Source organism: Ipomoea nil, unplaced genomic scaffold (assembly GCF_001879475.1).
Source record: "Ipomoea nil cultivar Tokyo-kokei standard unplaced genomic scaffold, Asagao_1.1 scaffold1043, whole genome shotgun sequence".
NCBI lineage: Eukaryota > Viridiplantae > Streptophyta > Magnoliopsida > Solanales > Convolvulaceae > Ipomoea > Ipomoea nil.
The window spans coordinates 3610962-3671909 of NW_017617471.1; the positions used below are offsets into that span (position 1 = coordinate 3610962).

Below are 60948 nucleotides of genomic sequence, written 5' to 3' on the forward strand. Positions count from 1 at the left end.
CAATAACAATAACAAAAAATAAGATAGTATGTGTTTTCAATAATTCACCACCACTACATGAGTCATGAGTGTGTGCATGGTGTAAACTTCACTTTTGGAGAGGTAAACAGTATTAAGAAGACCATGTACAACGGTATTGACTGAGAATGTATTGACAAGAATCAAATGCGTAATTTTTATATACTAAAATCATGTTCCACCCATTTGCCCACCCCGTTTAGGGCAATGATTATTATATTTGTTGGGTGACGAGAAAAATTCATTATCACCCCTCAAGAGTGTGCATTGGATAAACATTAATGGCATGCAAACCACAGTACTGGAGAAGTAAACCACATTAGAAAAATCATATGGAACGAAGAATTGAAGTATGTGCTCCATCTCAACTAAAAGCCTAAGCTGATAGTTGGATTGCACATTAATGGCTATATGCTTAACACGCCACGTGACTGATACCAAATTGAAGCATGTGCGTCATCTCAACTAAAAACCTAAGCTGATAGTTGGATTGCACATTAATGAGTATATGCTGAACAGTCTTCAACCGAAAAAGTATTGATAAAATTAAACTTATACTCCGTAACTTTTAAGTTGAAAAATCATGCTCCACTCACTCTATCTACTTTTAGAACATCAATGATTATGTATTTGCATAGATTTAATTTGCATATATGATTGGGAGGTTCGAGATGATTCAGTACGTCATGAATCATTGACAACAGCAGTACTTGTACTGGTATTAATGATGATAATGATGATGATCATCACCTCGATCTTCCATGGATTCCTTTGTGGATATCCACTTCAATTAATATTCCGTCCTACGTTATATCCATTAATAATCCCCACGGAATTATGCTTCCTATAATCCCATGGAAATGATGCGTTACTCCGTACCATGAATCCCCAATATCTAGGAAACATTTATCATTACGTATATAAGTAATTAAAATTTTCTACTTAGTGACAAACCAAAGTAGGTTGCATTATATTAAATATCACCTAATTTTCCCCTTTTAATAAGACAAAAAATTTGTGTAAAATCATTTTACGGATCTTCATCTTTGAGGTTGATCATATTATAGATAATTGGGTATATAAATATCATAATTTGAGTTATAAATATTACAATATTTATCATTAGTAACGATCAATTTTATGTTTAAATATTACAATAATTGTCCCTCCTCATGATATATTTAAGTTTAAATTATGTTAGTATACATTTATATCTAACAAGAACACATATCATTTTATGTTTTAATTTGCAGATTGCATATCTGCATTGTCAGCAATGTCACCTGTTAGAGCGGCCATGTCCATTAGAATTGGAAGAAAGTTTATTAGGGGGATATATATGATATGATGAATGTGCAGAGACAGCCATTATATTAGTGAGACTTCAAATCAACTCACTTTGGCTTTGGAGATTCTGTGCCCTCCTGATGAGTAGATTCTCACATGATCGAATATATGAACACTTTGTCCACCAAGAATCTCTTCACATGCATAGTATCTATCTTATCTCATCTTAACTATGCTAAGTTTATGTTTAACATCTTGGTCGGGTCACTCAATTCATGAATTATTGTTGATAGGTCTCATCTTAACTATGCTAAGTTTATGTTTAACATCTTGGTCGGGTCACCCAATTGAATTATTGTTGATAGGTGGATTTTAATTAATTACTAATCCAAAGAATTATGCCTCTTAATTACTAAACAATATGTGACATTTTTTTTTTTTGAGTAGTACTGACTCTGTTACAATATAATAACTTTAATAATTCGCCCGAACCCACAATCTCTTATATAAGCGAGTAACTTGGTATCGGTGGACCACAAGATCCTTGATAAACAATATATAACATAAGACTGTTCTTTTAATTGTTTTGAAATGTGGCCATTCATTCAATTGTTTAGATTTTAATTTTTTAGTTTATATACATATAGGATGCATGTTTTAGTTTTACATGATGTAGTGATGTACTTTAGATTTTGCATATTCACACGTGAGTTCTCACTTGATATACTTTTAATTTATGGTTAAATATCACTCCTGCATAACCGTAACTACACATGAAAGATAAACTACACTAGAAAGATCTCATGCAACAAGTCAGACCAAGAAAGTGTCTGTAAGAATCGAACTAGTAATTTTCAGATACAAAAAATCATGTTTTATCTACTTGGTCACTCTTTTTCGAGGCAATTAACTCTAATATATTGAATGTATAGGGAAATATTTGCTTTTGATTTATATATATTATTTGTCCCACCATATTATATATACAAATTCTTGTGGATAGGAAAAGTGCAGTGAAAATATGGAACACTTATCTGCTGCTTTCACTCTCCACATAAGAAATCAACATTCCAATTCCATTCCCAATGAAACTTAGCTTTATAAAGTGGGCAAAGATGACAGCAACCAATACGCTTAACACCATGAGAATATGCACCATTTTAAGTTTTTAACCCTCTTGAAAGCAAATCTAATCTCTAACTTCAAGCAATTTTTTTTTTCTCTCTCTCTTCTTTTTTCTAAACTTTTAAAAATTATATTATGCAAACTCACCAAACTAACATTGTTTTTTTTTTTAAAAAAAAATTAAATATTATCATTTTTGCAATAGCTCGTTAAAAATAAAAAATAAAATTATACAAGTGTCATGCATTTAATTGTGTGTACGCTTTTGTCTAACTTAAACCGATCAAAAGTAGGAACTAACAAAGGTTAATTTTGAAGACTTGAAAAATCATGTGTGACTTTGGGAGTGTATACTCAATCTCAATTTTTATAGACTTTTATACACTTTTAAAATGATAAACTTTTATGAATTTTAATAGATTTGAACGAAGTCCTATTGAATATCTCCAACGTTTGTAGATTTGCAGGAGTTTATAAAATTCTTACATCATAAGAATTTATAGACTTTTAATTTACTTTTTTTTTTATTATTTTTAAAATTTTTACAAAATTGATTAAAACTCTAAATTGAATATATTTTTACAAACTTTCATTAACTTATATTAATACTTATTGTTTATATTATAATTTTCATTCAATTTTTTTTTTATATATCATATATGTTTTTATAATCTTAAATTAAATAAATTTATGTATTGCAATTGAAACAAAATTATAAATTAAATTTAATGAGAGTTTCATTTTTCACTAAGTAGTATAATATTAAAAGAAAAATAGTAATAAACAACACTTTTTTTAAAAAAAGAATAATCAATGTGTTTTTAGTCGATAGATTGAAGGGATGGATTTTTCCTACCAATGTTTAGTGGAAGATTGAAACCTTTATAAGAATGAAGTGAAAAAAAAAAAATTGCGATTGAATTATTTAAAAAGTTTCTTTTATAATTTCTCTATCATCATTGAAAATTTATTTTTACACATCTCAAAAAAAAAAAATCAAAAAAAGAGAACTCATAACTATATATAGAGGATCCTAAATTTCTTTTCTTAATAAATTAAACTATAAAATAATGACCAAGGACCTTGTAGTCTAGTGGCACCAAATTGCTATTCCCATATAGGAGATTATTGTTGGTTTGAGCCTCAGTGAAGGCGATGGTATTGAATATTTGTGCTGCAGTTCTAGTGAGCTGTTGTTTTGTTGTTAAAACTTAAGGTGCGTGTGTGTTTTTGTGCTTAAGATGCGTGACTTTTGTTGTTTTGTTGTTAAAACTTAAGGTGCGTGTGTTTTTGTCCTTAAGATGCGTGACTTTTGTACTTAAGATTTATGAGTTTGTGTTCTGAATGTATTTTGTTTGTGTGTTTAATGTGCGTGTGTTGTGTACTTAAATTGCGCCAGTATAATGCTTAATGCGAGTCCACCCGCACCTGATCCTTCCCTATATATATATATATATATATATATATATATATATATATATAAATTAATCACCATGATCCATATCTCTTTAACTAGCTAGCTCCCAAATTGAAAGAGGAGAAAAATTATATTAAAATTCTTGGTGGAATTAATTATTGGTTGGATATGAGATCCCTACATAATAAGTTGGAATTAGTGGGAGCCTCACAAAATGTATTTATTAATTTCTTCATGTTTCTCTATGTTTGCATCACAACACCATTAAATGCACCAAAAAGTTGCAGAGTAAGCAATAATCCTGTTTCGATTAATACTATTTCGACGAACACTAGGTTGCCGATCTGCCGCATCTCGCAGTGACGCCAACCGCGGACCCCACAAAATGCTTAACCCTACCACCCAAGACATTGTGTGTATGTATATATGTGTGTGTCATCAGCATTGCACTAAGATCACCTTTAGTTTATTGGTTTTGGTAGCTCTTGTATCACTTACCACTATGGAGAGAAAGAAGTAGACTGAGTCCAATGAAGTAAAGATCATGCACCCATGAGTTTGATCATGTCTCTAGCTAGATATATTCTAGTAGATATGTGTCTTGCCCATCTTATTAAAAGCTTATCTAGTTAATCAATTCAAAAATAATTCATAATTTTGTAATTATAGTGTAGGGTTTAATTCATACTAAGAAAATGTAGTACATTAATTTGTTTCTTTGCACCCTACCAAGAAAATGGACTCAAAAGCTTAACCAGTTAACCAATTCAAAAATAGTCCATAGTTCTGTAATTCTGTTGCATTGGCAGCTGCAGAATATGATTCAATTCCTGCCAAGGAAAGGTAGTACATACGCTTGTTTCTTTGGGCCCTACAAGAAAAGGGCCTCAAAAGCTTAACTAGTTAACCAATTCAAATATAGTCGATAATTTTGTTGTATTGACAGGTGCAGAATAGGGTTTAATTACTACCAAGAAAAGGTAACATGTTTTTCTCTTTCGACCCTACCAAAAAAAAAGTATGAAATTCATGATGTCATATCCACCCGTGCACAAACATCTTTAGGCTGGGAATCTGTAAATCGTTGAGACATATCTCGTAATTTTACTTCATTCACCAAAACTTCAAGACAAAACTAGTATCTCCACGTTTCAAGGTAGGAGCGGAAGAACACTCAAGATTGTATTGTATAGAAATTAGTGTGATAACGTCAAGTCACTTGTGAATGTTAACATTCCCGCACGTTTGAAACTCCTAGGCCTCACTCCAAATTGGTTCAAGCAGTTATTTCCATATCATATACCAACATGGGAGTGTCTATAAATATGTTGCATGTCTCACCTCTTGTCCCTAGGCAAAACACAAAGCTTAGCTTCTCAACTGTGTTTTCCTCTCATCTCATCTCCCTGGCCAGTAGCTACTATACACACATTATTTGAAGATAACAACCTTAATTTTCTGTTCTTGTTCTTCTCTGATCTGAGAGATCAGAGTAACAGATAGAAATGGAGGGGAAAACAGGTTGTCTGGGGAATTTCTTCCAGAAGGCAAAACCATACATAGCCATGATCTCCTTGCAATTTGGGTATGCTGGAATGAACATCATTACCAAAGTGTCCCTCAACCGGGGCATGAGCCATTATGTTTTGGTTGTCTACAGACATGCCTTTGCCACTGCTGCCATTGCCCCCTTTGCTCTTATTCTTGAAAGGTACTCCGGCCACTTTAATTAATGTCTTACAAACTTATGATTCAATCATCGGAATCACCTAATTAACACAGTTATTGTTGTTGTTGTTGTTGTTTTGCAGGAAAGTGAGGCCTAAGATAACATTCACAATTTTCCTGCAAATATTTGTTTTGGGTCTCTTAGGGTGAGTCAGCAGTTTTCCCGTTTTTCATTTCTCCAGTTTTCTATTTCTCTATAAAAAAAAAAAAGAATCATTTCTCCAGTTACTAAATGTTTTTCGACATGTCTTGCAGGCCGGTGATTGATCAGAACTTCTACTATGCCGGGCTGAAATTCACATCCCCAACTTTCTCATGTGCCTTGAGCAACATGCTCCCTGCAATGACATTTGTCATGGCCGTCTTGTGCAGGTGCACTTAGTGCTCTGACAAAAAAATAAGTTAAACTAGCTAATTGATTGTGGGTAATGTTAAAAAAATCGTTAGGTGCCCTCTGGCGCCTAGGAGACCGACTGCCTAGTGCCTAGGCGCGATTTTTGCAACACTGGGTGTGTCTCAACCCGGGATGTGTTGTGGTGTGCAGGATGGAGAAGGTGGACATAAAGAAAGTGAGGTGCCAAGCAAAGGTGGTGGGGACTGTAGTCACAGTGGGGGGAGCCATGCTTATGACATTGTACAAAGGGCATGCAGTCAATTTCTTGTGGTCAAACTTCATCCATCCCACCAGCAAATCCAATGTTCCCCAAACATCATCTGCAGATTCTGGCAAAGATTGGGTCAAAGGCTCCATTCTTCTCATCTTAGCCACTCTTGCCTGGGCCTCTTTCTTCATCATCCAGGTCTCTAATTATGCATATATATATATATATATGAGGAAAGTCGGTCCAAATGGTGACTAAAAAGTGGAAATTAATATCTGCAGGCTATTACACTTAGAAAATACACAGCTCAACTTTCCCTCATAGCATTGGTCTGTTTCATGGGGACTCTGCAGTCCATTGCAGTAACCTTTGCAATGGAGCACAGGGCCTCAGTTTGGACCATTGGCTGGGATATGAACCTTCTTGCTGCTGCATATGCTGTGAGTACTGCAATTATATTATTTCTCCAAACTCGAAAACCCGAAATTAATTGTTACATAATCCAACTAATGAAACTGGATAAAATTTCAGGGGATTGTGTCATCAAGCATTGCATACTATGTTCAAGGGATAGTGATGCAGAAGAGGGGGCCTGTTTTTGTCACAGCTTTTAGTCCTTTGATGATGATCATTGTTGCTATCATGGGATCTTTCATTCTTGCTGAGAAAATCTATGTTGGAGGGTAAATTTCTTTTCTTTTCTTTTACTTTTGACAATTTTAGTCAAGTTGATCATATTGTCCACTTGATAACTATAAAATTACAAGTTCGACTCCCACAGCCAAGTTGTTATTGGCTTTCTTGCAGTCAGTTATGGGCTAACTTAAGCTGGTTTACCTCATGGTCTTTTTGCCAGCTAAGGCCTTAAGATCGAAATTTACACAGTACACACCTTCGGGTAGTATGGTCATTTACCGGCTAGGATCACGACACAGAATTTATACAGTGCACACCCTCACGTACTGGGATCGTTTGTTGGCCAGGGTCATATGAAAAAATTATAGGATAGTAACTGGAGTTTTCGTTTTTTTTTTTTAATTTTTTTTTTCTTTTATGATTTCAGTATAATGGGTGCTGTGTTGATTGTGTTCGGACTGTACGCTGTACTGTGGGGAAAGTACAAGGAATACAAGGAGAAAGAAATGATTGAAGCCATTGCAGAACCAGTGAAAGACCAGAATAGGATTATGATGATGATGGTGGTGGTAGAAGAAGATTGTGTTGATATAGAAATGCAGAAAACTGAGGCAAATAACAGAGCCGCCGGCGATGCTCCGGCACCGGCGTCTGCAATTACTGCTCCGGCAGCCTCCTAAGCTTTGAATTAACTGTTCTTCGGAATAATAATAATAATAATTTAATAAACAAAAAATTTAGAAAGTAGTTAAGGAGGGGAAAGGAGAAGGGCATTTCGTCCTTCTGACTTTCAAACTTTTTTTTTTTCTTGGTTCTTCTTTTTTCTTTTTTCAATGGCATATCACAAGATTGTAACTTTTAGCTTAACCTAATGTTTCTTGAAAAAAGAAAAATTATGCAAGAAAAAAAAAATATTACTCGCTATGATTGAATTCAACAAAATATTATATAATTGATTAAAAATTTGTGATAAATAATTTCTTTTGTGACGAACGATTGAGATTTTCTTGAGTAAACAATTAATAGATCAAGGTATTTATTTATTTGTGTAACTACACCGATCGATAAATAATTGAGATGGATTGTTTTATAATCGTATTTGTATATTTAATTTGTTGGGAAGATTTGAAACCATAACTTTACCTTTCAAGTATTACACATTAACAAATTGTTTTGTTACTAGAGTTGGTATTGAGTTTTTTTGCTGAAATAAAATTTTCCAAATCAAATACATTTATGTTATTGAACTCTAATCGTTAATTGAATTGGGATTCTTAACAAAATCATATAAAAACAAACACATATTAGATTTGTCTACTCCAACAATTAATTAATTTAATTTGTTGGGGAGATTTGAAACCATAACTTTACCTTTCAAGTATTAGACATTAACAAACTGTTTTGTTACTAGAGTTAGTATTGAGTTTTTTGCTGAAATAAAATTTTCCAAATCAAATACTTTTATGTTATTGAACTCTAATCGTTAATTAAATTGGGATTCTTAACAAAATCATATAAAAACAAATACATATTAGATTTGTCTACTCCAACAATTAATTAATTTAATTCATTGGGAAGATTTGAAACCATAACTTTACCTTTCAAGTATTAGACATTAACAAATTGCTTTGTTACTAGAGTTGGTATTTAGTTTTTTGCTGGAATAAAATTTTCCAAATCAAATACTTTTATGTTATTGAACTCTAATCGTTAATTGAATTGGGATTCTTAACAAAATCATATAAAAACAAACACATATTAGATTTGTCTACTCCAACAATTAATTAATTTAATTTGTTGGGAAGATTTGAAACCATAAAAGACCTTTCAAGTATTAGACATTAACAAATTGTTTTGTTACTAGAGTTGGTATTGAGTTTTTTGCTAAAATAAAATTTTCCAAATCAAATATCTTTATGTTATTGAACTCTAATCATTAATTGAATTGGGATTCTTAACAAAATCATATAAAAACAAACACATATTAGATTTGTCTACTCCAACAATTAATTAATTTAATTTGTTGGGAAGATTTGAAACCATAACTTTACATTTCAAGTATTACACATTAACAAATTGTTTTGTTACTAGAGTTGGTATTTAGTTTTTTGCTGAAATAAAATTTCCAAATCAAATACCTTTATGTTATGGAACTCTAATCGTTAATTGAATTGGGATTCTTAACAAAATCATATAAAAACAAACATATATTAGATTTGTCTACTCCAACAATTAATTAAAAAGCAACTACGGAACGTATCTAAACACATTACAAGAAACATCACATCAACCTATTTGAGTTTTCCTATTACCCCATAGGACAATGGGACAACTGGCCTGGAGATCTAAAACTACTCCATTCCCAAAGCCAAGGATCGAACCATTGATCTTTGGTTAATGACAAATGAGTCTCTTTCATTCAACCACACCCTCGAGGTTTATTAATACCCTGTTGATTAATCTGTGATTTACTTCTCATGTGTGATTTGTGAACTACTTTGTATCATATAGAAACAAAATTTACATCCTCCCGTGTGCTCTGTCAAGTCGGAATGTGGGGGGCCCTTAGAGTTGGGGATTCAGCCTTTTGGAACAAGAATCATCAACATCAAAGAATATTATATACTCACACTTAGCCGTTTAAGGAAGAATCCTACTTATGTAACTACTTAACCTAAATTATATCAAAAAAGACTATTGTGGCAATCAAGATTCAAGAATAATAATCTTGTTAGTTACTTTTCCGAACTTGGTATTGATTCTAATTAATCCTTGGAAATGGGTGCGGTATTAAAAGAGAAATATACTCCATTATTTTTAATATATTGTTTGGAATTATAATTACAAATTCTCCGAATCAAATATTATTGATAGTTTAAATTAGATTGGAGTAAGGGTTTATAATACACTACATACTAAGATAGAGAATAAGAGTTTTGTATTGTTCAATAAGGGTAAGATGAATGGAAGTTCAATCAGTTGAAGATAGTCAAATTGCTCTCATCGATTTACAATGTTAAATTGGTACAAGGCATTATGTGAAGTAGAAGATGATCTGGATTATAGGAGAAATGTCCTATTCATACCAAAGGTTTTAGTTTATAATCTATAAAACTTGAATCTTTAGCTTTATTACTTTAGAGGTGATTTCTCTCGTCATCTAGAATATTACGGTAAATAAATTCTATGGGATATATGATAGAATATTTGTTTGGCAGATGAGAAAGTGGATTATAGAATAAATAAGGCAAATGCTATCATGCATATATGATGGTTTCTCCACAATGTTACATACCTATTTTGCTAAGTTGATAAAATTAAATTTGAGTTGTATTGAACATTTGATTTAATGAAGTTTGTTCCCCTTGATTTTCAAAAAAATAAAATAAAAAATTGAGTTAATTCCTTGAATGGTCATTGATTATTGATATTTATCAATTTTTATTATCGATTTTTAATTGGACCATAAATTGTCCTTTTACAATTGTCACTCCGTGTTATTTAGATATGTGAAATAATCACTAGCTCTTTGTTATTTATATATGTGAAAGCAATGTATAACGACTAATAACTAATTATTGTATATTAGTAAAATACTATAGGTTTAGCCATTTAGTCACTTTTTAAGTCAAATGTATAACCGTAATTTTTTAAAATAAATTATATGGTCATTTTTATGGGATCAAATTCTTTCCCTGCGAGCTCAACGAGGATCAAATGCTTATCACTACACAAAAATTATAGCTAGTAGTGAAGACGCAATTTTATTTCCTTAAACTTGTATAACAGTTAGCGTCATGTTTTGATGGCAAAATACTCGATTTGGTCATCCAAACCTCAACCCAACAATTTCTTTTTTTGTCTCTTCAAATCACATTTCTATATGCTTCCCTATACACATTAATTAAGTGTAGTGTTCACCAAAGGCAAAAGAATTAATTTAATTAAAGAAAAAACACTAGAGAAGTTGCACACTATGCACTTATGCTGTTATGCAGTTAAGCCACTAGGAAAATAGGAATATATGGATAAGTAGTTGGGATTTATTAATGATTGGGCTTGGATACTTTTGTGTCATTATTTGAGCATATTAATCATTGAATGTTATTGGAGTGTGTGTATTGGTATCTAGCCAATTTTTCTTTTAAAAAGGGAAAAATAAAAGAATAATATTATATGTATACAATTTTTAATATTTAATATTGGAAAAATGATATTTTTATTTTTAAATTATAAAGAAATAGTATATTTTATCTTTTAATTATTTTGTCCCTACTTTTTGTTCCTAAATTGTTAATTGTCTATGATTCTTTTTTTTTTTTTTTTTTTTTTTTTTTTTTTTTTTTTTTGTCTCTCAATTGCCTGCAAAGTGTTATTTTACACCACTAATAAAACTCAGCGATGAAAAAGTCACTTTCCAAACAATTAAAAAGGAAAAGTAGCAAAAATGTATTTTTGAAGGACACAATGTTATTCCCCTATAATTTACACAAGCTAACTTGTAGTATGTGTCCCATATTGAGACACAAAGAGTCGATATCGCTCATACTAAGGTTTAAACTCATGATCCACATTTGAAAAAATCACTTCATACCACTAAACTACACAATTTACATATTGAATGTTCACAATTTTGTAAAAGGTAAATTGTGAAAATTTATATGTAAATTGAAAACATTAAATATATAAATTGTGTATTTTATATTTGAGTCCACCTTCCAAAGTGGTCCTGGGTCCATGGTATAACTATTGAACTAAGACGATGCGAAAAATATTGGGCCAAACATATGAAAGGCCCAATCCATTAAAGAAGAGAGAGACAGAGAAAGCCCAGAAAAGCAAGTGAAAGTTGAAGGCAACCAAATCGTAACGACTTATCTTCAAACTCAAAATATGGTTCCCTCCTTCTCCACCAAACTTATCCATTTCATTCCATCAAAACAAATGTCAGAATCCCAAGCTGAAGAAGACTTACCAGAGAAAGAAATTGGCAACCAAGGCCTCAAGAAAAAGATTCTCCGAAAGGGAAACTCATGGCAGACTCCACTTCCTGGTGATGAAGTCCATGGTATTTATGTTTCTTCTTTTTCACTTTTTTTTTTTTGAGAGAGACCAAGAAAACCGGTAGCTACTACTCGAGAGTGTGTACTAAGTAAACCTGTATTCTGACTTTAGAAGGCAAAGAATCACAAGGAAGAAACTAATTAGGAGTCGAAATCGTAATATTGTAGTTATCAAGTTAACGGTCTGACCAACTTGGTTGTGTTTTCCATGCAATGAAAACTTTCTCCGTTTTACTATTATCCCATTTTCTTGGGTTGGTTTCAACATTTGGTTTCAGTTCATTACAGTGGAAAGCTCCATGGCAATGGAGAATACTTCGATTCAAGCCGTGAAAAGGGAGCCCCTTTCACGTTCAAATTGGGGCAAGGTAACTACCATTTCTTGAAGAGTTTTCCAGAAACTAATGCAGTTTGTGTATGGAGCATTTTAGGTGGGTATGTTTATTTCTGGTTTCAGGTGAAGTTATAAAAGGGTGGGATATTGGGATTGCTACAATGAGAAAGGGAGAAAGAGCATTGTATACTATTCCTCCATGTTTGGGTTATGGGAAGGCTGGCTCTCCGCCCATTATTCCTCCGGATTCCACTCTGCTTTTCGACATAGAAATGGTGTCATGGAAGTCAATCAGAGACGTCGCCGCCGATGGAGGAATATTGAAGAAGATTGTCAGGGAAGGTGAAGGGTGGGCTACTCCTAGAGATGCTGATCAAGTTCTTGGTAAATTTCCTTCTTGTACTCCCTCGAATCCAAGACATTTTTACATACGGTATGATATCTGCATCCCATGAGATCAGACTAGGGATGGCAACGGGGCGGGGCGGGGGCGGGGGCGGGGAATGGGGTCCCCGTCCCCGTCCCCGAAATGTCCCCCCATTCCCCGTCCCCGCCCCGTTCCCCAGCGGGGATTTTTCGGGGACGGGGAATTCCCGCCCCGTTTTGATTCATGCTTACTTTTTTTTTTTTATTATTATTTTAAAAAACACACATAATATAATATGCATTCTTAACAAAACTAGAGAAACACAGTTTTGTTAAGGAAAAATCTTAAATCGCAAAGATGAAAAAAAAAAATCATCTACTAATACCATGAGAATATGCAGAGATAGAGAATGAAGAATATAATACATTGATGTTCAATAATAATTTAAACAAATAAACATAGCCTATTTATACAAGATATATGTACGGTATTACGGTAACAATGAACATAAAATGTATGTACCTAAACTAGAATACTAATTACATGGAAATTCAAGAATATGATTAAATATATACAAGAGAGATATTAATTTATATATAATATTAATATTATTAGTCAGGGATTCAAGGACGGGGCGGGGATCGGGGATCGGGGTCGGGGCCGGGGCGGGGAATGCCCTCCCCGTCCCCGGCGGGGATTGGAAAATTCCCCCCCATCCCCGCCCCCGTTCCCCGAAATAAATCCCCGAACCCATCCCCGTCGGGGCGGGGAACGGTTTTCCCCATCGGGGGCGGGTTCAATTGCCATCCCTAGATCAGACTGATCAGTCAAGTTTGGATTCAGCCTCATTCGAGAACTAGATAGGGTCTCAGTGAGTCAGAATTCAAGACTCCCATTCTAGAACAACTGTCCCAAGGGTCTAAGTAATGAGATGAGACTAATCAGTACATACGGTATGTATGATATCTACATCCCATGAGATGAGACTAATCAGTCAAGTTTGGATTTAGCACCATTCGAGAACTAGATAGGGTCTCAGTGAGTCAAAATCCAAGACCCTCATTCCGGAACAACTATCCCAAGGGTCTCAGTAAGTCAAAATCCAAGACTTTTTTACATACGATATAATATCTGCATCCCATGAGATGAGACTAATTAGTTGAGTCTGGATTCAATCCCATTCAAGAACTAGAGGTCTCAGTGAGTCAAAATCCAAGACCCCCATTCAGCATTTGGGAACAACTATCCCGAGGGTCTCAGTGAGTCAGAATCCAAGACTTTTGATTGGCCAGAACGAGAGGGTCTACTGGCATGATCTCTTCCCGCAAGATGCAAATACCAATGCAAAAAGTCTTGGATTCTTGATCAAACAAAAAGAAGCATTTGTAATTGGGTTTGATTTTATGGCATATCTGGCTTGCAGTGAAGTATACCATGAGGACTGAGAATAAGGAAGATGTTGTTTCTGAATCTATTGATGGGGTGGAATTTTCCCTAACAGAGGGTGAGTTAAACTATGACACAGATTAAATTCTTCCCTTTAAGAATTTTTGACATTTTTTGCTGCCATTAGGATTTCTCTGCCCAGCCATGAGTAAAGCAGTAAAGACAATGAGAAAGGGGGAGATTGCAGACATATCAGTGAAGCCTTTTTGTGAGTACTAGAATTTTGTCTGCACTGTCTTGTCCTTTTGAAAAAAGTGAAGTAACTTATAAAAACATAAATTCCAGATGGCTTTGGAGCTCTTACAAATGAAAACACAAACACAAACTCCATTATTGGTAGCATTCCACCAACTTCAAATTTAAGTATCCATCTTGAACTGGTGTCATGGAAAAGCGTCACTGATGTAATGGGCGATAAGAAGGTTCTCAAACAATTGATCAAAGCGGGCGAAGGCTATGACCGTCCTAACGAAGGTGCCCTTGTAAAAGGTAAACTAAACAAAAGGTTTCGCGATCAAATCCCTCTGTACGTTAAAAAAAAATGGCTTCTTCTCTCACATTTGTGTATTGTGTTTATGCATCAAAGTGGTGTGCATTCGTAAGCTGGAAGATGGAACAATTACGGAAAGAAAAGGGTCAGATCAAGAACCTTTCGAGTATCTATGTTTAGAAGGTAACAAGAAGCTCTTGCGTTTCTCTCCTGTCAGATGCCCAGTTTGCAGATTGATAACTGTGTTGCAGATCAAATCATTGAGGGTTTGGATCGGGCAATCATGACTATGCGAAAAGGAGAGGAAGCACGAGTTAGAATCTGCAGTGACTACTTCCATGGCTGCAAAGAAAAGACAACAGAATTATCTCCATTGATTTATGAAGTCAAGCTTCTTGACTTCACCAAGGTACTCGATGCAAAATTTATCTTATGATGCGTATGAGCAAGTACCTTCATTGGCCAAGTCGATATGATGTTCCCTTTGACACAGGAGAAGCCATTTTGGAAGATGGAAACACGGGAGAAAATCGAAGCTTGTGAGAGAAATAAGCAAGAGGGGAACCTTCTGTTCAAATCTGGGAAGTTCCAGCATGCCTCTAAGAAGTATGAAAAGGAATGTGGTGTGAAGAAATTCAACCAACTAATGAAAACGTCGAATTCCAGCAATAAACATTCTACCCGATAATCTTATATGCTGAAGTGTGTCATCTTTACCTTATGCAGGCATCAAAGTACATCGAGTTTGATCACTCTTTCACTGCAGATGAGAAGCGCCAGGCAAACGCATTGAAGTTATCCTGCAGTTTGAACAATGCTGCATGTAAATTGAAACTCGAAGACTTTTTAGAGGCTTCAAGATTATGCAGCAAGGTCCGTTCACCCTTTCCTAATCGTCTTTAATAGAAAACTTTCTCTAGCAAGAATCTCGATAATTGATATATGACTTTGATAAATGCAGGCTCTAGGCATCGATCCGTGTAATACCAAAGCGCTCTTCAGAAGGTCTCAGGCATACTTGAGAATGTCTGAGCTCGAAAAGGCTGAAATTGACATCAAGCAAGCTCTAGCCCTGGATCCAAACAACAGGTTTGTTAATCTTACTAGCTTAATTTCTAGTTGAGACAAAACACATCATTCAATTTGGTATCAGATCGAATACCATTTTTGTTTGTCTGCCAGAGATGTGAAGCTTGTGCACAAGGAGCTAAGGCAAAGACAAAAGCAATATGAACAGCATGAAGTCAAATTTTTCAGTGCCATGCTATCCAGGATAGAGTAGTATGACTTCATTTGCAGTGATTTTACAGAAATATTCATAACAAAATTGCAGTTAGATCAAAACATATACAAAAAGTTGTATTTTATTTAATTAGAGCATAAATGTTTACAAATGACATTTTGTGAAACTTGGTACATAAAAACACCTAAAGATGGACAAATATTATTAAAATTTTAGAGATATATATATACACACAAGTTCATTGCATAAATTGAAGTCATCTATTGGTAACTATGAGTGTAAAGGCAAACACACACACTAAATACAGTATTGATAGCAAGGTTGAAAAAATCGCTAGGCGCCTGGGGACCGCCTAGGGCGCCTAGAGCGATTAATCGGCGCCTAGGCCCGATTTTTGCAACACTGATTGATAGAGTAGCAGGTGATGCTCGACATTATTGAACTAGTAAGTATTCATGAGTAGTCTTGCTCCATATGATCCAAGTAAAACTTTCCCTCGATGTTCATACTCAGAATAACCTTAAACTTCTCTTCCTTGATCCCCCTTCTGACTTTCAAGAGCAATTCAAACTTGACGTAATTCTCAATTACCTGCATTCCGTGAACACGGCATAATCAGCTGTTTTCAAGACTTTCTGTGGGAGTAGATTGTAGAAAATAGAAATGCATATACATGGCAGGCAGACAGACAGAACGAGGGAGTAGAGAGTAAGTGCATAGCTTAACGTCACAATTCAAAGCAAAATCTGCCTACCTTTGCCTTGGCCAAAAGGATATGTAGAAGTTCATAGGGATTCAAAGAGTTAGACCTCTGCTCGATGGTTTGCACAGCATAATGTGCAGCATCGTGGACCACTAGATCATGTCCATCTGATTTAACGCAAACACATAACCTCGAACAAGAAATCCCTGTTCTGTACATAAGAAGCTTTACAATTAATTACCTTTGTTTGATGCCAATGTCAGAGGTGGTAAATGAAGGGACCTCATGGGCACGCTTGGATTCATGCAACTGTTTGAAGCTCATCCATGGCTTCACACAAACTTTAACTTAATATTCACCATGGAGCAAACATACAAGAAGCTTAGCAAGTAATAAGTAACAAATAGATAAGAGACACTAATGCAATCAGAATCGAGCAAACACATAACCTCGAACAAGAAATCCCTGTTCTGTACATAAGAAGCTTTACAATTAATTACCTTGTTTGATGCCAAGGTCAGAGGTGGTAAATGAAGTAAATGAAGAGACCTCATGGACACGCTTGAATTCATGCAACTCTTTGAAGCTCATCCATGACTGCTCACAAACTTTAGCTTCATACATCCTTTTCTTACCAGCATCAATCACCTCCAAAGTAAGATGATACATCATACCAGCAACAACCTGCTGTTTGGCACTGACAACTCGCCCAAACTCAAGAAGGGCATTCTGTTCATAATACAAGCATCCTTAATACCAAGGAATTTCTTAAAGTTACAAGTTATATTCCTAGCGGAGTGATCTATTGACCTTCTTGGTTTGAGCCCATAAGCTATAGACAAACTAGGTTGGTTTATAAGGATCCTTTGTCATTTAAGGTCACAAGACAGGGTTTACCTGTACACACTCCAATAGTGATTGCCACTAACTGGGAATTTACCCTATGAACACACTCAAATAGTGGACGCGGGTTTACTCAAAAAAGAATTTCTTAATGTAACACTCAACATCTAAAACGCATAACACCACATGAAACTATGAATCAAACACTAATCCTTATAAAAATAAAAATAAAAAAAGAAACATTTTCAAGCAGTCAAAACAATAGGACGGCAATTATTAAACGAAAAAACAAAAAAAAAAAACAAAAAACAAAAAATAAAAGTACCTGTTTTTTGTTGTGCTCCAACACAGCGAATCGACCAAGGCTCGATACTTTTCCATCGTTTGGGTTCCCCTTATAGTTGTATAGTCCGCCCAGAAGAGGCCCAGCAGAGGGAGTTGTGCTGCTCCTCATTTGTATCACTTGCTCTCAGCTGAAAACCCTAATCGGAAGATCCTCAGTAGGCAAAGTAGAACAAAGCAGAGAGAAGAATTGAACTTATAATGTGATGGATATATTGGAAATGGCCAGACAATAATAATAGGGTCCGGGAGTGCATAACGGACAAATTATATGGTGCACCGCTGTGCATAATTGATTATGCATCGCAAACTAAAACGATGTCGTTTTGTTTAATGAAAATAAATGGTATCTGTTTATTGTCGTTCCGCACTCTTCCGCAAAAATAACTCTGTTATTCAGTTTCATTTTGTATACACTGCAGTTTCGATTCAACACAATTATAGTTTTATTTTGATATAACAATAGCTTCATTCGATATTTATAGACTCAAATATATGAAAATGCGCGCTCCGTTAAAACTAACGGCGCCGTTTCAACCGCGGTGTACTTGCACCACGGTCCATGATATAACGACTGAGCATAACTCGAGCAATCCAAGAAGATGGTCCGAGTGGCTCAAGTTGAGTTTGAAGCCGGCCTCCGACTCAGAATAATGGGCCTTGACTTAGTCTTGCGGCTCACTCATAGGGCTTGACTTAGTCTTATGGCTCATCGTGAATTTAGCATGTTAGTTAGAATTTATTCTATATAAATAAGCATGGTACAATTATTATAGCATCCTCATCTTCATTTACTTGGTCTAGGTATACATTGCATTCAATCCCACCTTGTAATCCACTTACAATTTCACTATCAATACAAAATTGTCCTGCGACATATATTTTTTTCACCATTATTTTATCTTGGCTATCCATTTATTATTTCATTTATTTATCGGATTTAATAACTCGGACTCACGGGTTAATTAAATACATCATTGGTCTTATTGTTAAGAGCGGTTGTATAGGCTCGAGCGTGCTATCTACTTCTGGTCTAACATGACTACCACGATCAACTACCATGTAACTTTTATGATCTTCTTCCAAATGCAAAACAGGGACCAGATCGCCCTGTCCAAGAACTTAATCTTGTCCTTGTCCGTTCGTTTCTCGCACTCTAGCGCAATGCGCACTACCCATGACTTATATTCGTCCGCATGCAGCGTCTGAGTTTGCATGGCCCTTTTCACCACCAGTTGTTAGATTTTTCAACATGCAGAGATCAAGACTATGGTGAAAGCTAAGCTCCATATGAGATCTAGGTCAATGTTGCAAAACACACTAGGCGCCCCCTAGGCGCCAAGGGGGCGCCTAGGCGCCGATTTTTTTTTTTTTTTAAATTAAAAATAAAATAAAAATTTAAAATTTTTAAAATTTAGTAATAAAATATAAGGTTTCCATAGTTATTTCTTAGAAACTATTTATGAAAGTGGTTGTAAAAGTGTTCAAAAGATTGTTTAAACCATCTAAATACATAAAAAAACTAAAATTAAGAGCTAAAGAAGCATTTTTTTGAGAAATTAGTGGACCAAAACGCGATTTGAAAAAAAAATACGCGATTTGAAAAAAAAAATTGACCAAAACGGACAACCGAGTCAAAAGTTATGCATTCCGAAACTTTTCCGACATTTAAAAAAAAAAAAACGCCGAACCGCCAAACCGGCCGGTTAGGCGGCCGGCCGCAGAGGCTGTTCCTCGCGGCGGCGCAATGGCGCCTAGCGCCTAGGCGCGATTTTTGCAACATTGATCTAGGTCGACGATAGGCTTCGAGTAAGCCCAATCGCTCTTCCTCTCCTAGATTTGCTTTGTCGTTGCCTCGTAGAACAACGTCGACGGCTCCCGCATCGTCCTCCAACAAATGGCTTGCCGCAGGAACTAACTCGCCCTTCGTAGGCTCGGAGAAGAGCGCATGATTGTATGAATTGCCGGTTTTGTGTCCACTCCATGTCCCCCCGTCGCCACAACTCTGTGAGTCTTCAACAGATTTTCTATTAGTGGCGATCTCCGCAACATTGAAGAGACTGTTGCTTTTGCGAAGGATGGTGATGACCGACAGGCGATCCGCGCGTCAGATAGTTGATGCTAGAGGATCGCAGTGAACATTCCCATATTGGGGTATTTTTTAACGGATGACTAATTTGGGGTAATTTTTAAAAGTTAAGAGACCACATTGGGTGCAATTGAAAGTCGAAATACAAAATTAAGAATGAGCGATAGTCGAGGACAATTTTGGGAAAAAACTCTATTATTTTATTATTACATAATAATAATAAAAAATAAATAAATAAATAATAATAATAATAATAATAATAATAATAATAATGTCCTTTTAGTTCATTTTATATATTAACCGCTAATCTAAACAGTTAAATTTTATCAAACATCTTTTTACAAATTGCTGATACAATCTGCTGGTCAAACCCGTTATCTGATATCTGCTAACCATTGATGCCAAACAAGCCCTTTAACTGTTTGGTTGGAAGGAAGTAATTAGGGGGAAAATGAATTGTAATTCGGTGGAAAAAGAATAAGGTGGGAATAAAGTTGGAATTCAAATTACGTTGTTTGGTAGAGAGAAATAGAATTATTGGAATTGAGAAGGAAATAAGTGGTATAAAGACTAAAATATCCTTGTGTAATAATAATAGTAATAACAACCAAGGGTAGTAATGTCATTTCATATGTTTTTTCCTTTCTCAAATTCATTGAATTGTTGCAATTCAACAAAAGGAGGGAATTGCAATTCCCTCCAACCAAACAATGCAATTGAGACATTCACTGAATTGCAATTCAACTACAGCTAAATTACAGTGAACCAAACGTCATGTTATAGTGTGGATCGTGAATAAATGTTCATATTTAATATATTGAAGGTACATAATTTGTGTGCTGAAAGTTTATTACTCCATATTTTGTATATTATCAAATAATTAATTTTCAATATTCAAATAATGTACCTTAAAAATGAAATTTTAGTGTATTAAAAATGTACTTCTAATATATAAAAAATTTACCTTATGTCAATGGTCAACCTTGTCCATGCTATAATAATTTTTCTATTTTTAAATTATACCATGGACAAAGGTTCACCTTGCATTGTGGATACTGGTCAAAAATAAAATTCATGTTATATGTCTGATCTGTAATTAATAAATTGTGGGCACTGGTATAAAATAACATTCAAGTTATATATTGCAAGTTAAGAGATTATGTATTTATAAATAAATTAAAGACATAAAATATGTTAACACATCAAGTCTAAGGGTGTTTAGTATTTTCCATATTATAATTTTTATTACAAAGCAGCTCAAACCTAAAACCTCCTACCTAATGAAACAATTAAATACCAATGGATCATAAGCCACTTGGTATTTTCCAATAGTAATTGAGCAAACATCTCAAATTCTCAATTATTTCGAGCAATCGTTTTACCCTACACCACGGCGCGCGTAGCACTGTGCGCCGCGCGCCTCCCAAAACGACGTTGTTTTGGAGTTATTTTGGGAGGCGCGGTAGGAAGTTGCTGTGATTATGTGTATTTGTTCACAAAATTATGTGTATTTGTTCATACAGTTATGTACATTTTTTATACAATTATGTACATTCTTTTTATACAATTATGTACATCCGAATCAGAAAATTTGTGTGTATTATGTTAAGAGTTGATGTGTATTATGTTAAAAGTTTATGTTTATTATGTATTATGTTAGATTATGTGTATTATCTTTTAAAAAGAGTATGTATATTTTGTTATATAATTATGTACATTCATGTATACAATTATGTGTATTCTAGTATAACATTATGTATATTTTTGAACAACGGATTTTTAAAAAAAAAAAAAAAAAATACTGCCATTCACTAGGGCGGAAAATTTCAAAAAAAAATTGCCTTATTTCGAGTCTCAATAGACATATTCTAAAGGGAATAAGTTTTTTTTTTTTTTTTCTTTTACAGGAACCCCGTTGCTACCCAAAATTGTAAATTGACTCCTCAAATGGAATTTTATACCAATTCGATAAATGAAAATTGATTTCTATAAACACTATTTAACATTATGTTAATTAATTTAATAGTATCGAATATAAGTTGTATATTTAATGAATGTAAACCATTTAATATTATTATAAAAAATCTACAAAAATAGACAAATTAAATACTCGTAACGAATAATGAAAGCATACCAAATCTTTTATACTATAATAAGATATTATAACATAATAGATTAATTCCATATTTGATCTTCAATTATAGTTATATTTTTATATTTAGCCATTGATGTTATCGTATTTTGTCATTAGCTTTAAAAAATAATTCCAAATTTAATTACTCATTACTAAATTATTTATATTTAATTTATATCTCTGTGAAATCGAAGAGTTAAAAGATAAAATTATTAGTTTGTAAATGATGAAATAGTCAAGGTTAATGTCTATCAAACATCGATTTTGAAATGAATTTTTTTTTTTTTTTTGAGAACAATTTTGAAATGAATTAAGGCTGTGTTTGGAAACCCGAAAAATGATTTCTGGAAATCATTTTTCAGATTTTTGGTGTTTGGCTGGACTTGGAAAATTCAGTCAACGGAATTCATTTTTCGTTGACTGGGGAAAATGTGCTCAATTTGGTGGAAAATGACTTCCGCAAAATTTTGGCGGAAGTCATTTTCCGCCATTTGCTATTTCATTATTTTTTTTTATTTTTTTATTTAGCTTCCGGCGGAACTGGGTTCTGCCGGAAACCAGAATGATTTTTTTTTTTTTTTTTTTTTTTTTTTTAGTTCTAAACATTTAAAATATATATTTTATTCTAAATAAAATAATTAAAATATTTAATTATACCATTCTACTTATTTTTCAGAAAATGAACCAAAAATACCAAAACAGTTTTCCAAATGCAACCAAACACTGGAAAAGGAAAATATTTTTCGAAAAATGACTTATTTTCCAGAAGTCATTTTCTTGCTTTCCAAACGGACCCTAATAGAAACTGAATTTTCATTTTGGTGAAATTATTAATCAAACCGAATTATATTTTAGTTAGTCCAATTAACCAAACTTTTATTTTATATATTTATTTATTTATAATTTGGTTAATGCAATGAATTTTTAATCTTCAAACTGGATTAATTGAAAATCAAAATTTATTAAAATCTTTAATCATAAATCGAATTGACAAAGTTCATATACCGATAAAATTAATCAAAGTAATAAAGGAAAATGACTTACAGATAAGAATTTGTATATCTTTTAACCTTTATATTTCACATAAATAAGATTGAATTATCGATGGTCAACAAAATTTGACACTATCATAAAAGACAATGAGTAATCCAAGAAGTATTTTTTCTAAATTTATAAATGGGAAAATTGTAAAACATGTCCCTCTATAATATGCCAATTGTCAATGTCACCCCTGAATTATGAGTAGTGTAAATGTTGCTCCTCAATTATCAAAATGGTGCACATATAGCCCCTCCCGTAACTGACCTGTGGTTCCCCAGCGCTGTCCATCGCTGGTACTTCGAATCGAGGGAGGGAAAAAACAACTAAATTACATATTTACTCCGACTTAACGGTGTCGTACACTAATGGGGAACCACGTGTCCGTTACGGGAGGGGCTACATGTGCACCGTTTTGATAATTGAGGGGCAACATTTACACCACTCATAATTCAGGGGTGACATTGATAATTGACATATTATAGATGAGTATTTTTTACAATTTTTCCTTTATAAATTTATTTTTTTGATTACATCAAACATAATTTTTTTGGACAGAAAAATAATAATAATAATAATAATAATAATAAATAAATAAATAAATAAATAAATAAATAAATAAATATATATATATATATATATATATATATATATATATATATATATATATATATATATATATATATATATATATATATAATTTTTAAATAAGTGGTGAGCAGGCTGTCAGGCCCGCAAGCCTAGGGCGGGGCGGGCAAAAAAAAAACCCACTCCTTGGCGGGCTACTATTTCCGAAATTCATTCTCTACCTAAATCAGAGGCGGGCCGGGTCGGGCTGACAAGCAAATCTCATTTTGACGTCTCTAACTACAACACGCTTCTGTTTAAGTATTAATTGGCAAATATAGTTATTATTATTATTTTTTTTAGTAGGGATAGTTATTATTTTATTAATTAAAGACTAAAGTTGAAAATGACTTCATATATTCAATACCTAATTAAGTATAGAATCAATTAATATGTAAATTATAAATTTATAACTTAAAATGGGATATATATATCACAATCCAAACCAAATTCTACAGCTAATGTGCATTCATTGTATTCTTGTTGAGGATCCTTATAACACCAGATTTAGCACCAATATAAATAAATCTAATTTCCATATATTTTAGGATTATTCAATCTAAAAATTTGTAGGAAAAATCCAATAATATACCGTAAAATATTTATGGGGATACTCGGGAGAGTATGAACACGAATTTTTTTTTTTTGAAAGCAATAAACAGCTAGCATGTATTAACTCAAAAGAGTAATAACAAAGTCAGTATGAACAAGAAATTAATTAAGGTACAAATTAAGAAAACCTGAAATGCTATCTATTTTAAGCGCTTTAACCATATAGTTATAAATATACATACTTAAATTTCTAGACATAATATTAGTACAAGTTCAGACCATTATTTATCCCCAATACTAATTAAGGTGTGCAAGAGTGAAGATATTCCTAACAAACATATTTATGCCGTACCTATTTTCCATAAATAGGATAAATCCGTAATAGTGTATATACCAATCTTACTTTAAAAAGATGTTACAATGTCGTATTTTCTAAACAGAAAGTGATAAGTAAATGTTGATTGTACACCTTTAAAAAAATTATTGACATATTAGTCAGTCTGTCGCTTTAATTTCTATTTTGATGATTAATACAGCTTTTTTTACGTGTAACGTTATAGTAAAAATTTTTGAATATATATTGTTTTGAAATTCCCTTAAAAGCATATGATTACTATGTTAGGGGAGAAGGAATAATAATAATACTAATAATAATAATAATAATAATAATAATAAAACGACAATAATGTGATATTTCTTCTAAGGAAAAATTATAATTTATGTCCCTCCATAATATACTAATTATTAATGTCATTCTTAAATTATTAGTGGTGTAAATATTATACCTCAATTTTCAAAACGGTTCATATAGTGTCCCCCGTAATGTAAATATTGCCCCTCAATTTTTCGAACGGTACAATACGGGAGGGGCAATATATGTATTGTTTTTAAAATTGAGGAACAACATTTACATTATTAATAATTCAGGAGTAACATTGATAATTGAAATATCATGGAGGGGCATAAATTACAATTTTCCACTTTCTTCTAGTATAAATCCAGCACGTACTCTACGCTACCTCGTACATCTTAATTTATCTCCGACCTTGGTTGCGACGGCGATTGACAATGGCGGCGGAGGCGATTGCGGAGATCGAGGAGCTGATCAAGGTTCATGAAGTGGGTGAGGATGATCTGCAGGTTGGTGCAGCGGGCGGGCAGTCCGGAGAACAAGCTGATCCGGCGCCGCATGCGGCGGCGGTGAGGGTGAGGCTGGACTTTTGCTGCAAATACTGCGATAAGAAGTTCAGTACCAAGCAGGCTTTGGGAGGGCACCAGAACGCGCACCGGATGGAGAAAAATGGGAATAGGAGTGGCCGCCGTGGTGGGTTCATGGACTATGACTTCTTGCACCCTCATTTTCTGTGCTCTCCTTTGGCTGGGTTTCCTCCACTTCCCGGCGGCGGCGTCCAGGTGAACTACTCGTACCAGGCTCCCGCTGCAACCCCGCCGTATTTCCTGCCCGGCAATTCCATTTCCTCGCCGTTGATTCCAACCGGCAGGCAGCCCTATGCTTATCCATTTCCACCTGAAACCAGCTCACTGCGCAGTAGGCTGCCGGCGATGAGTATCCCCGGCAGAAACAGCTTTCCAGTCCCCGCTAGCAGGCTTGCAGGTCCCATTGTTATCAACTCCAATCCAATGAATGCTCCAGAAATCAACAAGGATATGGAGGATGGAGAACTGGACTTGACTCTCAAGCTATGAAATTTCTATATTTTTTAATTTATCTTTTGCGCGGGAAAAATTGAACTCCATTATTATATATATATATATATATATATATATATATATATATATATATATATATATATATATATATATATATATATATATATATATATATATATATATATATAATTTAAGTCTTTAAGATACATGTATGTTTGTTTGTTTGTTTTTGAAAAAAAAGATACATGTTTGTTTGTCTGTCAGCAAACTATAATTTCATTAAATTAATAAACGATTTTATTTCATTTTGATATAATTATGCATTTTGTTAAGTTCTTTAATCTCAAGATTGTTTAATAGTTTTAGTTAAATTGGTGAAATTAATAGTTTTAGTTAAATTTGTACTTTTGATGTTTAATTATTTAGTTGTGATTTTTATTTTATTTTTTCAAAAACAAGAACTTAACTTTCATTATCAGCAAAACATGCAACATAAACAATGGTGGATCAGAAAACCAAAGTTGTGATTTTAATTTTTACTAGAGAAGTGTAATTTCTTGTTTAATTTTATTAATCTTGGATTTGGATTATTGCATGTTTAAAATTTGTATTTGTTGTAAATAATATAACTATTTATGTAGCCATTATCCCACTTGTATATGGTTATCTCGGATCAGGGAGATATACACGTTCAGTGATTAATAGAAAAGGGTAAGCATATGTTCTTTCTCTTCTCTCTCCTTCTTTGTAATAGTTTGATCACAATTTTCAGCATACAATGAACACAAGTTTCATACAAGAGACCACAATATTACAACATGTTATCAGTAGATTGTTCTGATGAATGTATGTCTAGTAAAAAAATGGGGAGGAAACTTTCTTGGTTTATCAAGTTTCAGGCCAAACAGCTTGCATCACCCGTGCATGATGGTTAATTAGTTCATTGTTTTTGTCGGCGCCGGTGTTGTATGTGTCCCCTTGGCAAGTAGAGGCACTGCCATGTTTTGGCACCAACAGGAGGCGACGGTGAGCACCGCTTGAGACTTCGGCGACAGTGACTACACCAAAAATCGCTCATGGCATCTGCACCGCTGCTGGCCGATCGACGACCTGACCACTGGCAATTGATTGCGACGAGGGGACGACGACACCCGTGCCGTCCGTGCCATGATTGGACGTTAGGATCACCTGCAAAGTGTCATCGACGGGACTTCAGAATGATTGCGAGAAACCAATATATATTCTGAGTGGACTACTTAGGTACTGACTATTTTATTTGATCCCATGATGCCAAGTTCTCTGGTTATGTTTTATTTTACCTCTTATTGTATGTGAACAACAAAGTTTGTATTGCACAAATGATAAATGGATATGTTTCTACCAATCCTTCTAGGATCTTATTGGTAGGGATGTTACTGATTTTGTGCTTACTTGTTTATCTCAATCTTCCTTCCCGTTAGAATTCACTACTGGAAATTATGGAATTTCTGACCACTTGAAAGTGATCTTAAATCAAGTTGATACCAAAAAGTGGTCGGAAATAGCAACAAAGGTTTTTCCGAATACCAAAAGTGGTCGGAACAAGGTTTTTGACTTGATTTAAGATCACTTTCAGGTGGTCGGAAATTCCATAATTTCCAGTAGTGATTGAATGATGCAAATATTGTGTTAATACCTAAGAAGGTTTCCCCGGAGTTAGTTTTTGATTTGAGGCTAATTGCTTTGTGCAATGTTGTGTACAAAATTATGGCCAAGATGATTGCTAACCGAATGAAGCCGCTTTTGGAAGGTATTATTTATGAGTCTCAAAGTGCCTTTCTTCCGGGTAGATTGATCTTAGATAACATCCTCATTGCTTCTGAGGTAAGTCACTATCTTAGGAGGAAGCAGTTGGGTCAGGTAGGGTGGGCAGCCTTAAAGTTGGATATCGCCAAAGCCTATATGATAGGATGGAGTGGCCATTTGTTGAGCGAATGCTGTTGGGTTTGGATTTTGATGTAAGATGGGTCAAGCTGATTATGTTATGTGTTCAGACTATCAGATATAGGGTTCTTATGGATGGAAAGCCAAGTGAAGTGATTAATCCTACAAGGGGCCTAAGGCAGGGCGATCCTTTGTCACCCTACTTATTTATCATTTATGCGGAGGGTTTGTCACTATCATTGCAAGATGCCCAGGCGAGAAGTTTGATTTATGGCTGTAGAGTGGCGCGGGGGGCCCGCCTGTGTCCCACTTTTTTTTTTTTTTTTTTTTTTTGCAGATGATAGCCTTTTATTTTTTAAGGCGAATTTACAGGAGACTATGGAAATAAACCGTTGCTTGGAGGTTTATGAACAGCTTTCGGGGCAATTTGTCAACTTTCATAAGTCTTGTATCTCTTTTAGCCGCAACACTGTTGTGGGAGTTAAAGAAGCCATCGCTTTGGCTTTGGGTGTCGATCAAGCTGAAGATTTTGGAAAATATTTGGGCTTTCCCTTCGTTATTGGCAAGAACAGGAAATTGGTTTTCTCCTATGTGGAACATAAGTTAAGGTAAAGGTTTGGTTCCTGGAACAAGAGACTTCTCTTTATAGTTGGCAAAGAGGTGCTCCTAAAAAGTGTGGCCCAGGCAATGCCCACTTATACTATGAGTATCCTCCTGTTACCGGTCACTATATGGGCCTCTCTAGAAAGGTTGATGAATAAATATTGGTGGGGTAAGAGCAGCACGGTGGACGAGATTCATTGGATGGCCTGGGACAGAATGTGTGTCCCAAAGAAACATGGGGGCATGGATTTTAAACGCCTTCACGACTTTAATTTGGCTCTGTTAAGGAAGCATGGGTAGCGTTTGCTCACCAACCCGGATTTTCTAATGGCCCGGATTTTTAAGGCGAGATATTTCTCCAAGACTACTTTTTATGAGGCTACCTTGGGGGGAAACCTAAGTTATGTTTGGAGAAGCATTATGGCTAGCCAAGAGCTACTTCGTACAGGTTGTAGGCGCAGAATTGGGGATGGTAGAGTGACTAAAGTTTGGTTGCACCCATGATTGCCTAACCCGTAGACCCCTATGTGCATTCAAACCAGGTTGCCCAGTATCTGGATTTGGTAGGGGCAGATCTTATTAATTTTGAGCAGGGAGTGTGGAATTATGATATGGTGAGTATGTTTGTGCCTAGAGATGTTGATTTAATTATGCAAATCCCGGTGAATGTTAATTTTGGTGATATTTGGTATTGGAATGGGATATAAGGGTTGTTACACGGTTAAAAATGGTTACAGGAGTCCAGGGGAAATTACAACCCCCATGGCACTGTTTGGAACAACATTTGGAAGCTACAGGTTCCCTCAAGATGGAGGGTTTTTCTTTAGAGAGAACTCTCTAATATTCTGCCTACTACTAATTGTAGAATTCTATGTTCATAATTTTTGAACTCAATATTCACAATTATGAACAGTTTTAGAATCGAGTCCACATTATCAGGTGAACACAGTTCCACAACATAATTTGCCATTGCACCACATAATTAAAACCCTAACGTGTAATATGTATTATACGGGAAAGTCTGATCTTACAAAGACTTCTTAAAACTTTCCATCTGAATGAATAGCTCCTCTATACTGTGGAACCTTTGCTTCAGAGGTCACACAGATCAATTTAAATAATGCTGCTAAAAGCACCGTTTTGAGATGTTCAAACCCAACAACCAGCTGATAACCAAAAAGGCCAAAAGCTTAATCAGTTATATCACTTCATCTGATTTAGTGAAAGGTAACACTTGTGTGAAACCTTTTAATGGGTCTTAATATGTGACCAATCGTTATATCTTGTACCACGGCGCGCGCAGTACTGTGCGTCACGCGCCTCTTAAAACGACGTTATTTTAGGAGGCACGGAAGAGAGTCGACGTGATTATGTGTATTTGTTTATATCATTATGTGTATTTGTTCATACAATTATGTGTATTTTTTTATACAGTTATGTGTGTTTGTTTATACAATTATGTGTATTTGTTTATACAAGTATGTGTATTTTTTTATACAGCTATGTAAAACGACGTTGTTTTGCATCAGGGCGCACAATGCAATGCGCGCCCTGGTGCACGATATAAATTGCCATATGTGAGATGGGTCGAATCTTTGATTAATAAGTCAAATATTTGATTAATGGGTTGGATCTTTGACTTCATTAATTAAAGATTCGACATGTGCTCACGGATTGTGCAAATTATATCGTGCACCGCGGTGCATAATCGATTATGCACCGAGTTTCAAAATGACGTCGTTTTGTTTAATGAAAAGAAACGGCACTCGTTTCACAAAAAGTAACTTTGTTATTCAGTTTCATTTTATATACACTGTAGTTTCAGTTCAACACAACTACAGTTTCATTTCGATATAACTACAGTTTCATTCGACATTTATACACTCAAATATGTGAAAATGTTATTTAATTTTATTTTATATACACTATAGTTTCATTAAAATACAACTACATGATCATTTCGATATAACTACACCTTCATTGCGCAATATACACTCAAATATGTGAAATATTATTCAGTTTCATTTTATATAAACTGCAGTTTCATTTCACTACAACTACAGTATCATTTTGATATAACTGCAGTTTCATTTGATAATATATAAAATAATACGTGAGTCAGTTTCGGTTCAGATACACTGTAGTGTCAATTTATATACACTGTAGTTTTAGTTAGTAATTAATTAACACACACAAAAATGCGCGCTCCGTTAATAGTAACGGCATGCCGTTTCTTTACTTAAAGAAACGATGCCGTTTTGACTACGGTACACGTGCACCGCGGTCCATGATATAACAACTGCACGGATGAGACCCGTGAAACGGTCTGATGCAAATTTTTGCCTTAAGTATAAATACTCCATATTTTATGGCAAATAACTTTACTTTCTTAAAATATTGAAAAAAGAAAAAAGACAAGCAATCCAAGTCAACATTATCAAATTCCATCCTTAAGATTATTTTATAAATAATTAAAATATTTAAAGTTAACGTAACATTACAATAATAATGCGAATACTCCGTATATTATAACATCCATGAAAGTAGTAGTATATACTAGCAGCATCACTTTTCATTTCAATAACATCAAAAATTGTCACCTTAGCTTTATCCTAATTCCTAAAGAAGACCCAATTAATGAAATACTTCGAAAAAAAAAAACAGCTCTTTGCCACCGGGGCCGGTTTTTAGATTTTGGTGGCCCCGTTATAGTAAATAAATGAGGCCCTACCAAAATTACAATATTTAAAATCAATACAGTATATTTTAATCTATATCTATATCTATATATCTATATATATATATAAAAGTAAAATCCTCCTAACAAATTTTCCCCCCAAAACTTTTGTAGTAAAACTTATTTGGTAAATAAATGTCAAATGGAAAATAAATAAATAATAATAATAATAATAATGTTATTACCTTAAATAAATAAATTATTATACTTTCCCTTAAATAAATAAATTATTATACTTTCCTTTTGAATTAGTATTTTCTACCTATAAATACAATGGCTTCTTCAATCAAAGAATCCCAGACTCATCCCTCTGCTTTTTTTTTTTGTATGAATTTTCTACATTTTTTCTAACTATATTCTCATGTACTTCAATATGTTTTGCAGTTTATATCATGTGGTATGAGTTTGAAGATACTTAAGGAGGCTCTGCTTCAACAAAAGGAAATTGAGGAGGAAAAGCATTTGTAACAGAACCCTTAGTTTTTATGAAAGATTGTAGAGATGCAATCGAGGATGATAAAGACGGTAATTTTGATAATTTTGTAAGATTTTCTGAAACTTAGAGTTAGTATGTTGACTTCAAGATTTGTACATGTCATTCAAGTTTCTATGGTTTTTTTTTACCAAGCATAGTTCATTTTACAGCATTTTTATAATTAATATATATATGTGTGTGTGTGTGTGTGTGTGTGTATATATATATATATATATATATATATATATATATATATATATATATATATATCACAACTTGAGTAGAGTGTTTGTTTAACCTATTAAAAATCTCGCTATATTTGATTTTTTCTAAATTTTTGTAAAACACAAAAATAATGATTATTTTAAAAGAAGAAATAAATAACAAATACAATTTCAGATTTTGTGTTACTCCATTCACATATTAGTATAAATAAATAAAAAAGTAATAAAATAAAATACAAAGGAAATATAAATTTTTAACCAAAAATTTAATTAGAGAAACCTCCCAAAAAAATCCACGTTGTACTGAACCCAAATAAAAAAATATTGGCAAAGGCACAATCATAAGGATCAAAGGGAACAATGGAAGACCCAGAAATCCAAACATCATTGATGTACCGAACGGTGATGAGAGACTCAGAAATAGGAATATCATTATGAATGAAAACGGAGATTGTCTTGACACCCGAATTTAGTTTAAGGAGAAGTTTACTCTTGAGTACAAATGTCTCCTCAATGGATTTTGTATGGTCATATAGAGTGTATTTATACACCATGGATGAGTTCAAAATAGCACAATATTGAAATTATAAAATGGTAAGAGATCTCAAAAAAGGTAAAACTTTCAAATTTTCAGTTAATACACAAAATGTTATAATCGCCGAAAATATATATCTTTAACTTTAGACAAAAATTAAAAATGAAATCATAAACAATTTTAATAATTGACTATTTCATTTCTATGTTTCTTGAAAAATGATGGGCATGAACAGGCTGACTCATCGTGAAATATAATAATTAATGAATTACCATTAAAATTAGTATAGTAATGAAAGAATTAATTATCATTTGTATGTTGACGTTTTCCCCCGTTTATTACCATTCAAATGTTTGATACCAAAAATTATACTATATAAACACAAAATATGCATATATCGTAAATATGCAATTTATATATATATATATATATATATATATATATATATATATATATATATATATATATATATATATATAATTAAGAGTAAAATCCTCCTAACCAAGTTTATCCCCAAAACTTAGGGGATAAACTTGGTTAGGAGGATTTTACTCTTAATTATATATATATATATATATATATATATATATATATATATATATATATATATATATAGATTATTCTCATAATTTTTCTTTCCTTCTTTTGTGTTATTATTATGGTAATGTATTTAAATATTGGAAGAAAACAAATGTTATAATTAATGAAATTATTGTAATAATTGCCACAATATTTGATAATTATAATTAATATAATTAATGAAATTGAGAAATATATGATTTCTTCCATAGACATATTTGTGACAATTTCATTAAATTATAATTAATAAAATATGAAATATAATTAAAGAAATGCAATTTAAAATTAACAAAACATGAATATTTATAATTTTTTTAAATATACATACATATACTCTTTAAATTTCTAAATATAATTTTTTAAGTATAAATCTATCAATATAAATTATAATTAATGAAATTATATTATAGGACTTTCCTATATACATATTAATAAATATTATGTGTATATACAAAGTATTATACAATCATATAAGGATATGCGTCCGATTAGAATATTTATTTATTCATACAAAATTTAGAATTTACATTTTTTTATTGATTTCTAAGTACAATTCTCTTAGTTTTTATTATTCATATTTTTAAATTTCATATATAGATATGAAATACAATTTGGAATAAATCAACTTAATTATATGAATTTTTTTATAAATTTATCTAAATATGTACATGATTAGAGAATATATTAACCATACAAAATTTTAATTTTAATTTTGTATGTTATGAAATAGATACTTGACTAAATATATAAAAGTCCAACTATATTATTATATTGTACATTTAAACATCTTTTTATTTTTTCTATTTTTATTTTAAATTCATAATAACAAAAATAAAATTCCGTGCAATGCATGGATAAAACACTATATTTAAAAAATACAATTTGATAAATATCATAAATTAATTAGTAAAATATCATTTATGTTTATAATAATTAAATAAAAAACAAATAATTCAACTATGTGAACCAATAATAATAATAATAATAATAATAATAATAATAATAATAATAATAATAATAATAATAATAATAATAATTAGTAATATTATTGTTCAATATAATATTTTTTTTAAAAAAAACTTATTTTAATTGGTAATGTATATTCTATACTAATCTATATTTATATTCTATATTAATTAATAAAAACAAATCATCCTTTACGAGCTCCCGCCTAAACAATTAATAGTAATATGAAAAAATGAAAAAGAATGGAAGGAAGTCGTACCCCCAAACAATTAATAATAATATTGGAAAGAAAATTAATAATAATATGGAAGTATGGAAAATAATGAAAGGAAATATTATTCATGTGAATGTTTTCTACACTCTGAAAAATGAAAAAGAATCAATAAGCAGTATAAGGAAAATAATCATTAAGATATTTTATATTAATCTTTTACGGAAGATTTTGCGTAAAAAATAGAAAATGAATTGGTTATTACTAATTTAGTCTTATTTTACTATTAATCTTTATAAAAAATTATGCGTAAAAAAATGTAATAAAATCGGTTATTAATAATGTAGCTTAATTTTACTATATTAATCTTTAAGAAAAATTATGCATAAAAAATATAATAGAATCGGTTATTAATAATTTAGCTTTATTTTACTATTAATCTTTAAGGAAGATTTTGTTAAAAAATAAAATAGAATTAATTATTAATAATTTAAATTAAAATTAAAATACATATATTTTCCTATCCGTAATACAATTTTACTTACAGTTTTACAAAATCTTCAAATAATAATTGATAATATTATTGTTCAATTATAATAAAAACTTTAAGTTTAATTGGTAATCTATATTCTATATTAATTAATAAAATAATATCCTCATTTACCAGTTCTCGCCTAAACAATTAATAATAATATGAATAAATAGAAATGAATGGAATGAAGCCGTACGCTAAAACAATATAGAATAATATTGGGAATGAAATTAATAATAATATGGGAAAATAGAAATGAATGGAAGAAAATGTTAGGATGTGAATTTTTTATACACTCAGAAAAATGGAAAAGAATCAATAAGCAGTATAAGAAAAAGAATCATTAAGATACTATTAGTCTTTTTAGGAAAGATTTTGCCAGGCACAAGACCTTGCCTGGTATACCCCAGCAGAATGGTGTTGCCGAACGTTTGAACAGGACTCTATTGGAAAGAGCTCGTTGTATGCTCTCTAATGCTGGGTTATGGAAACGGCGTGATTTTTGGGCCGAGGCCGTTTCTACTGCTTGCTATTTGGTAAATAGATCTCCACATTCATCCCTTGATTTCAAAATTCCAGAGGAAGTTTGGTCAGGTAATCCTGTTGACTACTCTATCTTAAGAGTTTTTGGATGTCCTGCTTATGCTCATTCCAGTACGGGTAAATTGAACCCGAGAGCTGTCAAATGCATTTTCCTTGGTTATGCCTCTGAGTCAAAAGGGTATCGTCTATGGTCTCCTGATTCTCGGAAAATCATTCTGAGTCGAGATATCACTTTTGATGAAAATGCACTACGTTCTTCTGGAAAAGTTCCCGGTACAGATGAGACGCAAAGTACTGGTGAGAAGGTGGAGTTTGAGTTCAGGCCTATTGATAGTGTTACTACTGCTGATGGTAATACTAAAGATGATGCATCTACTAGCACCGCACCTCTCGTCGAGCCACAAGGAGAGTATTCCATTGCTATGGATCGTCCTAAGAGGACAATTAAAAAACCTGCTAGGTATGCTAGTGATGATGAAACCAACTTGGTTGCTTATGCTCTTTCAGTCGCACAGGAGGTTGATGATGATCCATCCTGCTATTATGAGGCTCTTCCTGTTGCTAAGTTCAAGTAGTGCTTGAGTTTAGTCGGCTGTTCCAATTGTTAATTCTCACAATGAATTTGATCCAAGGTGGAGATTGTTAGATATAATATGTGGCTCAAATTGTGTGGCTCAAAATCATGAAGACCACTCACCATGAAACTAGCATCCATGTTTCACATCTTCACCTAATTTCTTGGGTCTTCTTACAATCACCACATTTGTCTCTAGTTTGAAATGTATAAATAGGCTAGAATTCCTTTGTAATCAGGCATCAATTTTAATTCATTCAATTCTTTATCTTCTCTCACGTAGAGTATATATTTAATATATATATTTTCTTTGTATTCTCTATTTAGAGATTAATATATATATATATATATTTTATAATCTCCCAAATTAGCAATTGCCTTATTCTGTCATTTATATTATTTTCCCTATTATTTAACTTCTATAATTCTCAATTTTTGATTCTTCGCTTCCGCATTATTCCGCTATATTCCTAACATATATATATATATATATATATAATTTTTTAAATAAGTGGTGAGCAGCCTGTCAGGCCCGCGAGCCTAGCGCGGGGCGGGCAAAAAAAAATACACTCTTTGGTGGGTTACTATTTTCAAAATTCATTCCCTACCTAAATAAGAGGCGGGTCGGGCCGGCAAGCAAGTCTCATTTTAACGTCTCTAACTACAACACGCTTCTGTTTAAGTATTAATTGGCAAATATAGTTATTATTTTATTAATTAAAGACTAAAGTTGAAAATGACTTCATATATTCAATAACTAATTAAGTATAGAATCAATTAATATGTAAATTATAAATTTATAACTTAAAATGGGATATATATATCACAATCCAAATCAAATTCTACAGCTAATGTGCATTCATTGTATTCTTGTTGAGGTTCCTTATAACACCAAATTTAGCACCAATATAAATAAATCTAATTTCCATATATTTTAGGATTATTCAATCTAAAAATTTGTAGGAAAAATCCAATAATATATCGTAAAATATTTATGGGGATACTCGGGAGAGTATGAACACGAAATATTTTTTGAAAGCAATAAACAACTAGCATGTATTTACTCAAAATAGCAAGAACAAAGTTAGTATGAACCCGAAATTAATTAAGACACTAATTAAGAAAACTTGAAATGTTATCTATTTTAAGCGCTTTAATCATATGGTTATAAAATATATACTTAAATTTCTAGACATAATATCAGTACAAGTTCAGACCATTATTTATCCCCAATACTAATTAAGGTATGCTCAATAGTGAAGATATTCCTAAGAAACATATTTATATCGTACCTATTTTTCCTAAATAGGATAAACCCGTAATAGTGTATATATCAATCTTACTTTAAAAAGATGTTACAATGTCGTATTTTCTAAACAGAAAGTGATAAGTAAATGTTGATTGTACACCTTTAAAAAAATTATTGACATATTAGTCAGTCTGTCGCTTTCTATTTAGATAATTAATACAGCTCTTTTACGTGAAACGTTATGGTAAAAAATTCTGAATATATATTGTTTTTGAAATTCCCTTAAAAGCATATAATTACTATATAATAATAAAACGACAATAATATGATATTTCTTCTAAGGTAAAATTGTAATTTATACCCCTCCATAATATACTAATTATTAATGTCATGCCTAAATTATTAGTAGTGTAAATTATTGTCCCTCAATTTTCAAAACGGTACATATAGTGACCTCCCGTAGTGTAAATGTTATCCCACATTTTTAATGGTACATGTATTGCCCCTCATGTACGGTACGGGAGGAGCAATATATGTACCGTTTTAAAAATTGAAAAAACAACATTTACACCATTAATAATTCAAAGACAACATTAATAATTAACATATTATGGAGAGAAATAGATTACAATTTTTCTTTTTTCTTCTAGTATAAATCCACACGTACTGTAAGCTACCTCGTACATCTTAATTTAACTAAATTAAACTTGTCTGGTACGGTCGATCTCCGACCTTGATTGCGACAGCGATTGACAATGGCGGCGCAGGCGATTGCGGAGATGGAGCAGATCAAGGTTCAAGAAGTGGGTGAGGATGATCTGCAGGTTGGTGCAGCGGGCGGGCAGTCCGGAGAAGAAGCTGATCCGGCGCTGCACGGTGCGGCGGGCGGGCAGTCTGGAGAAGAAGCTGATCCCGCGCCGCATGCGGCGGCGGCGGCGGGGGAGGTGAGGCTGGACTTTTGCTGCAAATACTGCGATAAGAAGTTCAGTACCAAGCAGGCATTGGGAGGGCACCAGAACGCCCACCGGATGGATAGAGATATGGAGAAAAATGGGAAGAGGAGTGCCCGCCATGGTGGGTTCATGGATTATGGCTTCTTGCAGCCTCGTTTTCTATGTTCTCCTTTGGCTGGGTTTCCTCCGCTTCCCGGCGGCGGCAGCGGTGGCCAGGTGAACTACTCGTACCAGGCGGCCGCTGCAAATCCGCCGTATTTCCTGCCAGGCAATTCCATTTCCTCGCCGTTGATTCCAACCGGCAGGCTGCCCTATGCTTATCCATTTCCACCTGAAACCAGGCCACTCCCCAGTAGGCTGTCGGCGATGAGTATCCCCGGCGGCAACAGCTTTCCAGTCACCCCTCGCAGGCTTGCAGGTCCCATTGTTATCAACTCCAATCCAATGAATACTCCACAAATCAACAAGGATATGGAGGATGGAGGACTGGACTTGACTCTCAAGCTATGAAATTTCTATGGGAAAAATTGAACTCCATTATATATATATATATATATATATATATATATATATATATATATATATATATATATATATATATATATATATATATATATATATATATATATATATATGGTTTAAGATACATGTTTGTTTGTTTGTGGTTTAAGATACATGTTTGTTTGTTTGTTTTGAGAAAAGATACATGTTTGTTTGTCTGTCAGCAAACAATAATTTCATTATATTAATAAACGATTTTATGTCATTTTGATATTATAATGCATTTTGTTAAGTTCTTTAATCTCAAGATTGTTTAATAGTTTTAGTTAAATTTGTACTTTTGAAGTTTAATTATTTAGTTGTGATTATTTTTTTTATTTATATTTTGCAAAAACAAGAACTTAACTTTCAGTATCAGCAAGCAAAACATCCAACATAAACAATGGTGGATCAGAAAACCAAAGTTGTGATTTTATTTTGTTTACTAGAGAAGTGTAATTTCTTGTTTTATTAATCTTGGATTTGGATTATTGCATTTGCATGTTTAAAATTTATATTTGCTGTAAATAATATAAGTATTTATGTAGCCATTATCCCACTTGTATACGGTTATCTCGGATCATGGAGATATATATGTTCAGTGATTAATAGAAAAAGGGTACTATATGCATATGTTCTTTCTCATCTCTCTCCTTCTTTGTAATAGTTTGATCACAATTATTCTGATGAATGTATGTCTAGTAAAAAAATGGGGAGGAGACTTTCTTGGTTTATCAAGTTTCAGGCCAAATAGCTTGCATCACCCGTGCATGATGGTTAATTAGTTGATTGTTTTTGTCGGCGCCGATGTTCTCTGTATCACCTTGGCAAGTAAAGGCGCTGCCATGTTTTGGCACCAACAGGAGGCGACGGTGAGCACCGCTTGAGACTTCGGGGACGGTGACTACACCAAAAATCGCTCATGGCATATGCACCGCTGCTGGCCGATCGACGATCTGACCACTGGCAGTTGACCACGACAAGGGAGCGACCGCAGCCGTGCCATGATCGGACGTTGGGATCACCTGCAAAGTGTCATCGACGGGACTTCGGAATGATGCGAGAAACCAATATATATATTCTAAGTGGGCTACTTGGTACATAGTGGTTTTTTTATTTGATTCCCATGATGTCAAGTTCCCTGTTTTATTTTATGTGTCAGTGTATGAGAACAATAAAGTTTGTATTACACAAATGATAAATGGGTATGTTTAAAATATTTAACAGAGCATATGTATTGTTAAAATTCAAGGCAGGTGAGCTCCAGAAGAATCACAGGATGATGTTATACAGAATGTTCACTCTAGTCAGTGATAATCTTTAGGGGAAATGACATTTACCTGAGTTAATCTGAAAAATTGGGGCTGAAGACCAATAGATGTATTCTTTTTTACTTTGATAGAGTTTTCATATAATTTTCTCAATTAAAGTTTTTCTAAGGAAACAACTAGGGCAAGACATGAGCAAACATCATGTACTCTTTTCTTCACAACGTCTTTTTTCACTGAGTTTTTCTAGTGAGGTTTTTTAATGAGACATGAGTGTGACATAGTAATGTCAAAAGGGGAAAGCTGCAAATAAATATTTAAATAGACAAATCTCAAAATCTTGAAGAGTATACTCAGAAGGTTTATGATTGGTTTATGGTTGTACTCTTTTCGTGTTAGTTAAGTTTTTTTTCACTTAATATAAGTTAAGGTTTTTATTGAGGCAACAATGTATAACACATGTTTTAAAATACGTCATGTATTATTTTTTCCTAACTAGGTATTTTCTATAGAATTTTCTTAGCAAAGTTTTCCCCCCGATTGATTTAGTACATGTTCTCTTTCTTCTCTCTCCTTCTCTGTACGTAATAGTTTGATCACAATTTCCAGCATACACTGAATATAAGTTTGATACAATAGACTGCAATATTACAATATTATTATTATTATTATTATTATTATTATTATTATTTAAGTCTCAGACGAGGGCACTTGGGCAGAAAATCGAATGGTTGACTCGTTATGACGGGAAGACCAAGGAGACTTTTGCTAAGCACATGACTCCGACTACAAGGTACACGGATCAAGTCGATGCTCAGGTGGGATGGACGAAGCCGGTCGCAGGGTGGTTAAAGCTCAACATGGACGGTTGTGACAATAGTGTTAGATTTAAATATAATTTAATCATATATAGTACAATTTACAAGAAATCTAACGTTATAATAACGGAAGCGGAAGCCATGTAGATCTCTAGTTATAGTTGATTTTGTTGTGTTGCCCCTCTTGAACGATAAACCTGCGGAATAACATTATTAGGTGTTTTGTCTGATCACATTTGACTCAGAACCCTAGATAGTGTACTGGTATTATTCTGAGCAGCACGAGTACCATAGCTTAAGTTAATATATATGGTGTACTGGTATTATTCTGACCGCATGAGTACCATATTTTAAAGTAATATATATATATATATATATATATATATATATATATATATATATATATATATATATATATAGTACCATGCATCCCATCAATACATGCTTTATTTTAGGCACAAGGTCCAATAAAACAACTACTTATAGTTATTCAGTCCAACTAGCTACTTAACAAGCCTATTAACCAATTGTTATATTGTGCACTAGAGTGCATAATGCATTGTGTCCCTAAAAATTTCATGTTTCAAATGTACATAATTGTATAGTAGAATACACATAAACTCGTAACATAATACAAATAATCTAACATAATACATAATAATACACATAAACTCTTAACATAATACACATTTTGCCGCTATTAACTTGCACCACGATTGTTATGCTGTGGAACCGTGTATGTTCATAATTATTGAACTCTATGTTCATAATTATAAAACTCTATGTTCATAATTTTTGAACTTCATATTCACAATTATTAAACTCCATATTCACAATTACAAAACTCTATGTTCATAATTACTGAACACTATATTCATAATTAAAAAAACTCTATATTCATAATTTTTGAACTTCATATTTACAATTATAAACTCTATATTTACAATTACAAAACTTTATGTTTATAATTAATTAATTATAGAATTCTATGTTCATAATTATTGAACTCTATATACATCATGTTTAAACTCGATATTCACAAATATAAACAGTTTTAAAATCGTGTCTATCTTACCAGGTGAACACGATTTCACAGCATAATTTATCACTGCACCACATAATTAATTAAAACTCTAACATGTAATATGTATTATACGGGAAAGTCTGATCTTACAAAGACTTCTTAAGATTTTCCATCCGAATGAATAGCTCCTCTATACTGTGGAACCTTTGCTTCAGAGGTCACACATATCAATTTAAATGCTGCTAAAAGTAGCATTTTGAGATGTTCAAATCCAACAACCAAAAATCGGCTGATAACCAAAAATGCCAAAAGCTAGCTTAATCAGTTATATCACTTCATATGTTCTAGTAAAGGGTAATACTTATGTGAGACCGTTTTACGATCTTAATCTGTGAGACAGGCCAAATATTTAATTAATGAGTCAAATATTTAATTAATGGATTGACTTCAATAATCAAATATATTCCACCCGTGCTCACAAATTAAGACCCGTGAAACAGTCTCACACAAATTTTTACCTTTAATATAAATACTCCGTATTTTATTGCAAATAACTTTACTTTCTTAAAATATTGAAAAAGATAAAAGACAAGCAATCCAAGTCAACATTATCAAATTCCATCCTTAAGTTTATTTTATAAATAATTAAAATATTTATAGTTAACGTAACATTACAATTATAATGTTAATATATTATAACATCCATAACAGTAGTAGTATACTAGCAGCATCACTTGTCATTTCAATAACATAAAAAATTGTCACCTTTATCCTAATTCCTAAATGTTAGTCCGTATCACAGTACTTTTTAATGTACAAAAATTAGATCAATTAGAATTTTAATTAAAGAAGACCAAAAAAAAAAAAAAAAAAAAAAAAAAAAAAAAAAAGACACTTAGTACGACAACTTCTAAGCTAAGGTAATTCAACCAATTAATGAAATACTTGGAAAAAAAAAAAAAAAAAAAACAGCTCTTTGCCACTATTCCAAAGTGTTCTCTAGATAAACCTGTCTTATTAACTTAATTGGTAAAAAATCAACAAAATATTTTAATCTATAATTGACCGGTTCACAATTGAAAAAATGCAAACTGACCAAAAAATGAAAAATATTCTTTTAAAATCCTTTAAAGCATAAAATTAAAGCTGAAATGGCATAAAATTATAAAACCACAATGATTTTAAAAAAATAATAATAAAAAAAATAATAATAATAACGAGAATGTTATCTTTAACGACAACTACGTTCTCTCTCCCTATATAAATCCAACATTCTAAGCTACCTACCTATCTCGTACAGGTTTATTATATTAAACTTGTCTGATCTCGGATCTTGATTGCAACGACGATCGACAATGGCGGCGGTGGGCAGTCTTGAGAAGAGTATCGTGCTGCGGCGGTGGTGGCGGTGCCGGAGGCGAGGCATGAGTTTTGATGCAAATATTGCGACAAGAAGTTCAACAATAAGCATGCTTTGGGAGGGCACCAGAACGCGCACCGGACGGAGAGAGCTATGGATTTGACTGCTAAGAGGACTAGACGTGGTAGCTTCATGGATTTTCCATTTTCTCCTTTCCTTGGGGTTTCTCGCCTTCTTGCTGGCGACAGCGGTCAGGTGAACTACTAGAACCAGGCACCCTCAATGCTGCCGTATTTCCTGCCTGGCTACCCCATTCCCTCGCCAGAGATTCTAGCCGCCAGGCCACCACCCTATGCTTATCCATTTTCACCTGCTGTGTCTGAAACTGGCCCACTACCCAGTAGGCCGCCGGTGGAAAATCATCCCCCTCGTGCTCGTCAGGTTTTGCTGCCGGAGATGACTATGTCTGAAGCCGGTCCACTACCAAGTAGGCCGCCGGTGGAAAATCATCCCCCTCGTGCTCGTCAGGTTTGGCTGCCGGAGATGACTATCTCTGAAACCGGCCCACTGCCCAGTAGGCCGCAGGTGAAAAATCATCCCCCTCATGCTCGTCAGGTTTGGCTGCCGGAGATGACTATGTCTGAAACCGGCCCACTGCCCAGTTGGCCGCTTGTGGAAAATCATCCCCCTCGTGCTCGACAAGTTTGGCTGCCGAAGATGACTATGTCTGAAACCGGCTCACTGCCCAGTAGGCCGCCTGTGGAAAATCATCCCCCTCGTGCTCGTCAAGTTTGGCTGTCGGAAATGACTATGTCTGAAACCGGCCCACTGCCCAGTAGGCCGCCTGTGGAAAATCATCCCCCTCGTGCTTGTCAGGTTTTGCTGCCGGAGATGACTATGTCTGAAGCCGGTCCACTACCCAGTAGGCCGCCGGTGAAAAATCATCCCCCTCGTGCTCGTCAGGTTTGGCTGCCGGAGATGACTATCTCTGAAACCGGCCCACTTCCCAGTACGCCGCCGGTGAAAAATCATCCCCCTCATGCTCATCAGGTTTGGCTGCCGGAGATGACTATGTCTGAAACCGGCCCACTGCCCAGTAGGCCGCCTGTGGAAAATCATCCCCCTCGTGCTCGTCAAGTTTGGCTGTCGGAAATGACTATGTCTGAAACCGGCCCACTGCCCAGTAGGCCGCCTATGGAAAATCATCCCCCTCGTGCTCGTCAAGATTGGCTGCCGGAGATGACTATGTCTGAAACCGGCCCACTGCCCAGTAGGCCGCCTGTGGAAAATCATCCCCCTCGTGCTCGTTAGGTTTTGCTGCCGGAGATGACTATGTTTGAAACCGGCCCACAGCCCAGTAGGCAGCCGGTGGAAAATCATCCCCCTCGTGCTCGTCAAATTTTGCTACCGGAGATTACTTTGTCTGAAATCGGCTCACTGCTAAGTAGGCCGCCGCCGGTGGAAAATCATCCCCCTCGTGCTCGTCAGGTTTTGCTGCCGGAGATGGCTATGTCTGAAATCGGCCCACTGTTCAATAGGCCGCCGGTGGAAAATCATCCCCCTCGTGCTCGTCAGGTTTTGCTACCGGAGATGACTATGTCTGAAATCGGCCCACTGTCTAGTAGGCCACCAGTGGAAAATCATCCCCCTCGTGCTCGTCAGGTTAAAAGATAAAATTATTATTTTGTAAATGATGAAATAGTCAAGGTTTATGTCTATCAAACATCGATTTTGAAATGAATTAATTTTTATTTTTTTTAGAACAATTTTGAAATGACTTAATAGAAACTGAATTTTCATTTTGGTGAAATTATTAATCAAACCAAATTATATTTTAGTTAGTCCAATTAACCAATATTTTATTTTATTTATTTATTTATTAATAATTTGGTTAATGCAATGAATTTTTAATCTTCAAATTGGATTAATTGAAAATCAAAATTTATTAAAATCTTTAATCATAAATCGAATTGACAAAGTTCATATACGGATAAAATTAACCAAAGTAATAAAGGAAAATGACCTGCAAATAAGAATTTGTATATCTTTTTTTTTTTTTTTTTTGGGTAAAGGGGTGGGGAAGACCCAGTGAGGCTAATCTCGGGTATAGGGCGTTACATAACGCACCCGGTCCATTCTCAAGAGTCCTTTGATGCACTCAGGCGGCTCATAAAATTCCATCCAGTCACATTTGCTTCTAGGTGCCATCTTAGCTAACTCGTCTGCGACAGCGTTGTTCTCGCGCATTGTATATCTTTTAACCTTTATATTTCACATAAATAAGATTGAATTATCGATGGTCAACAAAATTTGACACTATCATAAAAGACAATGAGTAATCCAAGAAGTATTTTTTCTAAATTTATAAATTTATTTTTTTTGATTACGTCAAACATAATTTTTTTGGACAGAAAAAAAAAAAAATATATATATATATATATATATATATATATATATATATATATATATATATATATATATATATATATATAATTTTTTAAATAAGTGGTGAGCAGCCTGTCAGGCCCGCGAGGATAGCGCGGGGCGGGCATAAAAAATTCACTCCTTGGTGTGCTACTATTTTCGAAATTCATTCCCTACCTAAATAAGAGGCGGGCCGGGTCGGACAGGCAAGCAAATCTCATTTTAACGTCTCTAACTACAACACATTTCTATTTAAGTATTAATTGACAAATATAGTTACTCCGTATTATTTTATTAATTAAAGACTAAAGTTGAAAATGACTTCATATATTCAATAACTAATTAAGTATAGAATCAATTAATATGTAGATTATAAATTTATAACTTAAAATGGGATATATATATATATATATATATATATATATATATATATATATATATATATATATATATATATATATATTGATGGATATATTATACCCACGACCCGACCCGGGGTAGCAACATGGCCCGGAGCACCTTGGTGGAGCCCAAGAGCAGCACGAACCCGGGGGACCACGGAGGTGCCCAAGAGCAACACGGACTCGGGAGACCACGGAGGTGCCTAAGAGCAACACGGACCCGGGGGACCACGGAGGTGCCCAAGAGCAACACGGACCCGGGGGACCACGGAGGTGCCTAAGAGCAACACGGACCCGAGGGATCACGGAGGTGCCCAAGAGCAACACGGACCCGGGGGACCATGAAGGTGCCTAAGAGCAACACGGACCTGGGGGACCACGGAGGTGCCCAAGAGCAACACGGACCCTGGGGACCACGGAGGTGCCCAAGAGCAACGCGGACCCGGAGCACCATGGAGGTGCCCCGACCCGAGCCGACCTACGTGGAGCTCGGGTCGGGGAGCTCGGGACCCGACCCGACCCGGTCCGCCGGGGCCCGGTCAAACTTGAGATCTAACCACCCCCGATTTAAGGGGAGGCGGTTGGGGGGTTTGCTTGTATAAAAACCCCCCCTCCATGTCCTAACAAAGGGCAATTCATTCTAGATTATACGATTATTACACACTTTTGTCCTACCGAATCTTTGTAATAGCCAAATACTACGGCAATTAATATAATATACGGTCCACCGCGACCTTTACGATATCGTTCTATATTATTTGTTTATTATTCTTATTATATATTCTTATCCGGGTTTATTGATTCGGGTCCACCGCGACCTTTACGATATCGTTCTATATTATTTGTTTATTATTCTTATTATATATTCTTATCAGGGTTTATTGATTCTCATAGGAGAAGACAGCCTTCACCACGCCAGAGGGGGTCTATTGCTACAAGGTTATGGCTTTCGGACTGAAAAATTCAGGTGCCACCTACACCCGAATGGTGGCCAAGGTGTTCAAGCAGGTCCTCGGTCGCAACCTCCAGGCCTATGTCGACGACATGATCGTCAAGAGCACCGATGCCGACCTCCACACAGATGACCTTACCGAGGTATTTTCAATTATGCAACGCTTCAATTTACGGCTGAACCCCAAAAAGTGCACCTTCGGGGTGCACGGGGGGAAATTTTTGGGGTACATGGTCTCGAAGAGGGGCATTGAGCCCAACCCCGACAAGGTCAAGGCCATCCTGGACATGGAACCTCCGAGGTCCCTCCGGGAGGTCCAGCGCCTCAACGGGCGATTGGCAGCCCTGGGCCGTTTCCTTTCGAGGTTGGCCGAGAAGGCCTTACCGTTCTTTGGAGTCCTAAAAAAGACTAAAGGCTTCGAATGGTCCGAGGAGTGCCAGAAGGCGTTCGAAGACCTCAAGACGTACCTGATGTCGCTCCCCCCCCCTGGCCAAACCCGTTAAGGGGGAGGTCCTGTATCTATACTTGGGCATCTCGCAGGCCGCGGTCAGCTCCGTGCTGGTCCGGGACGACGAGGGGGTCCAGCGGCCCGTATACTACACGAGCCGAGCTCTACGGGGAGCAGAGATCAGGTACACACCCGTGGAAAAGGCCATTTTTGCAGTAGATGCGACGGCAAAGAAGCTGAACCACTACATCCAGGCCCACCCCGTGCAGGTCCTCACCAACCAGCCGCTAGACGCAGTACTGAGGGCCTCGGGGTCGGCAAGCAGGCTGGTCAGGTGGGCCATGCGGCTGAGCCAGTTCGACATCCAGTTCAAGCCCCGACCCGCCATTAAGGGGCAGGCGCTGGCTGACTTTATAGTCGAGTGCACTGCCCGGGAGGCAACGGAGCGGGTCAGGGACGAAGACGAGGAGTGGTGGACCCTCTCAACGGACGGGTCCTCCAGCACCAAAAGCTGCGGAGGTGGAGTCGTCCTCATAACACCGGAGGGGTTTCGGGCCTACTACGCCCTCCGCTTCGCGTTCAAATTATCCAACAACGAGGCCGAGTATGAAGCACTCCTGGGAGGGCTCCGCCTCGCACTAAATATGAGGGTGGAGAAGCTCAAAATCCGATGTGACTCTAGACTCGTGGTGGGACAGGTCACAGGTGAATTTGAAGTAAGTGATGAAAGAATGAGGAGGTACCGGGACGTGGTGCTCCAGCTACTGGGGCAGCTGATCAATTATGAGGTCCTACAGGTACCCCGAGACCAGAACACAGATGCTGACATGTTATCCAAGCTCGCCCAAGGGGCCCCGGAACATATCTCTAAGATAGCCCGAATTGAAGATTTCAAGAGGTCAGCCTGGATGCCTACCCGGTCCTACCCGTGCAAATCCGACCTCCCTGCTGGTTGGACCACCTCAAGGAGTACAAGAAGACAGGCACGCTACCTCCTGACGAGGTCGATGCCAAGCTGGTGAAACGGCGAGCCCCCACGTACGTGGTCATGGGGGACATACTCTACAAGAGGTCCTATAACGGCGCCTTGCTACGCTGCTTGTACCCAGACGAAGCCAGGTCAGTCATGGAAGAAATCCACGAAGGGACCTGTTCAGCCCACCAGGGGGCCTTCGCCATGTCCCGGAAGGCCATCTTACAGGGGTACTTTTGGCCCAAAATGGCCAAGGAGTGCGCCGACTATGCCCGGGGTTGCGAGACCTGCCAACACTTCCAAGTCACCCCCGGCCGGCCAGCCACGAGCTACACCCCCATCAGCTCGGTCATCCCCTTCTCCAGGTGGGGAGTGGACCTAGTGGGAGCTCTGCCCATGGGGTCGGGAAAAAGGAAGTACCTCATAGTAGCAGTGGACTACTTCACCAAGTGGGTAGAGGCGGAACCGCTGGCAACCATAACAAGTGCCCGTTGCAAGCACTTTGTGTACAAAAATATTTTGTGTCGTTTCGGGGTCCCGATGCAACTCATCACCGACAACGAACGCCAATTCGAGGGGCAAGAGTTCGAGGGGTTCTGTGCAGAATGGCACATTACCCACAGCCGGGTAGCAGTATGCTACCCTCAAGCAAATGGCCAGGTGGAAAATGCCAACCGCACCATTGTGGGTGGCCTGAAAAAGAAACTGGAATCCGCGGGGGGAGCGTGGGTGGAGGAGCTCGACGCCATTCTTTGGGCCTACCGCACCACCCCCCGGAGGGCTACTGGGGAGACACCTTTTTCCTTAGCTTACGGTTTCGAAGCCCGAACTCCAGCGGAGGTAGTCATACCTTCCCGACGGGAGGAGGACTACGACCCTGACACGAACGAGGAGAACCATAGAATTGACCTCCACATGATTGATGACAGGCGCGAAGCAGCCGCGATTCGAGCTGAAAACTACCAGAGGCAGACCAAGGCATATCACGATAAGCGGGTCCGACCCCGCTATTTCCAAGTGGGTGACTATGTGCTCAGGAGAAGGGAGGCGAGCCAGCCCCAAGCCGGAGGAAAGTTTGCCCCTAATTGGGAGGGCCCGTACATTATAGCAGCCGTGGTCCGCCCGGGAAGCTACAAGCTCAAAACTCCCAAAGGAAAGATGATAGCCAGGGTTTGGAATTCAGAGCACCTGCTAAAATTTTACCAGTAGACCTGCCACGTGAGAGGAGGGTCTTGGCGTTGCTATTCTAGGAGGGAGGTCATTCCCCTCCCCTAATAATGTCTTATTGAGCGGCAATAGTCGGAATAAAATCGCATATTACAGAACACATTGTGCGCAGGATCCCTTTTGTTACAAAGTTGGTTCTCATGCATTTTATCTCCCTTAAAAACAAAAAAAAAAAAAAAAAACGTGAGACGGGGGGGAACGAGTGCTCACTCATGTCTTCCCCCCCCCCCCCCCCCCCCCCGCGGACCCTAAGGGGGCACGAGGTCCGGCCTCGCGTACTAACCCCGACGGAAGACGCACCCTAAGGGGGCACGAGGGACGACCTCGCGTACCAACCCCGACGGAAGAGCCCGGTGGCACAGTCCCGTCGGACTGTGCCCGAGCAGCTAACGCGCACCCTAAGGGGGCACGAGGTCTAACTTCGCTACAAACCCCGACGGAGGAGCCCGGTGGTTTGGTCCTGCAGGACTGGGCCCAAGCGGTTTGGCGCACCCTAAGGGGGCACGAGGTCCGTCCTCGCGTACAAACCCCGACGGAAGAGCCCGGTGGCGTAGTCCGGAAGGACTTAGCCCGAGAGGCTAACGTACCCTAAGGGGGCACGAGGTCCGACCTCGCGTACCAACCCCGACGGGAGAGCCCGAGGACATAGTCCCGTAGGACTTTGTTGAAGAGGCTAGCACACGGCAAAAATAAAAAAATAAAAAAAAATAAAAAATGCCGTGCCTACCTCGGCCAGCTGCCGAGGCCGGCCTCGGCAAGCTGCCGAGGTCCACCTCGGCAAGTTGCCGAGGTCCGCCTCGGCAACTGCCGAGGCCCACCTCGGTGAGTTGCCGAGGTCCACCTCGGCAGGACCTCGGCAACTGCCGAGGTGGCAGAAAAAAAAAAAAAAATCCCAAGTATTTCAGGGAGAGGCGATAGCAGGTAAAAGGTGGCACCCGTTACTGAAACAAAGGAGCAGCGGCCATAACATCCAAGAATTCTATCCGCGATATAATTCTTGGAGGGGGTCGGCTAAATTTTGGAGCTCGGAATTTTCCACCCAAGGGGCTCGGGTCGGCGTACGGGTACTCTCATTCGTTGACTTCCACTCGCAACGAAGAGAGTGGGGGACTCATGATGGATATATTATACCCACGACCCGACCCGGGGTAGCAACATGGACCCGGAGCACCTTGGTGGAGCCCAAGAGCAGCACGAACCCGGGGGACCACGGAGGTGCCCAAGAGCAACACGGACCCGGGGGACCACGGAGGTGCCTAAGAGCAACACGGACCCGGGGGACCACGGAGGTGCCCAAGAGCAACACGGACCCGGGGGACCACGGAGGTGCCTAAGAGCAACACGGACCCGGGGGATCACGGAGGTGCCCAAGAGCAACACGGACCCGGGGGACCACGGAGGTGCCCAAGAGCAACACGGACCCGGGGGACCACGGAGGTGCCCAAGAGCAACGCGGACTCGGAGCACCATGGAGGTGCCCCGACCCGAGCCGACCTACGTGGAGCTCGGGTCGGGGAGCTCGGGACCCGACCCGACCCGGTCCGCCGGGGCCCGGTCAAACTTGAGATCTAACCACCCCCGATTTAAGGGGAGGCGGTTGGGGGGTTTGCTTGTATAAAAACCCCTCTCCATGTCCTAACAAAGGGCAATTCATTCCAGATTATACGATTATTACACACTTTTGTCCTACCGAATCTTTGTAATAGCCAAATACTACGACAATTAATATAATATACGGTCCACCGCGACCTTTACGATATCGTTCTATATTATTTGTTTATTATTCTTATTATATATTCTTATCCGGGTTTATTGATTCGGGTCCACCCCGGGTTAATTAAATCCATCATATATATATATATATATATATATATATATATATATATATATATATCACAATACAAATCAAATTCTACAGCTAATGTGCATTCATTGTATTCTTGTTGAGGTTCCTTATAACACCAAATTTAGCACCCATATAAATAAATCTAATTTCCATATATTTTAGTATTATTCAATCTAAAAATTTGTATGTAAAATCTAATAATATACGGTAAAATATTTACGGAGATACTCAAGAGAGTATGAACACGAAATATTTTTTGAAAGTAATAAACAGCTAGCATGTATTAACTCAAAATAGCAAGAACAAAGTCAATATGAACACGAAATTTTTTTTTTTTTTGAAAATGAACACGAAATTAATTAAGGTACTAATTAAGAAAACTTGAAATGCTATCTATTTTAAGCGCTTTAATCATATGGTTATAAAATATATATACTTAAATTTCTAGACATAACATCAGTACAAGTTCAGACCATTATTTATCCAATACTAATTAAGGTATGCTCAAGAGTGAAGATATTCCTAAGAAACATATTTATGTCGTACCTATTTTTCCTAAATAGGATAAATCCATAATGGTGTATATACCAATCTTACTTTAGAAAGTGATAAGTAAATGTTGACCGTACATCTAGGATAAACCCATAATGGTGTATATACCAATCTTACTTTAGAAAGTGATAAGTAAATGTTGACCGTACATCTTTGGAAAAATTATTGACATATTAGTCAGTCTGTCGCTTTCTATTTTGATAATTAATACAGCTCTTTTACGCGTAACGTTATGGTAAAAAATTCCGAATATATATTGTTTTGAAATTCCCTTAAAAGCATATAATTACTATGTTAGGAGAGAAGGAATAATAATAATGTAATAATAGACTGACAATAATGTGAGGAAAAAATTATAATTTATGTCCCTTTGTAATATACTAATTATTAATGTTGTCCCTTAATTTTTAAAACGATTCATATAGTGCCCTCCCGTAATGTAAATATTGCCCCTCATTTTTTTAAACTGTACATATATTGCCCCTCCTGTACGGTACGGGAGGGCAATATATGTACCGTTTTAAAAATTAAAAAATAATATTTACACCACTAATAATTTAGAGACGACATTGATAATTGACATATTATGGAGGGGAAAAATTACAATTTTTCTTTTTCTTCTAGTATAAATCCACACGTACTGTAAGCTACCTCGTACATCTTAAGGTAACTAAATTAAACTTGTCTGGTACGGTCGGTCTCCGATCTTGATTGCGACGGCGATTGACAATGGCGGCGGAGGCGATTGCGGAGATCGAGGAGCTGATCAAGGTTCATGAAGTGGGTGAGGATGATCTGCAGGTTGGTGCAGCGGGCGGGCAGTCCGGAGAACAAGCTGATCCGGCGCCGCATGCGGCGGCGGTGAGGGTGAGGCTGGACTTTTGCTGCAAATACTGCGATAAGAAGTTCAGTACCAAGCAGGCTTTGGGAGGGCACCAGAACGCGCACCGGATGGAGAAAAATGGGAATAGGAGTGGCCGCCGTGGTGGGTTCATGGACTATGACTTCTTGCACCCTCATTTTCTGTGCTCTCCTTTGGCTGGGTTTCCTCCACTTCCCGGCGGCGGCGTCCAGGTGAACTACTCGTACCAGGCTCCCGCTGCAACCCCGCCGTATTTCCTGCCCGGCAATTCCATTTCCTCGCCGTTGATTCCAACCGGCAGGCAGCCCTATGCTTATCCATTTCCACCTGAAACCAGCTCACTGCGCAGTAGGCTGCCGGCGATGAGTATCCCCGGCAGAAACAGCTTTCCAGTCCCCGCTAGCAGGCTTGCAGGTCCCATTGTTATCAACTCCAATCCAATGAATGCTCCAGAAATCAACAAGGATATGGAGGATGGAGAACTGGACTTGACTCTCAAGCTATGAAATTTCTATATATATATATATATATATATATATATATATATATATATATGGTTTAAGATACATGTTTGTTTGTTTGTTTTTGAGAAAAGATACATGTTTGTTTGTCTGTCAGCAAACAATAATTTCATTATATTAATAAACGATTTTACTTCATTTTGATATAATTATGCATTTTGTTAAGTTCTTTAATCTCAAGATTGTTTAATAGTTTTAGTTAAATTGGTGAAATTAATAGTTTTAGTTAAATTTGTACTTTTGATGTTTAATTATTTAGTTGCGATTTTTTTTTTTTTTTCAAAAACAAGAACTTAACTTTCATTATCAGCAAAACATCCAACATAAACAATGGTGGATCAGAAAACCAAAGTTGTGATTTTATTTTTTTTAATAGAGAAGTGTAATTTCTTAGCTTGTTTTATTAATCTTGGATTTGGATTATTGCATGTTTAAAATTTATATTTGTTGTAAATAATATAACTATTTATGTAGCCATATATTATCCCACTTGTATACGGCTATCTTGGATCATGGAGATATACACGTTCAGTGATTAATAGAAAAGGTTACGCATATGTTCTTTCTCTTCCCTCTCCTTCGTAATAGTTTGATCACAATTTTCAGCATACAATGAACACAAGTTTTATACAAGAGACCACGATATTACAACATGTTATCAGTACGATTGTTCTGATGAATGTATGTCTAGTAAAAAAATGGGGAGGAGACTTTCTTGGTTTATCAAGTTTCAGGCCAAATCGCTTGCATCACCTGTGCATGATGGTTAATTAGTTCATTGTTTTTTTCGGCGCCGGTGTTGTCTGTGTCCCCTTGGCAAGTAGAGGCACTGCCATGTTTTGGCACCAACACTTCCGCGAGGTGAGCATCGCTTAAGGCTTGGGCAACGGTGACTACACAAAAAATCGCTCATGGCATCAGCACCGCTGCTGGTCGATCGACGACCTGACCACTGGCAATTGATCGCGACGAGGGGGCGACCACAGCCGTGCCGTCCGTGCCATGATCGGACGTTAGGATCACCTACAAAGTGTCATCGACGGGACTTCAGAATGATTGCGAGAAACCAATATATATTCTCATTGTATGAGAATAACAAAGTTTGTATTGCACAAATGATAAATGGGTATGTTTAAAATATTTGACAGAGCATATATATTGTTAAGATGCAAGTGAGCTCCAGAAGACCTAGTCACGATGATGTTATACAGAATGTTCACTCTAGTGATAATCTTAAAGATTGTACCATATTCTTTTTTTACACCATATCTTGGATTAACGTTTTATGATATTAAAACGTGTAGGCTTTGAAAATTGTTATCTTTAGCGTGTAAGTGACATTCACCTCGGTTAATCTGGAAATTTGGGTCTTGAAGATCACATATATGTACTTTTTTTTTTTTTTTTTTGATTGAGTTTTGATATTACTTTCTTAATTATTATTATTTTTTTTAATGAGGTAACTAGTGCAACACATTGAGCAAACATCATGTACTCTTTTCTTCACCAGGTCTTTTTCCACTAAGTTTTTCTAGTAAGGTTTTTTAACGAGGCATGAGTGTGACATAGTAATGTCAAAAGGAGAAAGTTGCAAATAAATATTTAAATAGACAAATTCCAAAATCTTGAAGATTATACTCTAAAGGTTTATGTTTGGTTTATGGGTGTACTCTTTTCCTTTTAGTTAAGTTTTTTTCCACTTAATATAAGGTTTTTATTGAGGCAACCATGTATAACACATGCTTTGAAACACGTCATGTATTATTTTTTTTTTCTGATTAGGTATTTCCCACAGGGTTTTCCTAACATAGTTTTACACCGACTAGGTTTAGTAAGATAATGGCCAATGATGAATGTCGTAAATATAACTATTTATGAAGCCATTATCCCACTTTCTCTTACATATATATTATTGTATACGGTTATTTTGAATCATGGATATCTCACGTTCAGTGATTAATAAAAAGGATACATGTTCTCTTTCTCCTCTCCCCTTCTCTGTACGTAATAGTTTGATCACAATTTCCAGCATACAATGAATATAAGTTTGATACAACATACCGCAATATTACAATATTATTATTATTATTATTATTATTATTATTATTATTATTATTATTATTAAATAATCGATCATACGAAGAATGTTATGGGTTTTGGATGGGTTTTAAGAGATGATGATGGGCGGTTCTTAGCGGCAAAATACATGTGCATGACCGGTGTGTTTGATGTAAAAGAAGCTGAGGTGGCTAGCATGAGAGAGGCACTCAATTGGCTAAAGGATACCGGAATGAGTAGTGTGGATGTTGAAACAGACTCGCAACTTTTGATTTCTTCTCTTTCAAATCCTTCGTTTAGTTCTGCTTTTGGTTTACTTATTGACGATATTAAAGAATTGGCATCCTTGGTTGGAGATGTCAAATTCCTTTTTGTTAGGTGATCTGCGAATCGTGCCGCCCACACTGTTGCTAGGGAAGCTTTTTCTATGTCAGGTTGCGGAGAATGGTTTGATACTCCTCCTTCTTTCCCTTTGAACTGTCTCGCTGATGATTTAATGAATTAATTTTTTTCTCCTAAAAAATTAAATTAAAAAAAAAAAAAAAAAAAAAAAAAAGCTTGTGCATAGGCTTCCCATAATTCCATTTTTCCCACATTGACGGGAAATGTCGAGAGAGGCTTGAAATTCCTTGTATAAGGAGTGTCAATACTGTTAGATTTAAAAGATGAGGATGGGTCTGGAAGGAGGGCCGCGGACTTGTCTCTTTAGTAACAAAGTATTACAAGCATATTTTTCAGACTAATCGTGGCCCGGGGAGTTTCATGCGGACTCTTTACACCCACGTGTCACTAGTGCTCAGAATGATGACCTCCTGCGCCCGTTCGAACCTTTGGAGCGACAAGCTTTGTTCTCTATGGGGAAGGATAAATCACCAGGACCAAACGACATGAACCCTGGTTTCTACCAATCCTTCTGGGATCTTATTGGTAAGGATGTTACTGATTTTGTGCTTACTTGTTTATCTCAATCTTCCTTCCCATTAGAATTGAATGATGCAAATATTGTGTTAATACCTAAGAAGGTTGCCCCAGAGTTAGTTTCTGATTTGAGGCCAATTGCTTTGTGCAATGTTGTGCATAAAATTATGGCCAAGATGATTGCTAACCGAATGAAGTCGCTTTTGGAAGGTATTATTTCTGAGTCTCAAAGTGTCTTTCTTCCGGGTAGATTGATCTTAGATAACATCCTCATTGCTTCTGAGGTAGTTCACTATCTTAGGAGGAAGCAGTTGGGTCAGGTAGGGTGGGCAACCCTAAAGTTGGATATGATCAAAGCCTATGATAGGATGGAGTAGCCATTTGTTGAACGAATGCTATTGGGTTTGGGTTTTGATGTAAGATGGGTCAAGCTGATTATGTTATGTGTTCAGATTGTCAGATTTAGGGTTCTTATGAATGGAAAGCCAAGTGAAGTGATTATTCCTACAAGGGGCCTAAGGCAGGGCGATCCTTTGTCACCCTACTTATTTATCATTTGTGCGGAGGGTTTGTCACTGTTATTACAGGATGCCTGGGCGAGAAGTTTGATTCATGGCTGTAGAGTGGCGCGGGGGCCCCCGCCTGTGTCCCACTTGTTTTTCGCAGATGACAGCCTTTTATTTTTTAAGGCGAATTTACAGGAAACTATGGAAATAAAGCGTTGTTTGGAGGTCTATGAACAGTTCTCAGGACAGTCTGTCAACTTTCATAAGTCTTGTATCTCTTTTAGTCGCAACACTGCTGTAGGAGTTAAAGAAGCCATCGCTTTGGCTTTGGGTGTCGATCAAACTGGGGATCTTGGAAAATATTTGGGCATCCCCTTCGTTATTGGCAAGAACAGGAAAGTGGTTTTCTCCTATGTGGAATAGAAGTTAAGGCAAATATTTGGTTCCTGGAACAAGAGACTTCTCTCTACAGCTGGCAAAGAGGTGCTCCTAAAAAGTGTGGCCCAGGCATCCCCACTTATACTATGAGTATCTTCCTATTACCAGTCACTCTATGTGCCTCTCTGGAAAGGTTGATGAACAGATATTGGTGGGGTAAGAGCAGCACGGTGGACGAGATTCATTGGATGTCCTAGGACAGAATGTGTGTGCTAAAGAAACATGGGGGCATGGGTTTTAAATGTCTTTACGACTTTAATTTGGCTATGTTATGGAGGAGGATGTTATGCACATGTATTTATGCTAGGCGTGTGTGGAATATTTCACAACTTCAAATCCCTAACTTTGGTGGTCATGATTTTATGCAGTGGATGGATGGTTGGTTGGGCAGCTCTGCAACATTGTCTGGTGTTCTAAAGGAGCAAGTTTGTGGAATACTCTACGAAATATGAAAGGCTCGAAACTTGGCTGTCTAGGAGCACTCCATGCCCACTCTAGCTCTATTATGGCACAATTTCCAGGCTGCCTGGTCTGCATGGGTGGCGAACGTGGAAGGGCGCCAACCTGCCTCCTCGCATGTCGACGTTGCTGCGACTGCCACGGCTGGAGCTGTCCACGCCATGCAGCTGCCTGCTAACACAGTCCTCTGATTTACTGATGCTGCTTTCCACGGTCCTAATCAAATGCCGACTTTTGGTTTTTATGTAAGAAGCTTGGATGGCATCTTCATCGCAGCAGCAAATGGGCCCCTATTGTGCCCTTACGACCCTCTTCTGGCCGAAAGTATGGCTGTACATGAAACGCTTTCGTGGCTAAGGGAACACGACTACTTGAATATCAGGCTTTACTCGAATTGCGCGGTTCTTGTTTCAAGTTTTCATGATACAAATTCTTTTCGTACTTATTTTGGTGTTGTTTTAGACTCGTGTTTACGATTGGTTAGTTCGATGTCAGATTGTGTAGTTGGTTATATCCGCAGAGATACCAATTTGGTAGCTCATGCTCTAGCTAAGCACGCAGGTGCGGCCACAGTACGTTCTGTCTGGACGGATGTTCCTCCATCGTTTGTTGACTCTTCCTTGATTTAATGCAATCCGAAGTTTTTGGCTTTCAAAAAATATATATAGTCTAATCATATATAGTAAAATTTACAAGAAACCTAACGTTATAATAGCGGAAGCGGGAACCATGTAGATCTCTAGTTATAGTTGGTTTTGTTGTGTTGCCCCTCTTGAACGATAAACCTGCGGAATAACATTATTAGGTGTTTTGTCTGATCACATTTGACTCAGAACCCTAGATGGTGTACTGGTATTATTCTGAGCAGCATGAGTACCATAGCTTAAGGTAATATATATGGTGTACTGGTATTATTCTGAGCGCATGAGTACCATAGTTTAAGGTAATATATATAGTACCATGTATCCCATCAATACATGCTTTATTTTAGGCACAAGGCCCAATAAAACAACTACTTATAGTTATTCAGTCCAACTAACTACTTAACGAGCCTTTAACAAATTGTTATATCGTGCACTAAGCGCACAATGCATTCTGCCCCTAAAAATCCCATGTTTTGAATGTACATAATTGTATAGTAGAATATTAATACACATAAACTCGTAACATAATACACATAATCTAACATAATACACATAAACTCTTAACATAGGACACATGAACTCTTAACATAATACACATAAACTTTTAACATAATAACTCTTAACATAATACACATAAACTCATTGTGCGCCCTAGTGCACGATATAATTTGCCAATATTAACTTGCACCACGATTGTTATGCCGTGGAACCGTGTCCACCTTGCAAGATGGACAGGGTTCTATGTTCATAATTATTGAACTCTATGTTCAAAATTATAAAATTCTATGTTCATAATTTTTTAACTTCATATTCACAATTATTGAACTCTATATTCACAATTACAGAACTCTATGTTCATAATTACTGAACTCTATGTTCATAATTTTTGAACTTCATATTTACAATTATTGAACTCTATATTCACAATTATAGGACTTTATGTTCATAATTAATTAATTATAGAACTCTATGTTCATAATTATAAAACTTTATGTACATAATTTTTGAACTTAATATTTACAATTATGAACAATTTTGCAATCGTGTCCATATTATCAGGTGAACATAGTTCCACAACATAATTTGTCATTGCACCACATAATTAAAACCATAATGTGTAATATGCATTATACGGATAAGTCTGATCTTACAAAGACTTCTTAAAATTTTCCATCCGAATGAATAGCTCCTCTATACTGTGGAACCTTTGCTTCAGAGGTCACACAGATCAATTTAAATGCTGCTAAAAGCACCGTTTTGAGATGTTCAAACCCAACAACCAGCTGATAACCAAAAAGGCCAAAAGCTTAATCAGTTATATCACTTCATCTAATTTAGTGAAAGGAAACCGTTTAATGGGTCTTAATATGTGAGTTGAGTTGAATCTCTGTTTTTTTTTTTTTTTTTTGGTGTCAACCACACATTGTGAGAATCTAACCCGAGTTATCTCAGAATTCTCCCCACAAAGAGAGTTCATTTGTCACTTGAGCTACCCTGTTGGGTTGGGTTGAATTAATAAGTCAAATATTTGATTAATGGGTTGGATCTTTGACTTCATTAATTAAAGATTCGACCCGTGCTCACGGATTGAGCAAATTATATCGTGCACCGCGGTGCATAATGATTATGCACCGAGTTTTAAAACGGCGTCGTTTTGTTTAATGAAAAGAAATGGCATCCGTTTCGCGCCGTTTGTGTAAAAAGTAAATCTATTAATCAGTTTCATTTTATATACACTGCAGTTTCAGTTCAACAAAACTACAGTTTCATTTCGATATAACTACAGTTTCATTCGACATTTATACACTCAAATATGTTAAAGTGTTAGTATTTAATGTTATTTTATATACACTATAATTTCATTAAAACACAACTACATGATCATTTCGATATACCTACAGCTTCATTGCATAATATACACTCAAATATGTGAAATGTTATTCAATTTCATTTTACCACAACTACAGTATCATTTTGATATAACTGCAGTTTCATTTGATAATATCTAAAATTATACGTGAGGCAGTGTCGGTTTAGATACACTGTAGTGTCAGTTTAGATACACTATAGTTTCAATTGGTAATTAACACACTAAAAAATACGCGCTCCGTTGACAGTAACGGCGTGCCGTTTCTTTACTTAAAGAAACGGTACCGTTTCGACATCGGTGCACGTATACCATGGTCCACGATATAATGACTACACGAATCGAAACCCGTGAAACGGTTCGCCCAAATTTGTCTTAAAAGTATAAATACTCCATATTTTATGGCAAATAACTTTACTTTCTTAAAATATTGAAAAAGAAAAAAGACAAGCAATCCAAGTCAACATTATCAAATTCCATCCTTAAGTTTATTTTATAAATAATTAAAATATTTAAAGTTAATGTAACATTACAATTGTAATGCGAATACTTCGTATATTATGACATCCATGACAGTAGTAGTATATACTAGCAGCATCACTTGCCATTTCAATAACATCAAAAATTGTCACCCTAGCTTTATCCAAATTCCTAGATGTTACTCCGTATGTAGTCCGTACAGGGCCGGATTTTAGGTTTTTGGGGCCCTGTTCTGGTAAATAACTGAGGCCCTCCAAAATCATAATTTTTAATATGCAAGTTTCGAACCTTTAACCTCCCAGTAAAAATACAATAAATACACATTGCTATCATCTCTTCATAGAACCTTTTAAGTTTAATTGAAAACTTTTAATTTTTATATCTAAACTAGCTCAGTAAATATTAAATATTGGACCTCTAAAATTTGGGGCCCCTCTAAAACTGGGGGCCCTGTGCGGTAGCCCAGCTTGCACAGCCTAAAATCCGGCCCTGAGTCCGTATCA

At 36.1% G+C, this 60948-nt stretch overlaps 8 protein-coding genes across 12 annotated transcripts; 7 read left to right on the forward strand and 1 right to left on the reverse strand.

The window, feature by feature from the left end:
- The first annotated feature begins 5205 nt into the window (after positions 1-5205).
- LOC109181049 (WAT1-related protein At5g07050-like) lies at positions 5206-7733 on the forward strand. 2 transcript variants are annotated; one of them, XM_019330806.1, is made up of 7 exons: positions 5206-5558; positions 5659-5721; positions 5831-5947; positions 6120-6375; positions 6459-6617; positions 6709-6860; positions 7241-7733. In XM_019330806.1, the coding sequence occupies exons 1-7, from the start codon at positions 5353-5355 to the stop codon at positions 7491-7493; spliced, it is 1206 nt and encodes a 401-aa protein (XP_019186351.1). In that variant the 5' UTR covers positions 5206-5352; the 3' UTR covers positions 7494-7733. The 2 variants fall into 2 exon arrangements, with proteins under 2 accessions (XP_019186351.1, XP_019186352.1); XM_019330807.1 differs by having other exon boundaries at positions 5831-5935; positions 6108-6375.
- A 3846-nt stretch (positions 7734-11579) lies between these two features.
- On the forward strand, positions 11580-15981 carry LOC109182377 (70 kDa peptidyl-prolyl isomerase-like). 4 transcript variants are annotated; one of them, XM_019332549.1, is made up of 13 exons: positions 11580-11881; positions 12155-12244; positions 12334-12594; positions 14001-14081; positions 14151-14231; positions 14309-14512; positions 14610-14696; positions 14765-14922; positions 15007-15125; positions 15236-15386; positions 15475-15602; positions 15696-15843; positions 15884-15981. In XM_019332549.1, the coding sequence occupies exons 1-12, from the start codon at positions 11707-11709 to the stop codon at positions 15793-15795; spliced, it is 1635 nt and encodes a 544-aa protein (XP_019188094.1). In that variant the 5' UTR covers positions 11580-11706; the 3' UTR covers positions 15796-15843; positions 15884-15981. The 4 variants fall into 4 exon arrangements, 3 of the variants coding, with proteins under 3 accessions (XP_019188094.1, XP_019188093.1, XP_019188092.1); XR_002054368.1 differs by having other exon boundaries at positions 15007-15119; positions 15240-15386; positions 15696-15981; XM_019332548.1 differs by having other exon boundaries at positions 15007-15129; positions 15240-15386; positions 15696-15981.
- Positions 15982-16169: 188 nt separating this feature from the next.
- LOC109182378 (cysteine proteinase inhibitor-like) lies at positions 16170-17855 on the reverse strand. Its single transcript, XM_019332550.1, has 3 exons — positions 17628-17855; positions 16960-17188; positions 16170-16347 (listed from the first exon to the last, which is right to left on the reverse strand). Exons 1-3 carry the CDS (start codon positions 17754-17756, stop codon positions 16340-16342), a joined length of 366 nt encoding a protein of 121 aa, XP_019188095.1. The 5' UTR covers positions 17757-17855; the 3' UTR covers positions 16170-16339.
- Positions 17856-25152: 7297 nt separating this feature from the next.
- On the forward strand, positions 25153-25791 carry LOC109181148. The gene has a single exon (XM_019330903.1). It carries the CDS (start codon positions 25153-25155, stop codon positions 25789-25791), a length of 639 nt encoding a protein of 212 aa, XP_019186448.1.
- A 1913-nt stretch (positions 25792-27704) lies between these two features.
- LOC109181149 lies at positions 27705-28290 on the forward strand. Its single transcript, XM_019330904.1, has 2 exons — positions 27705-27932; positions 28051-28290. The coding sequence occupies exons 1-2, from the start codon at positions 27705-27707 to the stop codon at positions 28288-28290; spliced, it is 468 nt and encodes a 155-aa protein (XP_019186449.1).
- Positions 28291-37661: 9371 nt separating this feature from the next.
- On the forward strand, positions 37662-38369 carry LOC109181150 (zinc finger protein STAMENLESS 1-like). Its single transcript, XM_019330905.1, has one exon. It carries the CDS (start codon positions 37662-37664, stop codon positions 38367-38369), a length of 708 nt encoding a protein of 235 aa, XP_019186450.1.
- Positions 38370-43151: 4782 nt separating this feature from the next.
- Positions 43152-44180, forward strand: LOC109181152 (leucine-rich repeat extensin-like protein 2). The gene has a single exon (XM_019330906.1). It carries the CDS (start codon positions 43152-43154, stop codon positions 44178-44180), a length of 1029 nt encoding a protein of 342 aa, XP_019186451.1.
- An 8241-nt stretch (positions 44181-52421) lies between these two features.
- On the forward strand, positions 52422-53060 carry LOC109181153. The gene has a single exon (XM_019330908.1). It carries the CDS (start codon positions 52422-52424, stop codon positions 53058-53060), a length of 639 nt encoding a protein of 212 aa, XP_019186453.1.
- The last annotated feature ends 7888 nt before the right edge of the window (positions 53061-60948 follow it).

Excerpts from the sequence above, each read along its gene's own strand:
- LOC109181049 (XM_019330806.1), top strand. The coding sequence starts at position 5,353 with ATGGAGGGGAAAACAGGTTGTCTGGGGAATTTCTTCCAGAAGGCAAAA. Across the intron at positions 5,722-5,830 it reads TTTGTTTTGGGTCTCTTAGG|GCCGGTGATTGATCAGAACT; the intron begins GTGAGTCAGCAG and ends CATGTCTTGCAG. Across the intron at positions 6,861-7,240 it reads GAGAAAATCTATGTTGGAGG|TATAATGGGTGCTGTGTTGA; the intron begins GTAAATTTCTTT and ends TTATGATTTCAG.
- LOC109182377 (XM_019332548.1), top strand. The coding sequence starts at position 11,707 with ATGGTTCCCTCCTTCTCCACCAAACTTATCCATTTCATTCCATCAAAA. Across the intron at positions 12,245-12,333 it reads CACGTTCAAATTGGGGCAAG|GTGAAGTTATAAAAGGGTGG; the intron begins GTAACTACCATT and ends TTCTGGTTTCAG. Across the intron at positions 15,130-15,239 it reads CCTCTAAGAAGTATGAAAAG|GCATCAAAGTACATCGAGTT; the intron begins GAATGTGGTGTG and ends TACCTTATGCAG.
- LOC109182378 (XM_019332550.1), bottom strand. The coding sequence starts at position 17,756 with ATGAGGAGCAGCACAACTCCCTCTGCTGGGCCTCTTCTGGGCGGACTA. Across the intron at positions 17,189-17,627 it reads TGGAGCACAACAAAAAACAG|AATGCCCTTCTTGAGTTTGG; the intron begins GTACTTTTATTT and ends TATTATGAACAG.
- LOC109181148 (XM_019330903.1), top strand. The coding sequence starts at position 25,153 with ATGGCGGCGGAGGCGATTGCGGAGATCGAGGAGCTGATCAAGGTTCAT.
- LOC109181149 (XM_019330904.1), top strand. The coding sequence starts at position 27,705 with ATGGAGTGGCCATTTGTTGAGCGAATGCTGTTGGGTTTGGATTTTGAT. Across the intron at positions 27,933-28,050 it reads TATCATTGCAAGATGCCCAG|GAGACTATGGAAATAAACCG; the intron begins GCGAGAAGTTTG and ends GCGAATTTACAG.
- LOC109181150 (XM_019330905.1), top strand. The coding sequence starts at position 37,662 with ATGGCGGCGCAGGCGATTGCGGAGATGGAGCAGATCAAGGTTCAAGAA.
- LOC109181152 (XM_019330906.1), top strand. The coding sequence starts at position 43,152 with ATGCTGCCGTATTTCCTGCCTGGCTACCCCATTCCCTCGCCAGAGATT.
- LOC109181153 (XM_019330908.1), top strand. The coding sequence starts at position 52,422 with ATGGCGGCGGAGGCGATTGCGGAGATCGAGGAGCTGATCAAGGTTCAT.